Source organism: Lissotriton vulgaris, chromosome 1_2 (genome assembly GCF_964263255.1).
Source record: "Lissotriton vulgaris chromosome 1_2, aLisVul1.2, whole genome shotgun sequence".
Taxonomy (NCBI): domain Eukaryota; kingdom Metazoa; phylum Chordata; class Amphibia; order Caudata; family Salamandridae; genus Lissotriton; species Lissotriton vulgaris.
In genome coordinates, this window is record NC_141686.1 from 352,751,761 (window position 1) to 352,823,849 (window position 72,089).

The 72,089-nt window shown below is 47.5% G+C and overlaps 1 protein-coding gene across 1 annotated transcript; it reads left to right on the forward strand.

The window, feature by feature from the left end:
* The first annotated feature begins 14,003 nt into the window (after positions 1–14,003).
* Positions 14,004–55,403, forward strand: LOC147736789 (uncharacterized). The gene is made up of 3 exons (XM_086953482.1): positions 14,004–14,071; positions 25,762–27,725; positions 52,509–55,403. The coding sequence occupies exons 2-3, from the start codon at positions 25,793–25,795 to the stop codon at positions 53,846–53,848; spliced, it is 3,273 nt and encodes a 1,090-aa protein (XP_086809608.1). The 5' UTR covers positions 14,004–14,071; positions 25,762–25,792; the 3' UTR covers positions 53,849–55,403.
* The last annotated feature ends 16,686 nt before the right edge of the window (positions 55,404–72,089 follow it).

Genomic DNA, 72,089 nt, shown 5'->3' on the forward strand with positions numbered 1-72,089 from the left:
CATTTTTCAAGGTACTAGACTTGCAGGTCTAGTAACATTTTTCTGAATTTTTGTCACAGTATTCATATGTGCCGCCTAACATTAAACATTGAGGATAAGCATCAATCTGTAAGCATAGCAATGTTAAGGAGCTCTTGTTTGGTGCAAACCTATGATTGTCATGACTTGGTAGTGCAGTGGTTGCTTCTGAATTTACCACAAGGAGATAATCGCCTAAGCTGAACTGATCACTGGACCAACCAGGACAGGTACACAATTTTAAATCCGATACATTTATATATTTAAGGTCTTAAATAGCGCGAACATGACTCAAGCGGGTATCAGAGCGCTTTACATGATACTAAAGAAAGGTGAAATTGGTGGCTTTCAGAAACGAAACCTAGCGATATCAATAGATATATTAAGTATTGAAGGAATTCTGGGCCAAACTGACGTCTCATGAGACATCTGGCTTGTTGGGGGGTAAAGGTGATTCCAAAGAGAGCAATGAAGATTGAGGCCAGCTGCCAGGCATTCAGGAAATATAAAAATAAAGAGTTAAGAATGGTGTGTCCCTAATGGCTGTCACATAGGATGAGTCATGGAAGGAAGTGTGGCAATATGCCAGGACAGATGTTTTACAGAATAATATATTCCAACATCTGCATTGTACAGCCCTGCCATCCTGGTAGTTTAAGATCACAAATAACTAATACATCTCTCCACCACTTTTTAGCATTATCATTTACAGATATGGATCCATACTCTATACTGCAGGACCATCAAATTGGACATTGAAGAAACCTTCACTACACACTGGATGCTACTGATAAACTCAAGGCAGTCATTTGTAATACCTCAGAAGGATGAAAGGCTCGACGCATCTTTACTAGACCCATGTGTTTAACAATGTTATAGTTACGATTGTCAGAAGGTCTCCCCTCGAACTTCTTTCCACAAAGAAATATATTTTAGGTACAGATTATTAAGTCAAAATAATTAGTTCATTTTTTTTTATTTAGTAATGAGTTGGTGATGGGATTAAGCGATTATTATTATTTCCAATTATAGCGTACTGGCTACCCAACGGGTTTCCAGACGCTAAGCATAGGTAGAAGTGTCTAAATGAGAGATTAAAATAGCCACATTTTAAGGTGCTTGAGAAAAAGGAACAGAGAGGTACAGTGTCTTAAGAATTGCAGAAGGGCATTCCCAAGTTTAGGGCCCAGGTATGCGACGAATTCTGGGCACAGGGCACAAAGCCTCATTCTCAGATCTCAGCCTCAGACTGGACTGATAAGGAGAGGCCAGCTCCAGTGCATAGAGAGGGCCCAGCCCAGCTCTACCTTGAAATATGAAGCATAGAGTTTTAAACTCAACTCTTTTCAATTGGACGCCAGTTTAGTTCACGAAGAATAGGAGCAGCCAGGGCATACTTCTTAAGCTGAACAAGCATTGGCATAGCCAATAGGTCTCGCTTTTGGGACCTTATAAGTGTTTAGCCATGCAACAGTTGGTGTACTTGCACCAAGGATATTCGGCTGCATAACTAAATACTTATAGGGTCCAAAAAGCAAGACCTATTGGCTATGCCAATGCTTGTTCTCATTGCAAACCAATTTATAGGTGTTTATTTTCAGATCTGAGGCGTATAAAGAAATCTTTGTGCGGCGTCGTCTGTGGATGGTTATGTGAAAGTGTTCATTTTTTTCTTTCATTTACTTCCGTTGGTTTTGTGCGTCTTTGCTTTTGATAGTGGGTGTTGTCTGACGTGTCTTTTTTCTCTGGATGTAATAGTCCCATATGGATGTAGGAAGACGTTGTGCCCAGCGCATTTTGGACTGTTTGCTTCAGGAGACGTTAGCTTTCCACAACAATTACTGAGGACATGGGACTGTCTTGCTAAAGCTTATTTTGTCGAAATTTTTATGCTTATGGCTTTGCGTTATTGGAGCTTGTACGTGTACCCAGACAAAGCTGCAATACATACATGTATACGCGAGGGAGACAGGAAACACATGACCCTGAAGTTGGAATCAATGTTGTACACATTACTTGTAAGTCATTTACGAATTACAGCCGCATTCAGCATCATGTGTCTCTTCATCGGTCTTACCCTCATTAGGAAAATGCCACAGTGAAATGTGCAGTTTGACTAATAATTCTAAGAAACACACCCGCCCAAAAATACGAGTATGAAAATAATGCAGGATGTCAAAAGCACACAATATTTATTAGTAAAGAAAGATCTGAAAGCAATCTTACTACAAAAGGTTCACAATGTGTTCTTACCAGTAGGAGTGCGCTTTTGGTCTGTGAATGATGGCAGAGACCTGGAGTCGTTAAGGTTTCTGTGAGTGATGACACAGGCGCTATGTGCTTTGCATAGGTGTCAATGATGGAAGGCTCGGTTTGAGTGATGTCAAAAACAGTTTGGGCTTTGGGTCTGTGTGAGTTATGACAAAGGATGTGTGCAGTGAGTCTATGTATGTCATGATCTTGGCAGACACAGTGTGTTCTATACATGGCATTACGAGTGATGCAGACAGTGGGTGAGATGTTATTCCGTGTGACGTTTGGGCTCTGTGAGTGATGGCATACAGAGGGTGTGCTTTAATTCTGTATGAGAACTGGTCTCTGTGAGTGATGGCCGAGCGAATGTGTGTGATATTGTCTGTGTGAAGATTGGGCTCTGTGAGTGATGGCAGACAAAGGTATACTGTTAATCTGTGTGAGGGTTGGTCTGTGAGGGATTGCAGATATAGGGTGCAATATTAGTGTCACGGTTGGTCTATGTGAAAGTTTGACTGTGTGTGGGATGGCAATCACAGGGCACGCTATTGGTCCGTGAGGGTTAGTATGTGTGAGCGATGGTAGACACTGAGTGCGCTATCAGTTGGTGTGAAGGTTAGTCTGTGTGAGGGATGCCATACATAGCGTGTGCTATTGTTCGGTGTGAGGGTTGCTCTGTGTGAGGGAGGCCAGACACAGGGTGCGCTATTAGTTTCTGTCAAGGTTGGTCTGTGTGACCTATGGTAGAAACATTGTTGGTCTGTGTCTGGCACGGGCGTGCTATTGGTCTGTATCTGACAGCAGACTTGAGTAAAACTGCTCTAAAGGACACTTCACTGTGAGGCGACTCGAACTGCCTTTGATTCCGGTCACGCGCACACATGTGATTACAAGCCCGGAGCAGGATGTGAGCACTAGCGTTGTGCGTGGTCATGATGATGCTACAACATGCAAGGGATGCGCGCGTGAGCATTGTGCGTGATCGCGATGACGCTACAACATGCAGGGGATGCGAGCGCTTCTGGCAAGCTGATCACCGGCCAAGTAGCATTTCTCAGAGCCCTACTAAATGCCTCCCCCAGACAGCGCATGCGCTGGCTCAGGCGAGACCTAAAAAAGAGACTTGCAGCTGATTCTGCACAACCTACAGACGGCGAATACAAGCCTTGTCTATTCCCAGGTAGAGAATATTACCGTAATCCACTCGTGCGAGTAACAGGGCCTGAATAAGCGTTCTTTGTGCCATGTGAGGAATGATCCAAATAATCTTCCTCACACTTCATCGCGACAAAAACAGGTGGATGCCGCTTGGGGTCGCATAGACAGGGTTTTATCCAGCCAGAATCCCCATTTTTCTACTTGAGGGATAAAGTTAGAAGAACCCCCAAAGACTCAGGTAAATGTTGTGGACCCTAGAGCTGTAGATTCCTACCTAAACCCATAACCTCGGTTTTATCATTTTTGAATTTAAGGGAGTTACTTTCCATAGAAGAAGCAACTCGTCTTAGACCAAGATGAAGGACATCCGCTGTGCCATCATTTGAAGGCGTGACCTGCAGGTTCATAAACGCTGTAGTGAACATGCTGCCCGCGGATCTATCATACCAGGTAATATGATACATTTCCAGTAGATTTGTACTTTGTTACAATGATAATTCTGACAGAATGAGTGGTCTGCTGTGCTTTTGCAATCAAAACAATTCCTAAAAAATACATACATACTGATTGAGTGTCATACACATCCGGCGCCCACCGATGAAAACATACTGCATACGCTGAGTCTGCTGACTTCAGCTATTGGTTACACTCTCAGACGAATGATGGCATTTTGATCATCCCCCGACTAGACTCTGCTCTCTTCCTCCTCAGTCCGCCTCAAGACTATCCTTGCACATGATTAAGCGGCCTCACGATCCTCGGTCCACCTCCACTCAGCATTCAACAAGGCTACCTCACGACTCTTCCACTCCGCCTTGAAGACCCGGGACCCCTGGACTGCTGATCCTCCCAGGTCAACTGAAATTAGCATTCAACAAGGCTTCCATAAGCCTGAGCACGCTTGGACTACCGAACGGTCTTTTCTTTTTGCTGACGATTTTCTAATATGCTCAATTACCTTGAAACAATGCTGTAAAGTGCTCCGATACCCTCGGGTCTGGTCAGCGCTATATAATACTCCTAAAAAAAAAAACAACAATTCTTTTTAAAATACCTGAAAATAAATGCAATTCAGTGCCAGGACAGAGTGCCCGGTCTTTCAATGTTCCTTTTTCTCTTTTTACATGTTTATTTAGTTTATTTCTCTTTTATAAATGTTTTTAGAGCAACTCCTGCTCTCCACACAATAAAACTGGGCAGCTTGCTTGACAGACATTTCATTTGTGGTGCACTGCATCCAGAATGATCACTTCTACTAAACTGGGCAGCAATCTTTAGGCTCATTATTTTACCACTCCAAGATTTTAGTAACACTTTGTCAGCAAGCTGTGATTGGAAGTAACATTGATACTAAGCAAAATAACATTCAAAGGTGGGTGTCCAACTTGGAATGATATTTGTTCGGTGATTGGATGTTTAATCGCTGCAAGACAGCCACCACGATTCATTTAAATCTGGCGGTTATGAAGGATCTTGAAAACAATGGGAAATTAAATCCAACACCAGTGAAATCCAGGAGCCTGCTGATAAGTACAGCTTCATTATTTAATGCAAGCATATGCTTGCCATGTTTACGCAGGGGCATATTTTTTTTTTACTTCTTCTCCTTTATCTTCTACTAGCTTCCCCGCTGCGCATTGCTGCGATCGCAGAAGAAAGGAAACTTGTTATTGATAACATTCAATTTACATTGTGTCATTTTTATTGAAACGTATTCATTTTAATATGGAAAACATTTCAAAGTGTCGTTTTAATTCTGTTTATTTATTCGAGTGCTTGTGAAAACACGATATTTTTTGTTTTTCCGTCCGTCTGGTGCGTACACAAATAAATCAGAAGGTTTTCCGACGCGTGAGCTGGCCACATACAGTTGTCCATGTGAGAAACACGGATTCTCCAAATCTAGTCCACACACTTGCAGCGATTGTCCTTGTGCTTTGATGATGGTCATTGCAAAAGCGAGTCGCACCAGAAACTGTAAACGTTTGAATTCAAATGGCATATCTGTTGGGATCATTGGAATACGTGGCAACAGTATATCTTCGCCCTTGAATTTCCCATTCAAAATTGTAGCTTCGATGACATTGTTAATTTATTTTATTTATTTTTTATGCCAGAAACCTTCGTAGGAGTGTACTCAACAACTTCCCAAAGTTTCATGGCGATCGGATGAATGGTGTAGTAATGCATAAAGGACAAACAGACAGACATGCATTCGTTTTTTTAGATATAGATATGCCTGTTGAGTTTGTGTGTGTTTTATCATCGGTAGATAAGTGAGTGAATGTAAGAATGAGTCGTCCCAGGCTGATGGGGTGGGTCTGAGAATGAGGACCTCCGTGTTGTCTGATTTCAGCTTCAGTCTTCTGTCCTACATCCAGTCGCCGACGGCATTCATTCCTCTGTGGAGGTTGGCTTTGGCGGTGTGGGGGTCTTCGGTGAGGGATATGATCAGCTGGGTGTCGTCGGCGTAGCAGATGATGTTGAGGTGATGTTGTCGTGCGACGTGGGCGAGCGGTGCCATGTAGATATTGAACAGCGTCGGGCTGAGGGAGGATCCCTGTGGGACGCCGCAGATGATCTTGGTGGTTTTTGAGCGGAAGGGTGGGAAGCGGACGCTCTGAGTTCTGCCGGAGAGGAAGGATGTGATCCAGGGCCTTCTCTTGGATTCCGGCGTCCTGGAGGCGTGCTGATAGGGTGCGGTGGCAGGCCGTGTCGAAGGCTGCTGATAGGTCCAGGAGGATGAGGGCGGCTGTTTCTCCTTTGTCCATCAGGATCCTGATGTTGTCGGTGGCGGCGATGAGGGCGGTCTCGGTGCTGTGGTTGCTGCGGAAGTCGGATTGGGAAGGGTCCAGGATGTTGTTGTCTTCGAGGTAAAGGGTTAGCTGTTTGTTGACAATCTTCTCTGTTACTTTTGCTAGGAACGGGAGCAGGGAGATGGGCCGGAAGTTCTTGAGGTCCTTGGGGTCCGCCTTGGGTTTCTTCAGTAGGGCGTTGATCTCGGCGTGCTTCCAGCTTTCTGGGAAGGTTGCTGTCTCGAAGGAGATGTTGATTGTTTTCCGGAGGTGGGGCGCGATGGTTGTGCTGGCTTTGTTGAAAACGTGATGAGGGCAGAGGTCGGATGGGGATCCGGAGTGGATGGAGTCCATGGTTTTGATGGTGTCTTCGTCGCTGACGTTGGACCAGGCGGTCAGGCGACTGGTGCGGGTGGAGGTCGCAGGGGTGTTGGTCTCGGTGGTGGGTGCGGGGGTGTCGGGGTTAAAGCTGTCGTGGATGTCGGTGATCTTGCGGTGAAAGAAGGTGGCCAGGGAGTCGCACAGATCTTGTGATGGTGGGATGTCGTTGGTGTTGGAGCTGGGGTTGGAGAGTTCTTTCACAATGCTGAAGAGCTCTTTGGTGTTGTGTGCGTGTGTAGGAAGGTGGCTACCTGACTATGGTTACCCCAGATTGTTTGCCTTGTGTTTAGCTGGTTTTCGACTTAGTTGGCCTGGTTCCCTGCTAATCAGGGCCCCAGGCTGTCTGCTCTCTCTGTAAAATGGATTCCATGTACCCTAGGTGCAGAACTAGATTGGCTTGGGTCACCTATCAGCCCCTGTACAGAGCACTATAGGTGCGCAGGGCATAGGTGCCACCAAGGCCTACCATGGGCTGCAGCATATCTTTTGCTCCCCCCTGGCTGGTTCTTAAATTGACACCACTGGCTGATCACTCAGCTGGGGCAAGGTGGTGTAATCACCCCTTGCTTAGATATAGTATGCCTATATCTAAACCTATCTGGACACATATAAACCTGTGAGTCACTCCTATGGAAGGCCTTATCAATCCTGGAGGCAGAGTGCGTGGTTTAATGTGAGATGGAGCTCTGGCATGAGCTGAGCCTGTCTGCAGCTGTCGGGAACAACTTCCTAAGCTGATCCGGGATAATGCCATACCATATACTATTAAGTACCTTATAATCCTCGCGGTTATATAGCAACTTTGGTTTGACTTTATCAAAACATGTCGTGTAAGGTGTCATACGAATTGGAATACTACCCCCTCGCCAGTCCTGGCGACGGGGGTAGCATTCCACCCCTCTAGAGGGAGAAGACATGTTACTTTGCTGAAACGCGGTTGGATTAAAATGAGCCTCAGATCCACAAAATGGATGCCTCTGCCACAGACACGGGTCTGGCCTCCTGCTGCTGACCGAAACTCAGCAAATGGTGGCCTGGACAAAGGGTTTCCTGTCGCAGGGCGGTGTCAAACCACCCCAGACAGGAGATAGTGGATTGTAGCAGGGAGGTTTCAAAGAAACCAGACACTGCCTGGGGAGCACAAGGCTGCCCCTTGCATAATCCGGCCAAACCGGTTCTGGGGCATCCCAGCCCCAGTCCCAGCGCAACCTGGATCAAAGGAAAGGGGTGTATCCACCCCCTTCCTGGGTCCCACCCATAGGAGGGGACCTAGCAGGATGTCCAGCCCACCAGATTCGAATAAGAGTGGGAGCAGTGCCAATGCAACTCAGATAATCCTGAAGAAACATAAGAAACGAACTCTGGACCCTTCGACCTACTACTCGACGTATAAGACTGAAGAATCTCCCTTGTGGTCAAGGAGTGACCACCCTGTGCAAACAGGCACCATCCAGCACCTCGACCCTTGCTTTGTTGCAGTTCCTGCCGGAACTCGAGCAACAGAGATCAACGAGATCAAGCTTGCCTGCCTTCCTCCAGCCCGATCCACAGTCCCTGCAGAGCAGAGACCCGTGGAGGCGACCGGAAGCGTGGGGCACGCCATCTTGAAAAGGCCACGAGACGCTGACCGTGCAGCCCACGAGTGACCCTCGAAGCTGTACACCGGGGTTTGAGAAGCCCCAGCCCCGAGCTACACTTGCACCAAAGCTACCCCCTCCACACTCGACGAGTGCTGCGTGGGGCCCTTCTGCTTGTGTTGGCTCGACGCGTTGGCCCGGTCACTTGCCAGCTGGCTTGTGGCCCCTGTGCCGACGAAAACCCAAAATCGACTTGCTTTTCTGGTTGCTCCAGATCTGCACCAGCTCCTGTGAAAAGGAGCCCCCACTCTGACCCTCCTGGTCTGAGTGAGAAGCAATCTCCCGGTTCCGCGTGGATTGCTTTTGCCAAGTGCTGTTTGCTGCAATCTTGAAGCCCACGGTGCTGATGGTGAGAGCCTACGTGGGGCAGATCGTGACCTGCTCCTGGACGTCGCAGATGCCCCAGAGCCCACGTGACAGTGGAGAGAAGTCTCTCGACAACTATCTGATAGCGCCCGACATTGCCTGGTTCCGTCCTGGTTCCACCCTGGTCACTGCTGAGTGACCCAGACTCTGTCCCCTCTGCTTTCAGATTCATCTCGACTTTGATCCACCCTTGGATCACACCGGACACTTCTGCTTCCCATCGCCTGCAGCATCTTCAGCTCCAAGCACCAAGAGCCTGCATGTCAAAACCCGACGCCACTTCGACCCTGTGCACCCACTTCCTGTGGGTGAGGTAACATTGCAACGCCGGTGTGCCCACGTTGGTACACACCTCTAGAGTCTGTGTCTTAAGTGTTGTTCCTCTAGGTTCAGCGGAAGTGCCCTTAAACTAACTTTGTGTAACTTTTAAGCACCATTGACATTGCATTGGTGCAAGCCGCACTTTTACGTGCTGCACCCGAATCCCGCTGGCTTTTCCCGACTTCAGCATTGCTAGTCCTGACTGCTCCCAGTGATTCCCTAGGCTCTAGGCCTAACCACTGTTCGATTGGTATCTCTTATACCACTTTTTTAATATATGGTTTGAGTGGCCACCCGCCCTCATTCATAATTGTGCAACTTTATATGTTATACTGTGATTTTGGTTTAACGCTTGTGCCCCTTTGCTCATAAAGAGTACTGGGGATTAATTTAGAAATAAACACATATATTTTTATAATATATACTTGTGTGGTGTCCTTTCATTTGGTATTACAGGATTGTATGTGGTAAAACAGCTCGCTTAACACGACCTCTTAAGTTAAGCCTTTAAGGCTGCTTAGTCCATGCTACCCCTAGGATAGCTTGTCTAACAAGGTTGACTTACAACCAGACACCATAAGGGATTTTTTGGACTGATACAAGGTGGTTCCAGAATTGGAAACATCACATATCAGGCCAACTTCTCACAGCGTTGGTTTCTAGGCGGTCCATGAAGGCGGTCTTCTTGGTGGTCCTGATGAGTTGGTGGTGTCTGCGGGTGGTGTTCTTGTGGGCTGTGTGGCTGTCTGGTGAACGGTCGCAGAGCCATTTCTTTTCCAGCTTTCGACAGGTGTGCTTGGAGGTTCGGAGGTCTTCAGTGAACCAGGCAGCTTTCTTGTTGGTGTGGTTGGTTGTGGAAATCTTGAGAGGGGCAAGGGTGTTGACGCAGTCGTTGATCCACTGTTTGAGGTTGGTCACGGCGGTGTCGGGGTCAGTGGGGTCGGCGGGTGGTCTCAGGGTGAGGGTGGTAGTCAGTTGGCCCTTGGTGACCTTGCCCCAGCAGCGGCGTGGCAGCTGTTGGGTGCGGTGGTGTGTGGTGGGCTTCCTGAAGGTGAAATGGATGCATCTGTGGTCGGTCCAGTGGGGTTCGGTGGTGTGGTTGAAGGAGACGTGGGGGCTTGCGGAGAAGATGGGGTCCAGCGTGTGTCCGGCGGCCTGGGTGGGTGTCAACCAAAATTAGGCGTTTGCTTAATTATGTACCATCCTAAGACGCCTACTTCTTTTTTGCATTAAAACACATAACTTTGTAATGTTAGTAGCCCACTTCTGAACAGTACAAAAAGTCACTATCAATCAGGTAATATGACAATCCTATTTACAATAACAACCATACATTATTGTACTGATGAAATAAACTACTGTCAATACATTATAAGGATATGACAGGCCATTGGCGAAGTCACTGATCAAAATAAAGAGAACACAGCAATTCTGCCATTTCCCCGAGGCTTCATCTTATTATGATATGGTTGTGGGCTCTCGTTCACCGGGACCAAAATTGATGTACTTTGCATGAAGATCCATTACTGTAGGATCACTTTAAAAATGGTGGAAACCACTTAAACTGTGAAAAGCAAATGGAAAACTATACAGGAATGCAACCAAAAAAAGACTCTGCTGTCATTATAAATCAGGCATAGGTGAAAACACTCATGATACCCTTTCTTAAGATGGGGGTAACTGACTACGCCGCTTATGGCAAGCTAATCCATTTTCCTAAACTACTGTGTTTCACGGGCTGCAGGAACTTGCTTGTGCATGCTGTGTCAGAAGCTTCAGAGTGTCCTGTAACCTCTCCTTATGTCAAGAGTTGCAGATAGTTCATTTCTATACCTGTGCCATAGGCTGCATGATTCACATGGCTTGGCCTCTTCTCCCTGCATTCAAAGGCTGTAGGGAACTTGGACATGTCCACTCTTCAGTCAAGCGATGCAGTTCAGTTACTCATCTAGAAAGTGTCCACTTCCTCACAATGCTCATGTCCTTTCATACTAGGCCTCATCCTCGACTTCACCTACCAGGCTTCCCCTTCTTATCACCCTTCTACTGGGGTCTACTCAGTGGCGCCTCCAGGCCTTGCCCCTGCCGTACATTCATGAAAATAGTGGATATCTAGACTATTGTCTTCTCAATGACCCCATTCCTCCCTCCTTTCGCAACTCCACGACTAGGCCGAACATCCCCGGACTTGCATGGACCGGTAGCAAGCACTCCCCTTCTGCCCGGTTGCTTACCGCCTCCACGGCGTGCTGCAGTATAGGTGTGATCTTGAAGAACATCCTGGAGTGCTGCAGCCGCTGCCAGGAGTTCCTGCTCAGCTCTTCCAGCCGCCACTGCCGCTCCAGGGTCAAGCCGGGCCGGGGGTTAGCTCTGCTAAACAGCCTGTGGGGTTCCCGGACACCGTGGCACTGACAGGAGAGGCAGAGCACCGAGCTGGTGCTACCACCGGCGACCGCTCGGAGGCACCCGAATCACAAACCACCAGCTGACAACTACTGGGAATGACTTCAGCAGGTGGGCGTCCTTATGCTTTCAGATCGCACGGGTAAGGAAGAAGGACAGTCAAAACAAATCAGAGGGTCCGCCACACCTGAAACTGGTTGTGCTCCTTTCATTGTATTGTACGAGTAGCATTCCCGTTCTAAAATGGAGAGCACGTGCACGCTAAAAGCAGTTTACCCCATTACAATGCGTCCCCGTCGATGAACAATGACGTACCCATGGCTACCTCCCACATCCGTGTACCGGGGGCGGTGAGCCAGCTGGAGCGTCTTCGGATCAGCAGAGGCTGCTACAGGCAAGGGGTGCGCAGACTTTTCTGTTTTCCAGCTTTCTTATCTTTATGGGGCCAAACACATGGCCCCATAAAGATAAGAAAGCTTTTACTTCAGCCGGAAAGCGGATGAGCCCGTCCAAGTGGGCCGTCTGAAAAACAGAAAAGTCTATGTAAGAAAGTGCTCTTTCCCAATGGCTGGCCACCGTTTAGCATAAACGGTGACGCCAGCCAATGGGAAAGAGAGTCGGGGCTTAAAGCCTGATACTCAAAGCCCCTCTAATTCATTAGATCTCGCCAGCGAGACTGCGCAGCCTACGCAGGCTCGACCTAAAAAGGTATGAAAATGTACTTTAGTGCAGGAATGTGGTGAGATGCACTACAATGTGTTACACTAACCCCTGATGCGTGGCACTTGGCACGGCTGATACTTGAAAATGCCTCCTCCCAGGTGGAACATCATGAAAACTCTTGCACCTAAATTCAAAACGAAAGTGAAAAACAGACTCAACAAAGAACAGCTTTCACCTAGTCTAAATACAGAAAGGCAGACTATCTTATCCCTTGAAGATAAGTGGAAGAAGCCATCAGCACCAACTCCCTATAACGTACAACAGCCTAGGAAAAGAAAAACCAGTAACAATAAATACAGAAGCTGTTTCCCTCAAGATTAAATAAAAGCACCTAAAAGTGATTGAATTCGGCAAACTCCTCCTTTACTCAAGCATGTCGCTAAATTGCGGATTTGTAAAGTGTAACTTATCGCCCCTAAGGGTATCCAGGCGCTGGGGCCATTGGGGAGATTAAGTGAGCTGTTGCCCAGAGTCACATGATGCTGAGCTGCGGCGAATGCTGGGGCTCGAGCAGTGAGCCCTGTGCGCCGGAGTCAGCTGCTCTGGCCGCTGCGCCACACCTCTCCCCGGAGCCCTATGCGCCAAAGTCAGCTGCTCTGGGCGCTGCGCCACACCTATCCCTGGAGCCCTGTGCTTCAGAGTCAGCTGCTCTGGCCGCTCCACCACACCTGTCCCCAGAGCCCTGTGCTCCGGAGTCAGCTGCTCCGGCCGCTGCACCACACCAGTCCCCGGAGCCCTGTGCTCCGGAGTCAGCTGCTCTGGCCGCTGCACCACACCTATCCCTGGAGCCCTGTGCTCTGGAGTCAGCTGCTCTGGCCTCTGTGCCACACCTGTCCCCGGAGCCCTGTGCGCTGAAGTCAGCTGCTCTGGCCGCTGCGCCACACCTATCCCTGGAGCCCTGTGCTCTGGAGTCAGCTGCTATGGCCGCTGAGCCACACCTGTCTCCGGAGCCCTGTGCTCCGGAGTCAGCTGCTCTGGACGCTGCGCCACACCTGTCCCCGGAGCCCTGTGCGCCAAAGTCAGCTGCTCTGGCCGCTGCGCCACACCTATCCCAGGAGCCCTGTGCTCTGGAGTCAGCTGCTCTGGCCGCTGTGCCACACCTGTCTCCGGAGCCCTGTGCGCTGAAGTCAGCTGCTCTGGCCGCTGCGCCACACCTATCCCTGGAGCCCTGTGCTCTGGAGTCAGCTGCTCTGGCCGCTGCGCCACACCTGTCTCCGGAGCCCTGTGCTCCGGAGTCAGCTGCTCTGTCCGCTTCGCCACACCTGTCCCCGGAGCCCTGTGCGCCGAAGTCAGCTGCTCTGGCCGCTGCACCATACCTATCCCTGGAGCCCTGTGCTCTGGAGTCAGCTGCTCTGGCCTCTGCGCCACACCTGATACTCAATACTATGGCTGACTTGGAAACTGACAGGTTTATTAAGTGGGATGTAAAGTTGGATCCTTTCTTACAACTGTGGCTGTCACTCCTCATATTTACATTTATAAATGAACTGTCACTCTTTAGTTTCTCTTTCATATTTACATTTATAAATGAACTGATGCTCTTTAGTTTCTCTTTCATATTTACATTTATAAATGAACTGACGCTCTTTAGTTTCTCTTTCATATTTACATTTATAAATGAACTGACGCTCTTTAGTTTCTCTTTCATATTTACATTTATAAATGAACTGACGCTCTTTGGTTTCTCTTGCTCTTTTTCTTGTCTAGGGTGAAAAGTTTAAACATTTAATTCAAAGATACATTTATAAACCTCTGCTTTGGGGTCAGTGGAGGCTGGGCCTGGCAGGACTCACTGCTGCTGCTGACTCTGCCACCGCTGACCCGGAGACTATTCACCCTCACAGGAAGAGGAGAGCTTCGCAGCCTCCGCTGCTTGTGCTGTCGCTGCCGCCGCTGACCCGGACTTTATTACCTACAAAGGCCAGGGAGAGGCTCGGTCTGCTGCTGGCGCTGACCCTGACCCGGAAGTGATTTGATACAATTGAGTGAGAAGGAAGCATCGAGGGAGGACAGAGGGTGAGTCTGAGAAGGACCCAGAGAGGGGAGAGGGGAGGGGGGAGGATGGAGTAGGAGGGGCTGGGGCAAAGGAGGGAGAGGTGGAAGGGGGAAGGGAAGGAGGCCCTGGGGCAGAGGATGGGGGAGGAGTGGGGGCTGAGGAGGGGGGTCAGAGGAGGAGGGGGGCCCGGGGGCAGAGGGGGGAGGGGCGACTGGGGCATGGGAGGGGGGCTGGGGCAGAGGAGGGGGGGGGCCTAGGGCAGAGGATGGGGGTGGAGGGGGGGGCAAAAGAGGAGGAGTGGGAGGGGGGACTGGGGCAGAGGGGTGGGCTGGGTTAGAGGAGGGGGAGGGGGCCTGGGGTAGAGGAGGGGGGCCTGGGGCAGAGGAGGGGGGCCTGGGGCAGAGGAGGGGGGTCAGAAGAGGAGGAGGGGGGTAAGGAGGTAGGGGGGTGATCTTGATATTGTGCTCTCTGATGTAAGACCTTTTAAGGCAGAAGAAGTCTGTCCTGAATGTGAGTCTTTAGTTCATAATCGGAGGCCTCCTCCCCTCTCGTGGCCTCCCCCCCCCCTTTGGTGGCTTCCTCCCCTCTGGTGGCCTCCTCCCCTCTGGTGGCCTCCCCCCCCTCTTGTGGCCTCCCCCCCCCTCTTGTGGCCTCCCCCCCTCTTGTGGCCTCCCCCCCCTCTTGTGGACTCCCCCACCCTCTTGTGGACTCCCCCCCTTCTTGTGGCCTCCCCCCCCTTCTTGTGGCCTCCCCCCCCTTCTTGTGGCCTCCCCCCCCTTCTTGTGGCCTCCCCCCCCTTCTTGTGGCCTCCCCCCCCTTCTTGTGGCCTCCCCCCCCCTCTTGTGGCCTCCTCCCCTCTTGTGGCCTCCCCCCCCTCTTGTGGCCTCCCTCCCCTCTCGTGGCCTCCCCCCCCCTCTCGTGGCCTCCCCCCCCCTCTCGTGGCCTCCCCCCCCTCTCGTGGCCCCCCCTCTCATGGCCCCCCCCTCTCATGGCCCCCCCCCCCCTCTCATGCCCCCCCCCCTCTCGTGGCCTCCTCCCCTCTCGTGGCCTCCTCCCCTCTTGTGGCCTCCACATGGTTCTTGCTCAGATCGCAGCATCTTTTTGTTCTAATTTCGAACTTCTTTTCAGCCGGTGCGAGGCTGTGGAGACTGCACTGTTCATTGGAAATCATGAAGACATGAAGTAGAGGTGGAAGGGAGAGACAGAAATGATGTAGAAGGATATGTGAGGTGGAGAGAGGAAAAGTATACAGAAAAATGTGAGGTACCCGGATGGAAAGATGAAGAGTGGTAGATAGAGGAAGATGTGAAAGAGAGGTAGAGAAATAGGTAAAGTTTAGAGTGAGGTAGGGAGAAGGTAATGTAGAGAGGCAGAAGAGGACAGTATTCCAAGGGGGAGGTGAAGAGAGAGAGACAAAAGCAGCAAGAAGTGGACGATGCACGATAGAGAGAGCAAAATGAAAAGAGGTAGAGCCCAACATTTCAGGTAACAAGAGCGGAGAGGGGTGAAGTGTAGAAAGAGGAATTTGAAAACATATATGAACTAGAGAAAGAGAGGTGATGTTAATATGGGGATATCGAGTTGTGGGAAAATTAAAGAGGAAGAGACATTTAGGTAGAGCGATCCGTACAGATAAAGTTTGAGAGAGATAGTTGAGGTGGAGGGGGTGAGGTGAAGTGGAGAAGGAGGTCCAGAGAGAGAAATATGTGTTTGCATGAAAGAGCGAGCAAGGGACAGAGAGGGTTGAGGATGGGCAGAGAGAACTTTACATATTTAAAGAGAGAAAAGTTCATGGTCGAGGTAGAGGGATAGAGGTAGCCAGAAGTAGTAGTAGTAGTAAATATTTAGAGAGGTGGAGGAAAGGGAACAGAGGTAGAGGGTGAGAAAGAGAGGTGGCGAGAGTAGTCCGTGAACTAAGAATTATGTAAATGTTAAAATGTATGTAGTGAGCGAGGGTGGTGTGGCAGAGAGAGAGAGGAGATAGAGGAGAATGGGGAGGCATGGAAAGGGCAGGGAGAGAAGTAGAGGTAAGGTAGTAGACATGAAGAGAGGATGGAGGTGAGGTAAAGCTAGAGATGAGTTTGTGTGAGAGGTGAAATGGAATCAAGGGAGAAACAAGGATGTAATTGAGAAACAAGATAAGTGCGGTACAGAAATAGGGATGAGGTAGAGAGTTGAGTAAGAGAGCGGGAATCGAGAGCGATTAGATCTAGATGTAAGTACAGAGACTGAAAGAGAGACAAGGGCATGAGAGAGAGGTATAGAAAGAGAGCGAGGCAAGGGCATGAGACAGAGGTAGAGAAAGAAGAAGCTGAGTGAGGTATATTGGATGAGAGTTGAGGTAGAGCAGGCTGAGTTAAACAGATCAGGGATTGATAGAGGAACATAGAGAAGTAGAGAGAGGCTAAGAGAGAAGGTGAGGTTAATCTAGAGATGATTTAGTGTGAGAGGTGAAATGGAATCAAGGGAGAAAAAGGGATGCAATAGAGAAACAAAATAAGTGCGGAACAGAGATAGGGATAAGGGAGAGAGTTGAGTTAGAGAGCAGGAATTGAGAGCAATTAGATATAGATGTAGGTACAGAGACTGAAAGAGAGACAAGGGCATGAGAGAGAGGTATAGAAAGGTGGAGCAGAGTGAGGTATATTTGATGAGAGGTGAGGTAGACGAAGCTGAGGAAAAGAGATCAGAGATAAAAGAGAGGGTGGGGGTATACATAGAGAAGTAGAGATAGGTTAAGCGGGATGGTGATGTCAAATAAGGAGAGAGGGATGAAACACTCTCATTTCACTATAATTGCCAGCAGCTGCCGGAGAATGTGAGGGTTAAGGCTGAGCAGACCAAGCATGCACAAGACAATGTGAGGTTTAAGGCTGGTCATGCCAAGCATGCACAAGAGTGTGAGGGTTAAGGCTGGGCAAAACAAGCATGCATAAGAGAATGTGAGGGTTGAGGATGGGCAGACCATGCATGCACAAGATTGTGAGGGTTAAGGCTGGGCAGACCAAGCATGCACAAGAGCATGTGCGGGTTCAGTCTGGGCAGACCACGCATGCACAAGAGAATGTGAGGGTTGAGGCTGGGCACACCAAGCATGCACAAAAGGTTGATGAGAGTGTTGAGGCTGGGCAGATCATGCATGCACAAGAGAATGTGAGGGTTAAGGCTGGGAAGACCAAGCTTGCACAAGAGAATGTGAGGTTTGAGGCTGGGCACACTAAGCATGCACAAGAGAATGTGAGGTTTGAGGCTGGGCACACTAAGCATGCACAAGAGAATGTGAGGGTTGAGGCGGGGCACACCAGCATACACAAGAGAATGTTAGGGTTGAGGCTGGGCAGACCAAGCGTGCCCAAGAGAATGTGAGGGTTGAGGCTGGGCAGACCACACATGCACAGTAAGGAGCAGATACATTATTTTTAGTGCAGCAGTTAGGTACAGCGCTGTTCTGTGCGAGGGAGATAAAGCAGTGCTGAGCCAGATTTATGAAATACAGCACGCTGCTGCACACTGCCCCGGCACAAGTACACAGCCATGCAAAACCTTTACACCATAGGGCAGAGGAGTGTGTGCTGTCTAGCATAGGATTAGTACTGGAAACACACCATTCCAGTATAAAATCCTATACATAGAGTAATCCTTCTACACTCCACAGGTTGTGGTGTTTGTGCTGTGAAGTGCAGGGCAGGTTGTTTTTGTGCTGTGAAGTGCAGCGCACATGCAATGTGTGGAGTGTTTGAAGAAGTGACAATGTTTCTCCGTGTTATCACCTACTTCAATTGCTTTTTTAACATAAAATTAACAGACCCTCAGTACTCTCACAATGCGATATTGAAGCCTTGTACATTTTTCCATATTTCCGCGCGTCGCTAATATATGAAGTATCGCGTGTCCATGGTAGTGATAGAAAGGAGGAATTTATTTCTTACAGAATGCTCCATCCACAGATCGCTTCCTCCTCAGATACTGACACCTTCCAACTCCCTCAACATCATTCCAGATGCAGTGTTGCCTCAGACTCTGTGTGAAGAGTGACCCGTGATTATTTGAGGTGTTACATGTGATTGTGCAGATCTGTGCCCACCCTGTGTGTAGGTCTCTGGGAGTAGGTGATGCTCGTGAATGGCTTGGACGAAGTCTAACCTTTCAATACAGAATGTATGGAAGTGATTTGTGTGTGCGAGACGGTGTGTATGTGCTTGTTTATGATTGGGCCTCTCGGGTGGATACATTTTATATATGAGTGTGTAAGCGACTGATCCGTCTGATTACTTATTTCCAGTGTGTGGGTCTTTGTGCCTGGGGGTTGAATTGTGTTTCACGTGTGTGTGTGCACGGCAGAGCACAATGCCTGTGTAATTGTGCAGCATTGAAGATGTGGTTAAGAGATATCTGGTTTGTTACATTAATCCATTTATAAATGAGGTGTGAGGCTGTACAAGTGAGATTTGGAGTTTGTGTCGCATCTGTGAGTATACAGTTGAATGGAGTTTTTAAAGAGCTGTTTCTTTGTGTGTGTGCTGCAAAAATGTTGCCAAAGACAAGCCTGTCCACATTCGCTGGGACCAGGAAACACGTAGTATACTCAATATTTCTCATAATCAGCAAAGGATCTATTGTCTTTAATGTACACAGATTTTAGTACCCCCCCCCCCCCATGCTTGCCTCGACTTTAGAAGTAAATGTTGTGTATGCCAGCCACACATATAGGGTAATCGGGCACTCAACAGCACTCACTGCGGACCAACAAACAATAAGACTCTTCTACATCCTCAGATTGAGGAGTCGTTAAAAGCGGCTTTACTAAACCCACCCTCCCTAGGCAAAGATATGGTGGAAATACTCAAAATATTAGAATCTCCTAAGCCGGATATCCTGTTCTTAACTGAAACCTGGTTGTCCGAGGAATCTACTCCACATCTCCAGAAGCCAAACCCGAAGATAACCAAAAGAGAACAAGCTCAGAGGAAGGAGTGAGATAGCAGCAATTATTCACCAGTGGATTCACACATCTCTGAAACAAATTGCTCGAACTGAAGGGGTAGATCTGTTTTCCTTTCTCAAGTTTGGAATTGATGACGACAACTCGGCCCCTAAAGATAATGAATTTGCTGAGTTAATGATGTTGAGTTTACACCAGCAAATGACATGCTCAGATCACATGAAATGAAGTCCCTAAGATCTGATCTGGGCATATAATTTGAATCGATCCAATATAATCATCCCATCTTGCATACGGTCCAATCAGTATTTGATCAGCGTTGTATTCCGGTAGATTTTTCTAACTTGATCCACAAGCAGCAAATGAAACCATACACACATGGCGATACATTAATACAGAACCAGTGTTATCAACACTCTCACAATCCCACCCCTGCCCCACTTACCATCAATTGAAGACGTTCTCTCCAAAGAAAAATAATCCACTCTGTGGCTCAGACAGGCTAGTTATAAACCGCATCAGACCGGTGCTCTGGTACAAGGTAGAGTTAAAGAAGGCGAAACCTGCATTGCTTCGAAACTGGCGGGAAAGGGATGATGAAGAGCGAAAAATCAAATTTAAAATTGAGCTTGCAGAATATAAAGGCAAAACCGCTCATGCAAAGTCCTCTGAATAGGCAAATAATAAAAATTATTTTTTATATCCTAAATGATTTGTCGCCCCCAGATGAAATGAGAACTTCCCTGACTCCTATCGGGGCATTCTGTGACAATCTACATACTTAACAAAAAAATTCTTCAAATATAGTATAAACAAATACAGCAGCAGTAATTCTGAAGTCAAATCAAATCAAAACAAGCTTTATTCGATTTTAAAATCATAAAAGCAGTCAATTAAAAACATCTCATCTCACTTCTAAAAATATAAGGGTAAACATAAATATGTACAAGTTCATAAAACAGTTCATTTACTGTCTCTATTTCTAGTTCGTCAACATAAAAATAACACATCCCATATATTTTCTGTCAAACCTCTAAACATTTAAAATGTTCCTTGCTCTCAGTATGCTTTTTAGGAAACCCACCATCGTTCCAATGCAATAATAGTTCTCCAACATCTGTAAATACAAAAGAGCTGGACGGCATTGTCTCCACCCCCCCTGTTTTAATAGAGGTATAATCCATCTATGTCGTTCATTTATGTACAGAATAGGATTACATGGATAGTTGTTTATGGAGAGATATTATTGCAGGGGCACGGGCATTATTCCCTTGACCAATTGTTCATGTCTGGGTGACTAATCAAACGATGCAAGGTCCCAACTCTAAAACATGTTAACACGTATCCATCGTATCCCCCTATACAACACAATAGATACGGATGGATGTTATACCTTATAGTAATTATTTGGTGCTGAACCACCATACATTTATTCGTTTCCAGAGCTAGCCTGTTCTCTTCCAGGAAAGTCATACAAGCTTTTTTTGAATTCCTTCCGATGTATGGAATTCATTGCTTCAAGTAGGGAAAAGTATTCCGGACGCCCAATATCCTGCATAAAGTTTTTTACGTATTTTAGCCAAGTAATCTTGCTGGCATGGTCTAATTTCATTGCGTCGGTCAGGATTTCCTTTTTTAGATCTGTGCTGGTGGAGGTCCAAATTCTATGCCAGAGCAGCACAGGTTGTACCTTCATTAAGTCTGAGATGAATGATACTCCTACCTCTCTTGAAGGACTGGGTTCTTTTGGACCCAGCGGTGCCAGGGCACAACACCTGAAACCTTCGTGGGTAACCTGTTCCGGCGTACAAGTCACAGAGACACGGGACACTTCCTTCGGCGTCAAAGAGTCAAGGTTTATTTACTGCAGGGAACACAGAAATCACAGGAAGTACATCGAGTGTAGTTCGGGGAGACTGCTTCAAATTGGTTTTGTGGATCGCTCCTTTTATACAGTTTTTACCCATAGGCTAACATTGAACACAAAGGTTTACAACTCGGTTCCCACATCTAGCTCCCAGAGGGGTCGCTTTGGTCGCTTTGAAACACATAAGGTCCGGAACATAAGTGCGGAAACATTTGGCGGTTCCCAACTGTAAAAACCCATCTTCCCACCATTAGCAAATTCCTATCAGCAATCAAGTAGATCGAAACAGGAACGAAGACAGGTGCAGAGGAAGACGGAGACAGTGGGGAGATCGGAAAGGGTGTCAAAGGGGAGGTGTCGGGAAGCACGAGATACAGGCATCAAAGGGACGTGCCTAATGAGATGCACGGCTGAGACAATAAGTCCGTGCGGCAAAATGAGCCTCGAGCGGCGCCACCTGCCTTACAGTAGCAACCCCCTCGTCATAAAGACACTTTCAAAGGACATGTGTCTTCCGCAAATATCTTGGGAGTCCCAGGGTCGCGAAGCGGACAGCGTCCGTTCGCTGGCTACTTGAGGGCAAGAGACAAAATGGATGCCGTATCTAAGATGGAACCCGTGGGTACAGATGAGAAACCCACGTAACAAACGAACGGTTTAAGTTAGCACAGCGAAACTGCGCACACTTGCTAAACTCGTCATTTGCGGTTCATAGATACCAGACTCGACCACATTCGTGCGAGTCGGAAAACACCACTTACAATTGTCACGGAACCTCACTCTGTGGCAGTTAAAAATGGGGTGCTGGTGAGAAATCTTAAGGCGTTTTCGACATGTTGGATTGGTGCACAATCGTGAAATCCCCATATACCTGTCCCAAAGGTTGCTATGCTCACGCATTTATCCTGGTAGATTATCAGGAGAATTTCGGGTGGCCTTTTGCCCAGTTTTTCATAAAATTAATTAAGGCCACAGTAGACTTCATAAACCAAAGGCTCCTATTCTTGATCACTTGAGCCCAAGACCCAGTATGGTTAAATAGGACACCATGATATGTAAAAGAGTTAAAAGGTTCCACCCTGCTCCCTGAACCTTGAAAGCTTCGACACTTTTGTTTCCCCCTCCCACAAGTCATTATAAAGCTTTTCTTTGCATTCATTTTCAAACCCAGGTTGTCCATAAAACTAGTATAAAAAGTAAGAGCCCTTTGTAAACCAATCTGGGTACGCGCCATAAGTAACGCATCATCAGTGTAGAGAAGGGAGACTATCGGACGCTTATTTACATATGGCGGGTCCCTAGCGTTTGACACCTACTCCTGTTCCAATGCTTTGGTATAGAGAGTGAACAGGAGTGGTGCCAAAACGCATCCTTGCCTCACTCCCCTCTCCACTTTGAACAGAGCGGTACACTCTCCCTTAAGTCCATAACGAACTTTAGCTGTGGCACCAGAGTATGTCTTAGAAACTGGTTTAGTATTGGGTCGACCTTGAGATCACTAAGAACGCCCCACAGTTCGCTGTGTATAATGCAGTCAAATGCGGCTGTAAGGTCGACGAATGCCAAATAAACTGTCCCTGATTTAGCCTGAGTGTACTTTCCAATTAGTTGATACCTAAACCAGATTTAAAACCATACTGTACATTACTTAAAATATTGTTTTTCTTCTGCCCGTGTTTGCAACCGATCTAAAACAATCCTTCCTGCTAACTTCATAAGGGACTCTAATAAGGATATCGGGCGTTAGCAGGCGCGATTTTCCCGATCCCCCTTCATAAAAATTTGGACAATGATCCATTCGCACCATGTATCTATAAATCCTTTTGCACAGCATGCTCGTAAAACCGGTGTTAATATTGGGGACCACAGCTGCGGAATTGACTTAAATAAATGAATTGGTACCCCATCCAGGCCTGGGGCCGTGCCACTCTTGCTTGCATTTGTGGCCATGGTTACATCTTCCAGCATGATATGAAAGTCAATAGGCAGAAAACCCTGCCCCCCCCCCCCACCCCTCCCCGAGCTCTTGCCTGAAGTCTGTCTCCCTCTCTGTGGCATTCAGTAGGGAGTAAACATTTGAAAAGAAGTCCACCCAAGTTTTTTCCTCAATTGCTACCTCAATGGAAGGCGCATCGGGCTTGTTAGTAAAAAAAGTGCGTTCACGCCCTGCCAAAATAGGGAGCTGTCTTTACTTGTTGAAGCTTGTTTAAGGTCCTCCCAAGTCTTCTCTTTCATTTCATTGCGCCAGTTTTTCTAGCTTCATTGTACAGCTTCCTACATTTCCTATTTTCCTCCTTATCTCTTACTTTCTCATGTAAGGCTTTATTTCTGAAGTCAAGTCTGAAAGAACTCAACCACCTTATCCTTGTTTGAAGAAATAAACAAGCTTCATGAATTTATGATCAAGGTCAAATCCGGGTCACCAACTGACCCTTGCCCTCCAGCAGTCATAGAATCTCTGACCTCAATCAATCAATCAATCAGCATTTGTAAAGTGCACCCCAAGGATATCTGGGCGCTGAGGCTGCTGTGTCTCCGTCGAAAAGCGAGGTCTTGAGCAATCCCCTGCAGAGCGGTTTCGTCATTTCAGCAGCTCAAGCGATCGTTCCAAGCGCGTTTCAAAATGCAGTGGAGCTCACGATACTGAAAGAGCAGGGAGAAGTCCCGGATATAACCAAGAATTATAGGGCAATACCTCTGCTCCCTTAACCTGCGAAAACTATTGGCCAGAGAACTGTCTTCAAGAGGTTCCAGGCTTTATAACTACACCAGCTCTCAGATGATTCTTATAGATGGAATATCCGCCTCACCACTCTAGTCTCAAAATATGATGCAATTTAATGATTACTTGATGAGGATGAATCAGCTAAAACCGTATGTGGACAAAACCGAGTTTGAAATTCTAAAGAATAAGACCAACGTTTGGAAACAACTTTACTCTCCAACAAAAATGAGATTGTTACCGGAGCCTAAACCCACAGCTAAAAGCATCTGAGTGATAATCAATAGTAATCTTAGCAAGAACCAGCAGGCTGGAGCAGTAGGATGTAAATGCAGATTGATGCTGAAACTGCTTCAGAAACTAACCCCACTCCTCCCACTTTAGAACAGAAAAGCAATAGTGGTGGCCGCAGTCCTGTCCAGATCGCATTATGCCAACAGAGTATATGGAAGAATGCCCAGTATCACCATTCATAGACTGCAAGTAATTCACAGCGACGCTGCTTGTTTACTACATCATCTTCAGAGGTGGGCACGAGCCACACCTATATTGAAATAACAAATCCAGTCTTAGACCCTCTGCCTCAGCCCTAAAGGGTTGAGAGGTCTAGCCCCTCACTTCATTGCAAGATACACCCGCAAAACACTTACGATCTCACTTGAATTTACTTGCTATTCCGAAATTACAGAAGATCAGATCAGGTGGACGCAGCTTTGTGGTACAAGCTCCTTCCATACGGGGCTCTCTCCCGGCTAAATCCATTTGAATCTTACTTCAAGTGTTTTGCCAGAAATCTAACAGCCCACAAGCCTACTCATACCACATTCTTCCCTGGTCTGATTGGTTGTCTCCTCTTGCGTATTTCTGATTCCGCTCAAAGAAACTCCAGGTTGAACATGCTCTCTATATATGCAATGACATAATAAGCATTTTGTAGATCCTGTAGAGGTTTGGTATGTTGGCGCGTGCTTCCGTCACTGAACTGAATATTGCAAAAGAGAGCTGTACAGTGCAAGTGAGAATGATAGAGCAGTCTTGTCTGCTGGGGAATTATAAACCTTTCATTGCTGCAAGGCTGTTCAATTTTTTTCATAAAAGTGTGCAATTTGAGCAGACCAAGGAACACACATAGTGTTGGAAATGCATTTCAAATCAGTGCCTTTCTTAATATATGTACTACTAGCTGTACCCTGCCACGCGTTGCTGTGGCTCAGTCTGGTTAAATGGAAGAGAAAGAAAAGAGTAAGCGCACGTTTCTGATATGTTTAATTTCACAGTGCTTGTGGGTATACAATATGTTTTTGTGACTATTGTCTATATGCGTCCCTTGTAGTTGTTGCGCCGCAAGCAAATATATAGGGTCTGTTCGGCCTTTCGATTAAAAACACGCGCTTCTTGTACCCGCGCGTGTTCGAATCCAACAAGGTGTATATATAAACACGCGCTAATGTTGCAAAGTGAACCAACTCCTCCCACTCCCTCCACCCACTTCCCGGTCTGCCATCCTGACACCAACTGTCCATCCTAATATATGTAGACTATTGTCTATGCGTCCTTTCTTAATGTTGCAAAGTGAACCAACTCCTAATTTCACAATGCTTGTGGGTATACAATATGTTTTTATGACTATTGTCTGTATGCGTCCCTTGGAGTTGTTGTGCAGCAACCCAATAGATAGGGTCTGTTCGGCCTTTCAATTAAAAACACATGCGTATTGGAGACGTGCGTATTCAAATCCAACGTTGTGTATATATAAACACGTGCTTAATCGAATCCAATGTTGTGTCAAAATTTCTAAGCATTCGGTGAAGAAGTTTCAGAGATTTAAGATTTTGAACAAACGAACATTGACAATTTTATGTGTCTGTTAGGGCTTTCGATTAAAAACACGCGCGTGTTCGACCCGCGCATATTCGAATCCAACGTTGTGTCGAAATTTCAAAGCAATCGATGAAGAACTTTCGTAAATTTACGATTTTGAACAAATGATTATTTACATTTTTATTTTTATGGATAGATGTTATGGATATTGTTAAATTTCAATGATTGAATTTTTTCTGGGTTTTAGAAATTCGCAATTTCCTCTGATCACACTGGGGTTGGTGAGTCAGGAAGGAGTATTTTGGCCTAGTTGTCCTGTTATAAGGTGTTGTCTTTTCTCTTTTCCTCTCCTCTGCAGACACTTGAGACTTGAACGTCAATTTACCAGAATGGGCAGAAGACGGGCTCCAGGAAAGAAAGTGACAGCGCAATGTTCACGTGAATCCGTAAGAGCCACAGTCCCATCTTTACCTCTCCATGACGTCTCAACTTCAGGATCTCAAAATGATGCTCAGAGGGACCAGGCCCTGGAACTGCTGTCAGAGAACCTGTCCCACATTATCCTTCTATCCATGCTGGAGGAGTTGGAAGCCAAACTGGATAACTTGATGAATACTGTGGAGGACGTACCTTCTAGAGTCGCTGGGCTGATTAAGAATATCTGGATAGAAAAGGATCAATGTTACCTAGATAATGGTACGGTGTCTTTGGAGAAGGTCTGTCCAGCGAGCATTAGAGATTGTACTGTTAGCCGGTCTCCTGTGACACCTCAACTGGACAGGTCAGGGGAACCGAGCTTGTGTCTTCAGACAGTGTTTTCTGATGGGCATGCACCAAAGCAGGACTGTACGCTCTCTTCTCCGTCTGATGTTAAAGTGCGTCCATATGAGCCAAACCTTTGTCTACAGCCAGTGTTTCCAGATCGACGTGACCCACGGGAGGACCAGTGCTTGCAACCTGGGTTTCCAGATGTACATGAGTCGAAGCTAGATCAACGCATGCAGCCTGGTTTTTCAGATGTACACGAGTCGAAGCAACACCAGCACATGCAGCCTAGGTTTCAAGATGTACACGAGTCACAGCAGGACCAGTGCATGCAGCCAGGGTTTCCAGATGTACACGAGTCACAGCAGGACCAGTGCATGCAGCCAGGGTTTCCAGATGTACACGAGTCGCAGCAGGAACAGTGCATGCATCCTGGGTTTCCAGATGTACACGAGTCGCAGAGAGACCAGTGCATGCAACGTGGGTTTCCAGATGTACACGAGTCGCAGCGAGACCAGTGCATGCAACCTGGGTTTCCAGATGGAAATGGAGTACAGCAGGATTGTCCTCTATCCCGGTGCCCTCAGACAGATCCTCCAAGCAGATCATTGGAGGCAAACCTGTATCTTCCCTCAGAATTTGTTCTTGGCCCGGCATCAGAGCAAGACCAGAGCGTACAGTCAGCGTTCCCAGAAGAGAGAAAACCAGATGGGCCCCTGAAGCAAGAACCATCCCCATTGTCTACTAATTGCTGGGACCAGCAACAGAACCTCTGCCCACACCCAGTATTTCCTGATGGACACGAGCCACAGCAAAATCACTGTATACAACCTGCGCTCCCAAATGGGAACAGTCCCGATGATCCCTTGAAGGAAGAATTGATGTGTTCTGATTGCCAAGATCCCCAGGAGAACCGCAGCCTACAACCCGTGTCACCTGATGGGATGTCATCAGACGAACACTTAGAGTCTGGTCTGTTGTCCTTTGATGAGTTGGGGTCACAACAAACCCAGTGCCTACAGGAACACCTATGCTTTGAGCAGGAACTTCCTTATACGCAGGATCCAAACGTGAACTACGAGCTAGAATCCATGCGCCCTGAAGCACAGGAACCAGATCAGAAACACAAGCTAGAACAGACCTGTGCAGATGCACCGGGTTCAGATCAGACCAACACGGTGGAACCACTGCACACTGCTGCACTGGATCGAGAGAGAGAATCGGCGCTTCCTGAAGCACAAAAAACAGATCAGAAAAACACGGTGGAACCACTACACCCAGAGGAGCAGGATTCAAATCAGAACTGCAAGCTAGAACCAGCCTGTACTGATGCACAGGGCTCAGATCAGAACTACATACTCGAACCACTGCACCCTGAATCACAGCATCAACATCAGAACTGCAAGGCAGAACTGCTCTGTCCTGAAGAGCGGGGTCAGCCTGTGCCTCCATCATGCCTAGAACTGGACACACTTACTGCAGATGAAGATGCCCCCTCAGACTCAATGGAGACAGGACCAACACAGTCAGATTTATTGCCGTCCAAAGCCACCCCAGGTATGTGTTTCGCTATAAATGGACACATGGAGTGCACTAACACATGTAACCTCTTTAGAATGCATATGGGCAGGTTTTAGTAAGTCTCCGAGGGGATTAATATGGTTTGGGTGGAACCACCTGAGAGATACCGACCCCCAGAGTACGAGTACCCAAGGTTCAGGTGTGTCCCTGCACTCTTCTCTGGTTCCACACAGGACTGCATCCTTCCTGTGCAGGAACAGGCCTGGTTATGGGACTCTGCATGAGACAAGGAGGCCAGTAGCTCCCGTCCTTCCTTGTTCGTCCCCATTCCAGGCTGAGGAACTGGAAATAGTGCTATTCATGGGAGGAATTACTGGCCGGAATCACACGTAATAGTCGGATGCAAGTGATGTGGTGTTCATTGAGAATAGCAGACATGCGCAGTCTAGAGAGGGAACTGTTTCCTGTTGCACAGTTACATTGGGTAACACGCAGTCGTCTCCAGTTCCTGACATAAAAATGCTAGCCTGTATTCGGCCTCAACAGCAGGGCCGACCAGGGATGTTCTTATCACTGCAGGGTTCTCCAGGAGTGCACACCACCCCATGATAGACAGATACACAAAGTGATTTATGTGTCACTGGTGAGTTCACCCTCCCAACCTCCAGCTCAGTCCCAAGTGTGCTATGAATTGTTTTATGCTCAGACAAAAGTAGCGATGATCTCCCTACAGCAGCATCCTGCCTTTAGCAAACTCTTTAAGTATGTAAAATGTCATTGCATCATGAGTTGGGGTTTGCACACCCGTAGTGCGAGTTATGGATTGTGGTTCTAACTAGAACTTGCATATTGTAGTGGTTTGATGAGTTTTAAGTTTTAACTATAAATGCACTTTACCCTTGTTTATTAAGCGAAGTAATTTTTTATTTTTTAAAGATCCATTAAGGTGTTATAACAAAACCAACTATAATTTCACTTTTATCTTATTCAGTGAAAATATTTTAGGGATAAAGTACCTCCAGCCACACATGATAAGGATATTGCATGTCAGTGAGGAGTTCCATAACTATATAGAGGAACGAGGTCGAAGGCAGAGGTAATTTATAAGGTTATGGGACGCCGGGGTGACTTGCAGTAATCTTATAATGTGCGCCAGGTGGTACTTTATCTCATATAATATTATTATTATTTCGAATTTTGTATAGCGCTTAGTTACCCTAGAGCATCCCATCGCTTGTTCCAGAACAGAAAGGTAGCAGTCAAGCGTAGTCAGAGGCATCAGTTAGGAAAGAGGTGCGTTTTGAGGAGTTTGTGAAACCGGAGAAGACAAGTCTCCGATCGCTAACTCACGGGGAGTGCGTTCCAAAGAATCGCTGTGTTCACTGAGAATCTTCTCCCTCCCGTTCGTGCCTTTTTAACTTTAGGAATTTTGAGCAAATGTTTCTGATCTGAGCGCAAGGCTCTATTGGCCTTGTAAGGCACAACTAAATTCTTCAGGATAGTGAAGTACTGGGTTTTTAAGAACCCAGCGGTGCCAGGGGAAACACCCAAAGACTTTGAGTTCTTCTGTCTCAGACTACAGAAACGCAGAGTCTTCTTGGTGACTTCAAAGATTAATTGTATTGGCTGCAGCCAGTAACAGATATCTTAGAAGTACAACACAGTGTATATTCTCAGGAGACTGCTCAACTTTACAAAGCAAGTTACTCCTTTTATACTAAATATTGTGCTTCAGGCAAAAATTCCTTATTTACAATAAACTAATCCCATGTGTATACGACAAAAGTATTGCATGACAAGCCCACATTTCATAGTCCAGCCCACCAAGAATGACTTGGCAAAAACCCGGCACTCTTCATCAGATAGATGGTCGGGCCCCTAATAAAAATGGGAACCTCCTCATCGTAAACCAGGTCATAAAGCAAAGAGCAGAGACAGGTGTGTGTAAGATTAGACATAGTTGTGTGCAATAAAGGGTTTATGGTAGGTTGTGCCTTGATCTCAATCTCGATCGGCCACTGGGAAAGGAACTGGCCGAACAGGTTTGGCTCCGGGCAGTGGAGTCAGCTTGCCCAGGTCACACAAAAGTCAGCAAAGGTGTACGTGTCTCTAAGACTCGTTTTTGCCTTAGTCATCGGCCTATGTGAGGGCAACCACAAAATGGCTGCCATGCACCAAATGGAACCCGAGGGTTCAAGACGGAATCTGTGATTTCAGGGTGATCACGTCACTCTAACATGACGGAAATACTCGTATATAGTATACTCGTCATTCTCGGTCTATTGATACTAAAATCGTCCTGATACGAACATGTTTATTACATGGGTCCAGAATCCACGGAACCACAGACCCTCCTTTTGCCCTTACATAGGCAATAACCTATACTCACGCTAATCTGAGTCCAGGTCGATATTCATAAATTCATTGAGATGTTGCTGTAGCATCATCCTATTACTTAGCTTGTCCCTCGATACAGGTCTCCTTATATACGACGTAGCACAGAGGCCACATATAGTAGGAGCACACTGTACGCACAGGCAGAACAGGAAAAGAATGGCTAAGATTATCCCAATGACCATTAGAATCTTCCATCCCCAGGCAGATAACAGCTCCCAGAACCATCCCATCAATGACCAATCTCCTTTATCCACATGAATGGACTCAGAGATCTTGTGCAGTCTGGAAATAGCCTGGTACACTGTCGGAGCGTTATCCGAAATGAAAACGCAGCAACTGGATTGGATCAATACATACCCCACCTCGGTCTGCGAGTATGACATCTAACGAAACTCTGTTCTGAAGAGTCATAAGACGGTCCGACTGGAGCTCAGCAGTCAAGTTACTAAGGGCACCGGCAGTTTCAACTACAGTGGACTCAACCACCCTTATCAATTGCCTTATGTTCCTGCTGTTAACCATAGGTCCCCAAAACGGCAGAAAACCCTTCAAGAAATCTCCCAGTTCTTGTTCTGCAGTGTCTTCCTTGCTGAAGACACCTCTAACTACCCTTGTCTTGTGGTAATCTGCCGCAGCTGTGTAGGTGGGAGGCAACAGGAATGAAACGAAACATGTGCCCGAGAAGTCAGGGGGCAACCATGTGTACGCTCTATCGTAACAGACAAAGTAGGTACCCTTGGCTGCTAAAAACGATGGGGGAAGTCCGGGACGCAAAAACATACGTCTCAGTGCAGATACTCTTCCCTAGCTGAGCTCTCGGATTCTTGCCATTACCCTGCAGAGAGTAGTGACCCTGATGGGGTACAACCCAAATCGGGGAGGATCCTTTTGCTCGCTGGTTCTCACTCAGACTAACTCCATATCCGGTTCCATTCCATCCAATATATGCTAGTGTCTCATCTCTCGGGATAGTCTCGTAGGAAGTAGCTCCTCTAATCATATCTACTATACCTTTGACTAGAGCACTATTCTTTGGATTGTCTTTTATAGAACGTAGGGGGTGGACTTCACGAGCATAGATGAACATCGTTCTGTATGCCCACACAGAACCATTATGGCTGAATGGCAGGATCGGGTAAGGGATACCTTTATCAGTGGTATGAGGCATAAGACCGCACACCCAACAGTTAGTCGTGTTCACTACTAATTGGTGTTGGTGTAAGAGCTGAACGTAGGAGTTATTAACGAACTCTAATCTTCTAGCGGACTCGTGTTCAGGCAGGGGGTGAAAAGAATGTGAGGAAACAGTAGAAGAAGGTATAGGCTGTGCAGTGGGTGCAAATGTCACTTGAAGGGAGAATATCACATATCCCATTAAAAACATCATTAGGCTGAGCAACATAAAAAGGCACAATATCAAAAAACGTTTCTTGGTCATCATTATACACATTTTGGCTTTAAAGTTCATCTCTTTAGCAGGTCTCTCCATCTCGAAAAACTCCATCCTCTCTAATTGCTGCTCGCGGTGGTAGGGTGTTCTATGCTAAGGAATGCTTCTGTCAGTCCAGGGCAACTCCCTTAGACCAACCAGAACCGTCGACTTAACGTCTTCGGCTGCACCCCAAAAACTTGGGCAGCCACGACCCTACAGCTGAACCCGGATGGCGGTTCGAAAAACAAAAATCAAAGTAGTTCCTCGGAGGAGAGCGAGCTGCATTTTCAAAAATAGCAAAGAAAAGGAATTTTATTTGTCCATAGTTCTCGGCCTCAGGTTATACCGGCTTTTTCCAGATAGTGTCTGGTCTTGGAACAAAAGTTCAGGCTCTGTAGTGTCCAATCGATTTGACGGTGGCACAGTTTTTTGCAAAAGATCGTCGTTTTCATGTTCAGAACTTGTCCCTTTTACACATGCATCGCTAAAAGGCAGAAAACGAGGCACAGTCTCAGTCTCAGAGTCAGCGATACCCTCCCGGACCCACCGGTCGTATGGCAGAGGGACCCTCTTGCAGTGTACGCCGTGGATCCAGTTCTTCTTTCCTTGCACTCGTACTGCAGATCTCGTTGATAGCAGGACTAGATAGGGGCCGGTCCAACGGGGCTGGTCATTCTTTGTCTGCTGGAAGTTTTTCACTAAAACCCATGAGCCAGGATCGATGATGTGGCCTGGATCTGTAGAAGCCTGAGGCAGAGTATTGTGAACCTGTTGATGTAAAACACGAAATGTAGCCGTCAAATCATACAAATAATCAAGCAGTACAGGGTGTTCAATCTCGCTGTATTTCGTCGGCCTCGGCACTCCCCATATGTTGGCCGGGCGACCGAATACGATCTCATATGGACTAAGTCCCACTCGTGAATGCACAGTCATTCTTGTGGATAAAAGTGCTAAAGGCAAAGCATCAAGCCATTTAAGACCAGAGCTTGCTTGTATTTTGGCCAGTTTCAGTTTTAGAGTGCCATTGTAGCACTCTACTAGTCCAGCTGATTGGGGGTGATTTGCAGCGTGGAATTTTTGCTGGATCCCTAGCCCCTCACATACTTTCTTCATCACTCGTCCCACAAATTCACTCCCATTATCACTCCAGACCATTCTCGGCAAACCAAATCTCGGGAAAAATTCTTTGACAAGGGCTTTAGCTGTGGATAAAACAGTGTTGTCTTTTAAGGCATATGATTCTACCCATCTTGAAAAGGCACAAACAACCACGAGTACGTATTTCAAGTTGTTGCACCTTTCCATGTGGATGAAATCTAGCTGCAAAACCTCGAACGGGTACGTAGGAGGAGCAAAATGACCAGCTGGAGTTGGGGTACCCCTACCAGGATTGTATTTCAGACACACCATGCAATTCTTGACCACATTCTCTGCACACTTAGGAATTCCAGCGTTTTGCCATACTGGAGCCAACAACTTAAAAAATCCCTTTCACACTAATGTGAGCCATTCCATGCGCCATCGTAACCACTGCAAGCACGTACGCATCGGGTAACAACCATCTTTGATGCTCTGACAACTCAATCCAACAACCATTCGCATCCAATTTACCCATACTCTCTCTCCACACACTCAACTCTTTCTCTGTAGCTTCAGCTTGAATCGACTTCACACTCTCTATCGTATCTTCACACATTCCAACGTCACCAACCCATCTTGCTGGACCCGCAACATACATTCGATTCATCACATCTTTTGCCGTTTCTTTCGCAACCTCGTCTGCAAACACATTACCACGACCAACATCGTCAGTAACCTTCTTGTGTGCACTGCATTTTACAATCGCGACTTGTAGTGGCAAAGTAAGTGACTCAAGAAGCTCATTCACCAACTGACCATGCTGAATCTTGGCTCCATGCGAAGTCAGGAACCCACGCTCTTTCTACAAGCGCCCAAAACTATGAGCCACACCAAATGCATACTGGCTGTCAGTATATATGGTCACTTTCATTCCTTTTGATAACACACATGCTCTCGTAAGTGCAATCGACTCTGCTGCTTGAGCTGAATTATGTGGGATACGTGCAGTTTCAACAATCGTATGCAAAGTCGTAACAGCATATGCCGCAGTCGTATGACCATTCGGAAGCTTGGAGCACGAACCATCCACCCATAAGGTACCATCACACTTCACAAGAGGAGTGTCTTTGAGATCTACTCTCCCTTTCGCTTCTTCTTCTGTCCTGTGAAAACAATCCTGTTGTTCAGAAACATCTATTTCTGCTACAACCGGCAACAACGTAGCTGGGTTCAAAGTGTTGCACCTCTTTATGTGCACATGACTTGCTAACAGTGTCAACTCATATCCGGACAATCGAGCACTAGTTAAGTGCTGTCTCTTGGTCCTCTTTAGCAAAGTGACCACTGCATGTGGGATCATTACAATCAATATGTTATTCATTACCAAACCAGCAGACTGTCGAATAGAAACAGCTGCTGCCGCCGTGGCTCTCAAGCAACTCTGCAATGCTCTAGCTACCTGATCCAAAGTCGACGAGAAATATGCACATGGATGTTGCTTGTCCCCAAAGGACTGTGTCAGCACTGACAATGCGCATCCTTCTTTCTCATGGACATACAGTGTAAAGGGCTTACTGTAGTCGGGGGTACCCAACACAGGAGCCGAACACAATGCCTCCCGCAATTCTGACAATCTTCAGACCACGGAACGGGATTCGGTGTATCTTTACAAGTCGAATATGAAATACGAAAATGCTTTTCGATTTTGTTTTTTAAAATCATAAAAGCGTACAAAGAAAAAGACAGTCATTAAAAATAAATATGTACATTCAAGAACAACGTAACTTAAAAAAAAAGACATATCCCCAACCTCAAAGTTCAGTGGTGTGACATGTTATTGAAGGGGTTTATCCCTATCAGGAGTAAAGATACACGGGTTTGTCCTTTAAGATGAGTAGATTCAAGAGTTGCGACAGTTGTACAATGGATCAAATCTGTTGGAAACAGAGAAACTAATACCACTGGGTACCTGGACTCCCCCACCCAACGGGTGGTGGTAGGCTATTGTTGGTCCTAACCGGGGGATATTTTGCATACAGGGATAAAAGTCAAGTAGATCCTAAATGTGTATTGGGCCATCCCCTTCTTGGGGCGGACAAGATCTTAAGTATGGAGCGATGTTCCGGTTCCTGAATCTAACCAGTACCAAGTCCCCTGAAATGTTTTTTGGTAGTGGGCCCAACCAGCCCACCCTTCTCACACTCAAGATTCCGCCATCTTTGTCCGGTGGTAGGGGTCTATTTCTTCCCATCCAGAATATAATTTTGTTCAATAGGTCCTGCTGTCTTTCAGCTTTTCCCATCGCAAGTGCTGGAACTCCTGAGAGGACGGACACATATGGCGCGGCTTCTGGCGGGAGGTGTATGTGTGGTACTTTGCGTACTGTTTTAACCTCTAAGGGCCTTGATATAACAGATTTGAAGGGAGCTTTGGAAGTGGTCGAATCTGGGATTTTAGGGGATTGTAGAGTGACTTGAACGCTTTTGTGGTTGGGAGTTGGCTTAGCTGTTGGGAAAGTAGTAGATGGCTGGGGTCGGTTCGATGTTACTGAATTATTGATGGGTTTCAGGATAGCCGTGATTTTATTCTCTAGACCCGAGAGCCTTTCCCCTATGGCGTTGATTTTTTCTGTTAGTGGGGAAATGATGGTTTTAACAAGTTGTTCAATCTGAGTCAGTAGAGGAATCTGGGAATAAGATATTGGTTCATACAGTTTGACATCAGTCTCCATGGTGACAGGGGGATTGTGAACAGACAGTGCGGGGCTTACAGGTGGTTTATGGAGTTTGGATTGATTCCCTTCGGCATTTTCCTCATCATGCTTTCTTTTGACGGGTAATTGCCGTGAAAGTACTAAGGCTTGTGTGTTGGATTTGTTCAATAAAAAGGAGGATTCCTGTGTACTGCCTTTAGTACTTGTAGTACAGGTGCCTTTGGCGAGAGAGGGTGAATCCACACTGACATACTTTGTTTTGCATAGACTGTTTAGTTCATCCCACAGGGACAGGTTATGCATTCTTGGGGAGATTAGTGGAGGAGATAGCGTACTAGATGGAGAGTAACAAGGACAGTTTATGTCTATCACATGAACAGTAGGCAGTGAGCTTGTGCTAATCGTTTGGTACATTTGCACCACTTGACCTGGGCACCCCTGCGCAGCTGGGCTTGTTTCCCCCTTACAGGGCATGATCAGAGTAGAGATAGTAGTGTTACAGAAAAGTCAAATAAGTGTGTGTACACTGTACCTCCTTTAGCAGAAATGACAAGGGGGGAGGCCTGTCCTGTCCCCTTCGGTCCACGGAGGGCCACAGACGGCCCGCCCTTTGCCCGGGCTTAGCCCGGCGCCGACCCGCGCGCGTCCCGCGGGGCGGGAGGTGCTCCGCGTTCTTGAGGCGCCTCCAGGCGCAGCGGGAGCGTCACGAGCGCGCCAGGACCCGGGGCTGCTGGGAAGTGTAGTTTTCAACTGCCCGACTTGGCCAGGAGAGTCCCTGTCTCACCATTGCGGTTGCCGTTGCCCTCACGGCTGTAAAGGAGAAGGGATTGCTTTGCCGTTCCCCTCACGGCTCCCCACCGCTGCAGGTATGTTTGGAAATGCCCCCAGGCCCGCTGGGCGCTCCGCGTTCTTGAGGCGCCTCCAGGCGCAGCAGGAGCGTCACGAGCGCGCCAGGACCCGGGGCTGCTGGGAATGCCCCCCTTTACAAGTCAATGCTACCAAAGGTTTGGCCAATAAAGAAAAATTTGGTATCAATTGTCTGCAATATGATGTAATACCCAAGAAAGCATGCACTTCTCTCTGTGTCCTTGGCACGCTCAATTTTGCAATTGCCTGAATTCTTTCTGGGGTCAGTTTCCTTCCCTCCTTCGATAAGAGATGACCTAAGTAGGTCACTTCTTGTCGACAATATTGCAATTTCGAGAGAGACACTTTGTGATGCAAATCAGACAAATGACGCAACAACGACAAGGTGGCTTCTTTACAAATTTCTTCAGTATCTGCAGCGACTAATAAATCGTCAACGTACTGAATAAGGGTAGCGCCATCAGGTAAAACAATCGTATCAAGCTGTGTTCTTAAAGCCTGACTATATATTGATGGACTTTCACAGTAGCCTTGGGGAGCGCGTTTGAACCGGAAGCTTCGACCTCCTAAACAGAAGCCGAAAATATCCCTGCTCTCTTCACCAATCGGGATGCTGAAGAAAGCATTCTTCAAGTCAATCACCGAGAACCAAGTTACGGAAGCTGGAATCATAGTCAATAGGGCAGTGATATCAGGAACAACTGGAAATTGTGGCACAACGATTTTATTCACCTCTCTAAGATCAATCACAAACCTGTAAACAGGTGGCTGAGAGGGGTCAGTGCGCTTCAAAACAGGTAGAACAGGACTATTGCAAACATTACCTCTAGTTTCTTCAATTACATCTTTTTCAATCAGATCATAAATGATCGCTAGCAACGGTTTTTCACCTTCACTAGAGATCTTGTATTGGGGAATGCGTGGCATTTTAACATTGGCTTTCAATGTCACTACATATGGCGGTATTTCCAAAAGACCCACATCATTAGGACCAGTAGCCCAAAGAATATCCGGAAGTAAAGACAATTCTGTCGGAAGTTTATCCTTCGACAAACACATCGGGGAGACCACTTTCTTACCCAGTGTAAGTTGTACTCCCGAAGGAGAACAATACAATGTCGCATACAATCTCTTCAACAGATCAAATTCTCACCACAACCTGTCGTCAGAATAAGGGGTGCTTCGAATTCACAAGGTCCAACAGAAAGGGACATAGGACTAGAGATCGGGTTTCGAACCGGGGTGCCAGAAAAACCTATTGAAACATTCGTCTCGCCAGACAAAGGTGCGCCAGGGAGTTTAGAGTGCATAATAGAACTCTTTGTAGCACCAGTATCCAACAGAAAAGGCTCTGACACACCTGATGTAATTACCTCAACATAAGGTCCACTCTGATCTAATGGAACTGAAACAACTCCCTCTCTTTGTCTAAGGCTGTCCTAGCAATCATCACCTTCCATGTTCTCAACCTCTGCATAGTAGTCATCAGCATAGTATTGACTCGTCCTACCGGACACGTTATTCAGCTGATCAAAACTATTCATTGAATTTTGAGGCGGAAAGGGACGCGCGTTCTGGGGGAAATTTCCACGTCCTCTACCTCTGGGAGCTTGTTGAACACCTCGACCTCTTGCACCAGAAGCACCATTCATACCCTGTAACAAAATAGGGCAACTATACTTGAAATGACCCTCTTCCTTACAATATGAACATTGATTGGGGCCTACCAGAGCACGTTGTTGAGGATACTCAAACCTTTGCGAGTTCCTCTGAAACTGCTAAGGTTGCTGATAGTCACGCTGACCACCACGAGGCAGATACGCTTGCTGTAAAAGAACCTTCGTCTTCAATTCTTTAGTTTTCTTGTCTACTCTATCCTTCTCATCTTTATCCCTATTTTCGTAGTACTGTGCAGTAGCCAATATCTGTGCTGAGGAGGAAACTGTCCAAGAACTCTCTGAATCTTTCAATTTCTTACACAGCTCGGGAAGCAAATTGTGCACAAACTTGTCGACGAACAACCGTTGACCACCTTCTGTACTCATATCTTGACCACTGTGGTCGATAAACGTCTCTTCAAACCTACTGAAGAAAGCAGACACGGTTTCATCTTTCTTCTGCTTACACGCAGACAATTTGTCCCAATTCACTCGCATAGCAGGCATCAAAGTCTTCATATAATTAAAAATTCTACCAGGAAGTTCTGCTACTAAAGGCTCAGGTTTAGCACCCCCAATTTGTCTGTCATTCGCAGCGCTAATATTAGTCCATGTGTCACCTAATTCTTGCGCGTGGTCAGTATGGCGAATCAAACCCCACAAAGGCTGCGGAACAACATTTCCAAACAACATGTCTATATCAGCTAGATTCATAATACATGAGTCTGCAGTCTGAGATAATTCCTTATAGTACCCTGCAGGATTTTTACGAGGGTCAGGTAAGGTCTGTTTAAGAGCCAATACTTCGGCTCTTTTCCATGGAACATGTACCCAAACACGCTGAAAATGAGCCGGCACAGCTGGCGGATTATTACCCGCACCAGCAGGTACCGCGTCTCTCCATACCGGAGGAACTTCTCTCATCGAATATTTGTGCGTCTTCTTTATAACCGATGGATCAGGCTCAAATAACGACTGAGAAGGGGGCTCACTCCTAAACGACGACAACGTTGCAACTGCTTTCTCAACATCGGAACCCACGATAGTTCCCTTTGCAAACTCAGACTGTATATTGAACAACTCGCAAGGAGCCTGTCCCACATCATCATCTTCCCATTCCTCACGAAGGAAAGTACACACCTTATCGAAAACATATCTCTGCTTTTGTGCTTCCCATTGATGGAAGACATCCGTAACAGATTCCACATCATATCTTAAAGGACGAGTGGCCCATTTACGCGCCAGGCGGTCCAATATTTCATTTTTCTCGCGAATCAGGCAGTTGGCTACGCAACTGTTTACCCTCCGATTCAGGGGTCGCACTATGCGACCCAAAGAAAGGAGTGAAAAGACTAGTAACAGTGTTTGTCATTCTCTGTCGAACAGAAGGAGAAGTCGACAAGACGGGAGATAGAGCAGACTGAGAAAAGGTCAACGTAGGAGCAGTAGTAGGGGAGGTAGCAAGAACAGGTGGAAAAGTTGCAGGAGTTAAAGGTGGAGCAAGTAGCGGAGCAGGTAGCCAAGTCAGTGGCCCTTGAGAAGGCTGAACCAGAGGAGTAGGGGCCAACTGGAGAGGAGCTGGCGACTGTGGAAGAACTTGAGGCACAACAATTGGGGGTTGCACAACTAAAGGTTGCGGAGGAGCTGTAGCACTTTGCGCATAAGGGGGTGCGAACTCAATAAGTGTGACATTAAAGGATCTTTTTCAAGTTCTTTTGCTGCATCTTGCTGAAGAAGCGGCAAAACTGGGTAGCATTTATCAATCGCCATTTTACGTTGCCTGTGCAATTGTTCACTCACCTGCTCTTCTTCGTTATCTTTAAACTGTGTAGCAGCTTGCATTATCGAGATACCCTTTTCTCTTTTATTCCTCTTCGCTAATTTAATTTCTTTCTGTTTGGCTTCCTTTCGCCATAGGCGGAAAGAGTCAAACATCGCCGGTCGGGCTTTCTTCTTAAAAAGTCTAACCTCTAGATTATATGAAATTTCTGTGTCAAAACTACTATATTGGGGCCCTTTTAGGACACCGTCTTTCCTAGTATATCGGACCCATACTTCATTGTACGTGATAGGACCCACGCCATGCTTCACGTAGAGTTCATAGGTTGGAGTTCCAATTGGAGGAACCGGACATGAGTCCTCCAATCGGGAATCCCTATTACAACCAAGACAAAACAAATTTCCAAGTCTGCTAAAACCAGGCATCTTACGCCACTTCTCTTTGTTTTCTTTTCCTGAGGCTGCCGGGGTGCGTGACCACATCAAAGCCATCAGTTGAGAGAGAAGCGTTCCTGAAAACATCCCAAGGACCTTGAAAGGAAGAACCCTAGGAGTTGTCATTGCACCAATCTTCAGGATATCCAGAAGAAATCAGAAAAGAAACTGTTCATTGTAAATAAAAGCCTGGCACCATTGATCCACGAATTCGGCCTAATTGCTTCTTCTTTCGCCCTTCCCTCTCACACCACAGTCGAGCAATCCGGAGTCTCTAGTTCTAATGTGAGGAACGCGGACTGGGAACCTTCGCTGAATCTGTGTGGGCTGCTGCAGCTAAGAGAGAGTTGCCGCTGCTGAGAGCCCGCCTAAATTTGAACCTCCGGAACCTTCTCTGAATCCGTGTGGGTCGCCGCAGCTAAGAGAGCGATGCCGTTGCTGAGAGCCCGCCTGAATTTGAACCTCCGGAACCTTTGCTAAATCTGCGTGGGCCGCTGCAGCTAAGAGAGAGCTGTCGCCGCTGAGAGTCTGCCTGAATATGAACCTTTGGAACCTTCGCTGAATATGTGTGGGCCGCTAACAGAGGGCTGTACCCGCTGAGTGCCCACTGTTGTGTCAGCCTGGTCGATACCATCCTTCATCCTGTGGGCCGCCGTAGCTATGAGAGAGCTGCTGCCGCTGAGTGCCCGCACCTTTGCCAACTTTGTATCACCGTGATTCGTCCTGTGGGCCTCCGTAGCTAAGAGAGAGCTGCTGCCGCTGAGTTCCCGCACCTTTGCCAACTTTGTATCACCGTGATTCGTCCTGTGTGCCGCCGCAGCTAAGAGAGAGCTGCTGCCGCTGAGTGCCCGCACTTTTGCCAGCTTTGCATCATTGGGATCTGTCCTGTGGGCCGCCGCAGCTAAGAGAGCTGCTGCCGCTGAGTGCCCTCACCTTTGCCAACTTTGCATCAACGTGATTTGTCCTGTGGGCCACCTCAGATACGAGAGAGCTGCCGTCGCTGTGTGCCCGCATCTTGCTCACCATTGTCGAGGATTGAGAGAGCTGCTGCCGCTGTGAGCCCACCACGGAGCTGCAAGACGAGAGTCATTGCCACCACCAGCCCGGGCGGCCGCAGCCACGTGATGCTGCCGGTAAGAGCCCGCCTGTCCGAGAGTGCCCGAATCATTGTGGGTGCACACTGCGGACCCCTTCAGCCAAGACTTTTGGTCCCTGGGAGTCCGCCTGTCACCGTCTACGCTTCTTCGAGAAGCTGCGTGCTGTGTCCCCTTTCACTGTCAGGTATCTGGTGCGCAGTGGGTCGCGTAGACCCCGGCCTTGAACTCAGTCAGTGTCACGTCTGGTGAATAAGTTATTGCCTTTTTGAGTCCCTACTGGTTTCTGTGCATTGTAGCTTGTGGCTGCATTTGTCGTGGATACCAGTGTACTGGAAGCTTGTGACTAGGTGCGGTGGTGATGTTGTCGAAGGTGGCCTAGAGGTCCAGTAGGATGATAGTGGCAATTCCTCCCCAGTCAAGGAGGGAGTGGATGTCGTCGATGGCGGCGAGGAGTCCAAGCTCGGTGCTATAATTGCTTTGGAAGCCGGATTGGGAGTTGTTCAGGACATGGTTCGCTTCGATGAACTTGGAGAGTTGGGCGTTGAGGGCCTCTTTGATGACCTTGGCAAGGGATGGGACGAGGGAGACAGGTCTGAGGTACTTTAGGTCTGTCGGGTCGGCAAACGGCTTCCTCAGCAGGGGGGTTGATCTTGGCGTATTTTCAGGCGGCAGGGAAGGTGGCAGTTTTGATGGCGCAGTTGATGGTGCTGCCGCTGCTCAATAGAAGATGTAATACGGGCAAGGAACCGCTGGGGCTCTGGAATGGATGCTCTTCATGGTCTTGAGTGTGTCATCTGTGGTGAGTGGAGTCCAGTTGAGCATGATATGTTGGGGGTAAGGCTTTGTTGTGTGCGATGGTGGCAGGCATTGTAGCAGGGTCTTGGGTGTCAAAGCTGTCGTAGTTATGTCTGAACGTGTGGTGAAGAATGTGCTGAGTTTGTTGCAGAGGTCTTAGGGAGGGTGGGAAGTCTGTGGTCTCGCTGTTGGGCTTGGCGAACTCCTTGACGATGGCAAAGACTTCTGTGCTGTTGTGTGCGTAGGCGTTGATTCTGTCTTTGATGGCCGTTTTCTTTGTGGTTTTAAGGAGAAGGTGGTGTGCGTTGACAGTGGTTTGCTTGGGTTTCTGGGGTTTTGTTGTGCCTCTATCTCTTCTCAAGTTGTCTGCTGTTACGTTTGGACTTGTGGAGGGCTGAAGTGAACCAGCTGGCTTTCTTGAAGTTTTGCTTGCCTGGTGTCTTATTTAGGGGTGCTGGTGTGTCGGCTCAGTTGGAGATCCATTGATGACGGTTGTGTGCTGCGGTGTTGCCGTCTGCTGGTGGTGCGGTCATGCTGAGAAAGTTGACGAGAAGTTCTTCGGTGGCCTTGTTTCAGCTACAACAGATGGGGCGGAGGGGGTGGTGAGGGTGGTGGTGAACGGTTGGAATGGCTAAGTGCACACAGTGCGGGTTGGTCCAGAGGAGTTCGGTGGTGTGGCTGTAGGTAATGTTCCCACTGACGGAGAAGATGAGGTCTAGCGTGTGTCTGGCTGTATGGGTTGATGTGGTGACTAGCTGCTTGAGTCCGATGTTGGCGAGGCTCTGCAGTAGGTAGTCAGTGTTTTGGTCACTGGGGTTGTCCAAATGGAAGTGGAGGTCTCCGAATAGGATGTAATCTGTGGATGCTAGAACTTGGGGTGCGATGAGGTCTACGATGGCTTTGTTGAAGGTCGGGTGGCTGCTGGGGGTCTTGTAGATTAGGGCCCGCCCTTTGCCCGGGCTTTGCCCGGCGCAGCTCCCGCGCGCTCTCGCGACGCGGAGGTCAGTGATGATTTTAAGGCGCCTCCTGGCGCGTCATCCCCCGGCGTCAGCTGCACAGCGCAAGGGCACTTGGGAGATGAAGTCTCTCCGTGCCCCCCGTTCTCCCCTCCTCTGCTGTCGTGCTGGTGTTGAAGGAGCGCCGACGGCAGGGAGAGACCGGGCGCTGCGTGGGCGTTGCAGTTTTGGACTTTCCCAGTGGCAGGGACAGTGATTTTCCCCCGGCGCTGACACACTTCTCTAACAGTAGCCCCGTCGTTGAGTCATTCGAGTAAATGGTCAGTTGGTGGGTGTTCTTGAGGATGATGGCTTTGCCTTCTCCTGGTCGGTCGACGCTGTATTTACGGGTGATTTTGTAGCCGCAGGGGATCGCAGTGGTATCACTGATTTTAAGTCCAACTTCTTGCGCCTTCTTGGTGAGCATTATCAATCTAGTATGATTATGAGGTATACCCCCCTTACCCTAAGTAGAGCACTGAGAAATGTAAAGAAATTCTATATTTTTAATCTTGCAAGGAAATGATGGCTTTTTTTAACATGTGTTCCAGAGAGTGTCAGTAGTGGGGAAGTGTGCAGATTCGACATCAGTAAGCATCCTATGTGCCCGTGTAATTCCTGATCTTTATTCAGGCCCTTGGCTTCCTCGGTACCAAGCTCTGTATTATATCTTAAATCGATTCTTTTCAATTTCTTCTCTTGATCACCTCCTCTGATATAAGGCCAAGGAAAATGAGCGAGTCTACAATGCTATTGTGGCATTTTACAAAATCTCCAGACGCTGGTGAATTTAAGTCGCGTGTTTGATGCCTCTCATGTGCTCCATCACTTGCCAATGGGGAACATCCAGTTGGCCACATATTGTTTTCTGTGTGTACATTCTTTCACGTATATATACCCAGAAATCTGTGCTACAGGTTATGAATTGATTGCTTTTTCTTCCTGTTATGCAGAATAACCTCCTTTATTTTGACACCAGATTTGCAAGCCATACATTTCCCTCATTTTCTGAAACCTTTTAGGTTAGATGGCCCCTTTCTTTCATTGGACTTTCTATATAGCTATGGGCTTGTTTGTCCTTTAAGGATAGGGCTTTACGATACGTAATGGAGGGATGTGAGGTAATATCGTGTCCAATCACCTGATCAGCTTTTAATATTTTCCAATGTTTAGAATTTGTCTTGCTGCTGTGTACCTCGTATTGTTTGTAGTCATGAACCTTACTGTACTATCAGGTCCCTCCTTTGGTGTCTCTGATTTGAAAGTAGTTTATTCATGTTGTGGGTTCTCATTTATAGATTTAATTCTGATCCCCTGAGTGAATTTTAGGTTGAGATCAGTTTCTGTCTCTGGATTAATCTTTTAGACATTTCCCTACTTCCGTCCCACAGCAGGGAAAGGTCATCTATATCCCCGATCCAAATCAGCGTATGGTTTGTCATGTTTTCATTTTGTGATGTCCAGACCACCCGTTATGTGCCCGGTCTAGGCCCATATAGCAAAGTGGCTCATTTCATATATTGTCCTATTTTTTACAGTAACATTTCTGCTGTGACCTTTTGCACATATTTGCATGCACGACAATGTTGGATTAGTTTCTCTGAAATTACTTTGTTTACACATCTAGCTTCGCACAACATTATCACGATGCCTCGAACACTAAGTACAAGGCCTCTTGACGCACTATGTACAAATGTCGTATCTTCATCCACGGGGTGACAGGGCTATCTACATATCTAGAACATAGACTAATCTATACGTACATCACAAAGATGCTTTCTATTATAAATAATGAGCATCCCAATAGATTAGTAGAGGAGGCGCTACAGCTGACACCGAGGGTCCGTGCGGGCTGAGACTTCACTATGCAGCGGGCTGGCATCTCTGTGAGGGGGAGTTCAGTTTGTAACCAATACGGGGCCTGCATTCTTCCCTGTCAGGTAATGGGGTGGGATCGTCCCTTAGTGGGGATTCTTGGCTTCCCACCCTCACACACTCTAGATGCACGCAGAGTAGGGAGTGCATAGTAGGCGTACGCCTGATTACTGCCTTGTTTATATGCCTGCATATATACACTGTTTTAGCACCATGGTAGTACTATATCCACTATTTACGTGTTTTTAATCACTTTCAACTGCTTCAATCTTCTGATTATTGCAGCTTATGTATTCTATACAAGAATAACGTTGGCTCAATAAATAAATTGAAAACGCCCTACTGTGTATTTTCTGTATATTTCTCTGAGAGCAAGTAAGTTTGAGTGACTGAGCAAAAGGTTCTGTTCTGTTTCCACGATCCCTGAGTGGTCAGGGTTGTCACGTTCAGAGGTTGCCAGAAACCATTGGCTTCCTGGTAAGGTTAGGGAGGCTTACGGTGGCACTGTGAGCTAGCTGGTCTCTAGGCCAACTCATCCTGCGGAGGTGCCCGGAGCCAGTCTAATAATAATAATAATAATAATAATAAAGATATTTGTAAAGTGCTATGGCTGCGCCATCTCGGCGTGTCCCCGCGCTGCCAGAGCAATACTAGCCAGGCACTTTGACTGACCCACATCAGAGACCAGCATCGAACTCACCTTTGGAACAGGTGAGTTTTTAACATACACCGAAACGTAGTTTCCGATTGTTGGAGGCGAAGACTGAGCGGGAGTTTATTCCAGCTTGTGGCGGCCATCACTCTAAAAGAGCGACCTCCCATTTTAGCCCTCTTAAAACGGTGGGTCACCAACATACCCATTCCGCAAGACCGCAGCGCTCTCCTCGGCTCATACCTAGTGATCAAATCAGTAAGGTATGGGGGAGCCTTCTGCCATAGGATAGGGTGACATGTCAGGAGGGCCTTAAACAGTATCCTTTCCTTTACTGGAAGCCAGTGGAGGGTCGCCAATGCGACTCTGGATGTCACTCTCTTAGGTAGTCTAAGCACTAGACGTGCCACTGCGTTTTGTAATACCTGAAGCCGACCTATACTTTTGCTGGAAACTCCTAAGAGGAGGACATTCCCGTAATCAAGCCGGGATGTAACCAGGGCCTGGGTCATCGTGCGTCTAGCCTCCAAGGGGAGCAGGTCCAAGGTTTTATTCAGGATCTTAAGCACCCCAAAACACTTCCCCACCAACCACCCAATATGTGCCTCATAGGAAAGTGTGGGATCTACCCAAATCCCAAGGTTTTTCGCTTCCGTACACTGGGTAGGCACTGTACCCAGACAGCTTGGCCACCAGTCGCACGTCCATTTGAGTTGATCACCACCGACCACCAGCACCTCCGTCTTTGAGCCGTTCAGCTTTAGGCAGTGGTTATCCATCCACACTGCTAAGGCCTGCATACATGCTCTAAAGTTGTCGGCTCCACCTGACGGTGCCTGGGAGAGGGTGAGCAGCAGTTGAGTATCGTCGGCGTAGGATACTATCTCTACACCAAACGATTGAACCACAGCTGCTAGGAAGGCCATGTATAAGTTAAATAAGGTAGGGTTCAAGGCCGAGCCCTGCGGCACCCCCTGTTCCAGTGCCATTTCCACAGATTGAAACGGGCCTCTCTGGACCTGGAAACTTCTGCCAGTCAGGAAGGATTTTAACCAGCTGAGCGCCTGACCCGTCACACCTCCCCTGTTCAGACACTGTAGCAAGGTGATATGTGCTACAGTGTCGAACGCTGCACTTAGGTCAAGCATGACCAGTGCCATGGTGTGACCTGCGTCAGCGCCCTGCCGTAGCGTCTCTGTGGCACGCAGTAAGGCAGTTTCGGTCGAATATCCTGCCCGAAACCCCGACTGGGAAGGATGAAGGAGTTTGGCCTCCTCAACAAACGCCATCAATTGTGAGTTCACTATTTTTTCAGCTACCTTCGCGGTATATGGCAGCAAGGAAATCTGTCTCAGATTGTCTAAAACAGCAAGGCTTATGTTGGCCTTTTTCCTTATCGGTAGAACGATAGCCTTCTGTGGTATCTTCCACCTTGACCTCTGCCCTTCACGCACCCTGGAACACTCCGTAGTGACATCACTTAGAATGTCACTGCTGCGAAGGTTCCAGGGTGAGCGCCGTGGTTAGAACGGTGACCTGAGGCGCCGCGATCGGACTGGCGACCAGTGGCTGGTGTCGTGTGCAGTGACTATCTTATGATACTGTACATAATAAACTCTTGGATATCACCATCGTCTCCCTTTGCTTTACTACAATGCTACACCTTCTTCCAGCTCAGCGGAAGGATCTGGGTGCTAAATGAAGTTAAGGACATGGTGAATGTATGGTTCTAAAACCTCTAAGCTCTCTCCCACCACTCTAGGGGGGGCTGGATCATGAGGAGATCCTGACTTCACCCTAAGGCATGTTCTTACAAGCTCCTTAGATGTAGGTACTGTGAAGCACTCCAGCCTTCTGTCAGAGTCAGCCTCCCTCATTTCTACAAAGGCCTCCCCACTTGCAGGACAGCTGGAGAAGGAGCTATACATTTTACGCACCTTACTAGCAAAGAATTCTGCCACTCTGTTACATTCCATGATAGAGTCCGACTCAGGCGCATTGGAGCTGGAAACCGCTGAGATCTCCTTTATAAATTTTAAAAAGCTCTCACTGATTATAGTTTTGTAATGAAGGGCCTTTGCTTCTCTCACCTTTCTTTGATAGCCCCTCTGGGCAAATCTATACTCATTCTTTTTAAGAGTGTCAAAGTCCCTCCGCCAGCTTCTTTCCAGCTTCTTACACTCCGACCTGAGTGACTGCAGGTCTGACGTATACCATGGGGCAGATTTTCTAGCTCTCTTCCCTTGCTTAGCTGTATACAATGGCGCTACTGCATTCAGGGTTTCAAGGATACGGGCTTCCAGATTTAAATTGGAGCTTTCACTATCCGCTCCTCCCGGCATCCCCCAATGCGTAGCTTCTCATTAAATATAGACTGGGAGAAGTTCTTCCACTTTCGGTGGGGATAGCTGTTATCACCCCCCCTCAGGATATCTTCAGCCTCAGTGATACAGATATCAAAAGGAATCAGAAAGTGGTCAGTCCAAGGGAGCGGACTTGGGGCTCTCATCATTATACCATCCCAGCTGGCAAACACTGGATCCAATAAATGTCCATGCGTATGGGTGGGGGTGTGATTTAGCAGCTCTAAATAGTTATCCTGTAATTCCAGTTTAATCTCTACAGCCTCTTTCAGTCGTGCATCCTCAAAGTGAATATTCATATCTCCCAGTAGCATAAACTTACTACGCCAAAGCGCCATATGTGCTACACATTCTTGCAGACTTTGTCTAAAATTGCCTAAACTCCCCGGTGGTCTGTAAAGAAGGATACCCGATATATGACCCTGAGGGCCAATTTGTAGTCCAAACCTGCCGGCCTCACAATTCTCTATCCCTAGAGATTCAAAAGAGCACACAAGAGGCGCTTTAGTGATCACTGCAATCCCCCCACCTCTTCCTGAGGGTCTATCCACCCTGGCCATGCTATAACCCGGCGGTAATGCCTCAATGACCTCAGGGTCTGAGTCCGCCCCCAACCACGTTTCTGTCAGGAAGAGTATGTCCAACTTCTCCTCTAAAAGAAGATCCCAAATTTGCAAACCATGTTTAGGGAGTGATCTGCAATTCAGTAGGGCCCCGTGGAAACTACTTACCCCTGCCTTACATGCTAGCTCTCTCTTAGCTTTAAAGGAACAATGGGGGCACTTGGTGGACGAGATTACCTACAAAGTGTGCCTGCAACAATCCGCAACCGCTGGACGTAATTCCCACAGCTAGCGTCCGTCATAGACTATAGGGACCGCGGAGGATTGAGCAGGGGGTAGGGCACTGGGCCGAGCCCGGTCGCGGACGGGCGCAGACAGGCTTAACTTTGGCGCGCCATCGTCGCGCCCGCTGCTCTCGTCCGCTGCGCGGCCGGATGCACATTGGTATATGTGAGCCGTGCCCCGGAAGTGAAGCTGTAGGTGGGAGGAGTTGCGTCCCTCCGCTCTAGCAGCAGTCTAGGCACCTCATCCAAAGTTTATTTTGTCCAACAAACGCGCAGGTCCTTCGGATTAGTGGGAACTACACGACACACCTGTTCCTTCCACCATACCACAACTACATTTGCATAGTTGGGAGAGAAGGTGCCCGTTGCTGTTCCTGAGATTTATCTGTAATACCTATAGTTAAATATGAAAATATTGTTATTTAGGCAAAAGTCATGGTCCTAAGCATCCATGTATAGTCATATGGAGATATTGGTCTATTGCAAAAAGCGTGTTCATAGGCTCGTAGACCTTGCGTGTGTTGTATGCATAATTAGCAAGATCACATCCTAGGTAATTGTCAAATATTATTGTCTCCTGTGTATATCTTTTGTGGTGGGAAATTCTCTCCATCTATACAATATGATGGGAGGCTCTCCACAAGAATCAGCAATAAATGGTTTTAGTTTATTGCTGTGTTTTCCAGTAAGCGATTGTTGGAGGGCGCTAAACGCCCCCCTTGTTCTTGCATACATTTGTTAGAAGGTAAAAGCATGGTACAGTAGAGGGTAGTGTTTTACACAAATGAAAATGTTGCCATTCTCTTTTCACAACAATCCGAATTTAATAATTATTGAAAAGCCTTTAGTTCATAATTGCAAACAATCATTAAAACCACATTCTTGCCCCTTATCGGATGACATTGGTACTTATGTTGTCATTACGTAATGTGTTAATGGCCTCCCTTTGTCCGTTACTCAAGTTGGATCTGATTCTTCCCTTCTTGCGTTGACTGGTGAACAATTTATTTGAACAAGTCTTTGGCGACCAAGTCACTAAAGACATCCAGATTATCATGAGGCAAGTTGGAGTTATATGCAGCTTGCTTTTTGAAGCGAGTTAGGCTTCCCTGATCTATCTGGGCCCTCTTTCCGAGCAACGCTTCCCGCTCTTTCGTAGCACATATATTTCCATCATCCAGACCAGCCAATGTCATGAAGTATCAGCGTCTCTTGAACACAAGTCATGTTTTCTGAATTGGGCTCCCCCATTCTCATGTTCATTGGCTTGGGTCTGATTTTATGTTGAAATCTTAGAAATGGAAATATGTCGATTCTACATGAACTGTAATCTAAGTCCCTCCTGGGGCAGAAATATAAGCCAAGGTTCTGGATATTTAATTCATCCATTGTCAGTTAATGTTGTGATGAGTTAATAATGGAGATTTAATTCATATCTCGCCTTGCTCTATCACCTTTCTCTTCCTAAGGGGTGAGTTATCTTTTTGTCTTCCATTTGCTCTTTCCTGTCTTTCTCTTCCTCTGTTTGTGCCTCTTGCTTTTGTTTTTCCTTTTTTATAATATTCCATTGTCCGTCCTTGTCTCAGTAACCCGTACTCAGTGAAAAAAGGGGCAAGTAGTTTTTTTTTCTAGGTAGTTGCTAGCAGAGTCGTCTGAGTCACCTTCTGAGCTTGATTCCTCGTCTTTGTGTCAATGTAATTTTGACCGCTCTCCTTACTTATTCGTATCATCTTACAAAGTTTAAGACTCTTCCAGGACAGTAGTCTTGCTTTTCCCTTTTGAATTTCCTCTTTTGTAGCTTTTACCTCTTTCTTATCACTTGCTCATCATTCTCGTTGTCCTTAAGTTCAGCTCTTATATTCAAGGGCAACAAATGTCAGGTTGGAGAACTCCATCAGACTGCAGACTTAGAACTGTAACAAAACAACAAGTTAGCAGGCCTTTTCCATCTATGAACTCATGATCTGGAACAACATCCCTGTATCCATCAGGACCGCCCGACATTGCTCCCGTGTAGGAAAGAGTTGAGGACTCCCTTCTTTAAAAATAATTTATGCTCATCCTTGGCTCTAGCTTTAGTCTAAGTTTGCAGTATAGAAATAACATATAGATACATACATAAAGAAGCTGGCCTAGCCTACACTAACGTTTGAATACTTTTAAAAAAACTCTTGTGAAAATGTTCATGGGAGAGTTGAGAATGGTTATCCCACCAGAGCACCCCTGACATCCAGTTAAGATTTTAATGTTGTCTTATGAGTAACAAGTCCACCTTTTAAGCCACTACATGACTGCAAGCCTTAATGGGGATAGTAGTCCACCTAGTAGCAGTCACTTCCTCAAACAGTTAGCAAACGGCACGCCCCATAAGTAGATGAACAGTTCCTGCAAGTTTACAAAGACAAAGTTGAATATGCATCCAGTGTTAAACATGCACTCATGCTCTACATTATCAGAATTGAAAAGGTATGAAAAATAAGACTGGTTTTTGCACCGGCACAATTTGGCATATGGTTTTCTACTCGTGCGGAGACATGGGGTGGGCGAAATTTGCGTAGTCATATTACGCAAAGCTCAGCGAAAAAAATCTCCGTGAGCACGCAGAATTCTGCGAAAACACAGAATTGCTTCTTCTACTTCCCGTACACAATGCTTTTTTCCTGTTCGCGAACACTGTTTGCGTGCTCGGGGGGAAATATCTTGCAAACACACATTTTGAAAGCGTGAACAAGCAAAAAATTCTGCGAAGTTGCGGATCGCGGAAGTTTTGACAATTCGACAACTGCCGCAAGTGGAACTGAATTTACCGCCCAGGCCTAGCGGAGACACCACATAGAAATACCACAGGCTGAGTCCACGTGTGATAAAGATGCATCCATGGCTTTTCTACCCAACATAGCTCTAGTAAATATTTGTAAAGCAGAAACATGTGGTTCTGTGCATCCTTTCATAAAATATTTCTCTGGTGACATCAATGCAAGGAAGATACCCAGAAGTGTTTAATTGTTCTAAGCATATTAGTAACTCAATTAGGTATTCTTTCATTTCAATCAATCAATCAGCGGTTTATAGAGTGCGCTACTCACCCGCAAGGTCCGTGGAGGAGAGGTTCCTCTTGGGTACGTGGAAACATATTCGGTTGTTGAGGTATGTGGGTCTGATGTTGTTGAGGGATTTGTAGGTGTGGGTGAGGAGTTTGAAGGTGATCCTCTTCTCGACGGGGAGCAAGTGGACTCTTCGTAGGTGTTGGGTCATATGTTTGTGGCGTGGATTCTCTAGAATGAGCCTGGCTGCGGCATTCTGGACCTTACCGATTCTTTTAAGTTATTGCACAACCTGTGATGTGCCACGGCTTGCTACAAATGGAAAATGTTACTCACTTGCAAATACTGTCAGCTTGTCATGTTGCAGGCTCACATGCATCACCCACTTGCTGTATGCTTGGAAAGTATACAGGTTGCTCAGATTAAGCAGTTTATTTTTTTAATTTGACACATATAAGCAGTTGTACTCCGATGGAGAAAACAGCACAATGATTTTAATTGGAGTCTGCGCGCTGATGCATTATGCCTTTCTACTATGGGATTACGAGTCGTTCTCCAGATCAAAACTCAATCTTTAAATTAATTTTTTCTTAGTAGTCAGAACCCAACTCATGAGAGGTCACCACATGTGAACTGTAGAACTACAAGCAGCAAATGATTGTTCACAGGTAGTAACATTTTCCTTCCTTCCTAGATATTACTGTCCACCTTTCTCATATTATAACCGTGCATTTCTTTCAAGAAATATTTCCCTTGTATAATTCTCAGTGTTCATTTCATTCTGCAGCACAGCAGCCGACGACAGAAAGTATGGATGGGAAAGAGAAACGTAAAGCTTCTGGACGAAGGAAGAATTTTGCTTATAAAATGAATGAAAGAAAACACCAAGGAATACTGAGGAGGGAGAATTTTAACAATAAAACACTACTTGCAAGGCAGAAAAGAATACGCACCGGCCTAAGAGCTTATGCCTGTGCTGAGTGTAAGAAGACATTTACTGGAAAGACGCATCTTTTACTGCATGAACAAACACACACAGATCGGTATTCCTACACTGAGCATGAAATGAGGTTTGCTGATAAGGCAACACATGAAAAAACTCACAAAGGAGAGCGGCCCTTTCACTGCAATATCTGTGAGAAAAGCTTTACTCAGAAGGGAAATCTTCTAAAACATCAAAGAACTCACACAGGAGAGAGACCTTATCACTGTACTGTGTGTGAGAAGAGGTTTTCTCGAAAGGGGACCCTTGTACGACATCAAAGCTTACACACAGGAGAGAGGCCTTATCACTGCAATGTGTGCTCCAAAAGGTTTTCTTGGAAGGCGAGCCTTGTACAGCATCAAAGCGTACACACAGGAGAGAGGCCTTATCACTGCACTGTGTGTTCCAAAAGGTTTTCTCGGAAGGCAAGCCTTGTACAGCATCAAAGCGTACACACAGGAGAGAGGCCTTATCACTGCACTGTGTGTTCCAAGGGCTTTACTCTCAACGCAGACCTTGTACGGCATCAAAGCATACACACAGGAGAGAAGCCTTATCTCTGCACTGTGTGTTCCAAGAGGTTTTCTCAGAAGGAGACCCTTGTACGGCATCAAAGCGTACACACAGGAGAGAAGCCATATCACTGCACTGTGTGTTCCAAGCGCTTTTCTCATAAGGCAAACCTTGTACTGCATCAAAGAACTCACACAGGAGAGAAGCCTTATCACTGCACTGTGTGTTCCAAGAGGTTTTCTCGGAAGGAGACCCTTGTACAGCATCAAATCGTACACACAGAGCAGAGGCTTTATCACTGCACTGTGTGTTCCAAAAGGTTTTCTCGGAAGGCGAGCCTTGTACAGCATCAAAGCGTACACACAGGAGAGAGGCCTTATCACTGCACTGTGTGTTCCAAGGGCTTTACTCTCAAGGCAGCCCTTGTAAGCCATCAAAGCGTACACACAGGAGAGAGGCCTTATCACTGCACTGTGTGTTCCAAGAGATTTTCTCAGAAGGGGACCCTTGTACGCCATCAAGTCACACACACAGGACAGAAGCTTTATCACTGCACTGTGTGTAGCAAGAGCTTTGGTCTTAAGGCAAGCCTTGTACGCCATCAAAGAACACACAGGCGACGGCCATGACGCCGTACAGGATATGGAAACTGCTGTAAACAAAAGGTGGTGCTCAGCAGCATCAAGTAACACAAGATGGAAGCCTTCTCAAAGCACTGCCAAAAAACCTTCATTTAAAAAAGAAATCTGATCTTTTACATCATCTAAGAATCTACAGCTAAAGTTAGACCTCTTCTGACATCAAACAATCCTTCCGGACTGAAATCCTCCCTTTCCTCTGAAGTCAGAAGAGCTTTGAGTTAAAGGACACACTCTAACGTTCGCAGCGTCTCCAAACAGAATGTAGCTTCTTCAACGTCACTAACGTCCCTTCACCAAGCAACGAACTTCACAGAGGCTGCTTCACTGCGAATTAAACCTGTCCGACTCTCATGAAATGTGTGCAGTGTTGAGGACGTGTTACCAAGTGTGGATCATAAACTATCCTGATAGACATAACTTCTGGGATTCAACAAAAAAATATTGAAAGACCTGAGCACATGGGAAAAAGAAACTAGGAGAAGAAATGGGAATCAATAACCACTTGAGGACAAAAAATATAAACTCCTTCCATCAAAAAAGCAGGAACATCTACTCCCTGTCAGTATCTTCAGACCGGCTGTGTAAATATTCTGTACAACCCATCCAGGCTGAGAGATCAAAAGAGGATTCGTGGCTGTCCAGATTCTAACAACTTACAAAGGTGGCACCAACCATATCATTCTGCAGTTTCAACAGCCGAGACCGTTACACAATTCATAATGTTTTGAGATGGTTTATTCTGGTGAGAATTCCTTTTTTTTTTTTAATGATAATCAGTTTTATTATCATTTTGAGAAGAAAAAAAAAAGACAGCATATATCTTACACAGTAAAGCCAATTCCATCTCCAACAGACAGTAAAAAAAAAACACTGTTAGGGTAGGAGTATTTATGCAAGCCACCCCAGCTGGAAAGCAGCATCCCGTTACGTGGGACAGCCAAAGCTGGCAATTTAAAAGAGTAGGTTCAGCCATTTGCCCCAAACCCTATGGAACCTCGCGGGACAACCATGTTCCTCCTGGGCCACGCACCCATCCACTCCCTGTTGCACTTTCGCAGGGTAGTGGGGTTGGACTGGGCCCAGGCCGCTGCAATATCTCATTTAGCCACAGCGACCGCCGTACCCAGAAAATGTTTGTCCGCTCTTGAGCCATCCAAACCTTCAAATACACCCAGGAGAAGATGTAAGGGATCGTGTGGAACCTGGCGACCTAAGGTCTGTGTGAGCTCAGATTCCACCTCGGACCAGAATGGGTCAAGGCCAGGGCAAAGCAAACCATATGGTCGAAGTCGGCCGGAGTTTGCCTGCTATTCCGGTGAGAATTAAATTCCCCAAAACTAACTTTCACATGCATTAAAAAACAAAGCAGATTAGCTAATGAAGACCCTGTGAAGAGTATTGCATCTCATTCTGTGATGTGTTTTGTGAGGTCAGTTGTTGTCCTGTTCTAGTGTGAGGGGGAGATTGACAACTAGACAAAGGACACTGTCGCAGGGAGCTGTTTGCCAAGAATGTCTTATTTTATGCAATAAAACTTTGCTAATAAACCAATCTGCCTGCCTGTTCCATGTGGCGATGAGACGGGAGATACTTCAAACTCATCAGTACGTTCAGAGTGTCGTTTTCTATCTTTGTGATTAGTCTGTCACGGAAGAGGGTGGGGAGGAACTAACATCCCCCCCTTGCAGCCCTTCAACCACCAGCCCCTCAGATGTGAGGCGTTCCAGGGTGTAGTTTGCGCCATCACTTTGTTTATTAGAGTAGTGCAAGCGTTACAAGTACAATTTGCACTGTTGATGTTTCAGACGACAACCTTTGAAGTTTAATAGTGTAATTGCATTGGGAACCCCTTTGTCCCTTGGACCTTTTCCTTCACTGAGCGTATTGATTGGCTTAAAATAGTCTGATGACTCTGGACCCTGTGCCATCTGTGAGCGCACAAGGCGTGCCTCTAAACTATTATATCGAAGCAACAGCACTAGTGTATAGAGTCGTGAATCATCCTGGTGAACATTGTGTGTCCCCTTCAAGATCCACCCGTAGTCATCAGTGACCATGAAGCAAGGGGCAGACAGATGCCTGGTGCGAGGCTGCTCTGGGGTCACTCAGACACCAGTGCCCATGTCGCCACCCCTATCCCAGACAGTGTTTAACATCTACGTCTCTCCTTGGGCCAGACTTATCAGGAGGCATGGATTTGCCCTGGTCTCATATGCTGATGATTCTCAGCTTGTTATCTTTATCTTCTATCAGCCTGAGGCCACAGACGCCAGGTTTCATGCTTGTCTCACTGAGATCATGACCTGGATGAACCATAGCTTCCTGAAAATGAACACTGACAAAACGGAGGTGATAGAGTTTGGCCCTGGCCGGTGCCTGTGGAATGACTCCTAATGGCCGGTTGAGGCCGGGGAATGCCCGTGTCCTGTCCCCAAGGTAGGAAACCTCGGAGTCATCTTCGATGACCAGTTTAATTTTTCTGCCCAGGTAAACAGTCTCACTTCCTCCTGCTTCTTTTTACTAAAAACCTTGAGAAAAATCTTCCCTTTTTTTTCACAAAAATTGCAAAAGACGCTGGTGGTGGCGCTCTTCCTGTCTAAACTGGACTGTTGCAATGCCCTTTTTTGGGCATTGATAAGACCCAGCTGAGAAAACTGCAGTCTCTACAGAACACTGCAGCAAGATTACTTCTAAACATTCCTAAAGGACAATCAACCTCGGCAGGAATTAAGTCACTGCACTGGCTTACCATCCAGCAGCGGGTGGAATTTAAGGCCTTATTCCTGGTGCACAAAGCCCTTTATGGTGGCGGTGCTGAGGATCTCCAAAAAATGTTCCTACATTATACCCCCCAAGTGCCCTTAGATCTGCTAATTTGGGCCTTATCCAGATTGCTAAGATCAGACGAGCAAGATGGGATGGCAGGACTTTATCAAGTTGTGCATCAAAGTTACGGAACAAAACGCCTATGGCCATGACATTTCAATCTAATCAGCAGGTCTTTAGGAAGAACTTGAAAACATGGCTGTTCACTTCCACATAGTCCCCCGGTAACACAGGCCATACTTCCCTTCTACATACACTAGCGCCAAGACGCCACGGCAATCGAGCGCTCTATGAACATATATCCTATCCTATCCTATTTGGGTGAGTGCTCGGAGCTTGCTGTGGCTGGTAGCAAGCCCTGGATCTGCAGGGACGTGTGGATCTCTAGGAATGAACTAAGTCGCAATGGTGGCATGTATGTGTGTGCAATGATGAGACGCCCTGGGTGCTAAGAGAATGATGAGACTAGGAATTGGCGGCCTCAGCTGAAGCTGTGATACTGGATTATTGTCAAGAGCAAGCCAGCGGGTCACAAGATTGTTGCAGCTGCGTTGGCACATTTACGGCATATCAGCCAGACATAAAACTTTATTCGGCTTACACAGGCTCTAAAAGTACAAGTTACTAGCATACTAGACTCAAAATTCATCTACTAAAACACAGTGATTTTTTGGCGCCAGATGTTTGTCCCGCGCAGTAAAATCAGTGCGAACAGCACCACGCACAGTGCACGAGGGCGCTGCATCTTTCCGTCGCTTGAGTAGAAGTTCTACTAGAGCGATAGCTTCCTCAACGTGAATGGAAGGTTTCTCGACATGAGTGTGAGTTCCCATCCCCGGGCAGCCGCGTTGAGAAATCTGGCTGGGAGATGGTCTAGTGCTGGATTTACCTTGCTCACGCTCTTCAATTTAACGTTGGTGAGCACAAGCAAGGAAATGTTTTTCTGAACTCCGAGTGTCTGAGGAGTGTGGAAAGACTCCACAAAGTCTACGAACGGAGCGGAGTTCACCGCCCAGACTTAATGTTTATGTATCTGTATATAAGTGTTGAGAGAAATTTTTATTGAGCTATCACATCAAGAATTGTAAATGTTATTAAGCACATATTGGTGAGAATAATGCTTCTTTTTCTATTACTGAATTTGCACAGCAACCAATCAACAGTACACTTAAAAACTACATTCCCCATGATGTCAGTAACCACAGTCCACAAATCACTGCCCATTATGCTCCGGTATGGCCAGCACCATCTTACTGCCTCGTATTTGAGTATGCTCAGTTTCAAACAGTTCAACCACAATATCCCGGTCCTAGATGGGATTACCTTCCTTGTCTAACCTGAACACTGCAATAGTTGTATAAACGTCACTCAGCGGAAGAGCTGCAAAGCTCCATCTTGAAGGCTGTTACCTCGTCTTGTATCCAGGTGTCTTGTGACAACATGTCCCAGTTGTTAAAGAAATATGTCACGTTTCCCCCCGCCCAAATGTTATTTGACATGGAATGATCTATACCCTAAAAATAAGCATGGAGGGAGGTCTCGCTCTGGGCGGTCCCCCCTTAATTGAATTACTGTAGTCCTTCTCAGTGGTAAGGGCATCAGGGGCTGAGTACCCTAGTACTTGACAGCTACTCTCTGTAGACACATAGTTTTACTCTTGCTGGTGCAAACTCTGGCCTAATTTCCAAGAGGCCTGCCCAGCTGGAGCTCGTGTGGCGCCGGCCTCTGAATCATACCTACAAGGCGACGCAAAAGGCTTCATAGATATGGAGTGAGGCTAGGCAGCGCAAAGAGCTGCGTCGGCTTACTCTGCATCAAGGAGGCATTCCATGGGTGTTGCTCTGGGTTCTCCCACGAAACACCCATTTATTTTGACACCGCCCCAGATTTAGACACTCAGGCAAACCTGGGGCAATGCCAAAACCTTACACCTCCCCAAAGCAGGCATAACGAGGAGAAATTTTTAATTTCTCCTCTTTTATTCCTCTTTCCCTGTTCTTCAGCAGACATAGACCCCAGTGCACCATGGTGCAAGGGTGTCTGTGTTGGTGCTCGGCTGCATAATGTGTGCCTGAACGGCCAGTAATGCACTGTGTCCTGTACGGTGCATTCCGGCTCTTTTGATTGGTGCAGAGCAGGGCAACAAAAAAGACTTGCAATGCTGCTGTATGCCAATCCTTGGTAAATGAGGCCCTCAGTGTTCCCCGATCAGTGTATGAGGTGGTATTGAACGTGTCTTGTGGATCTAATTATCACAGCTCGGCCATCGGCTTATCGCTCGTGCAAAGCGGAGTGGGCACACTGGGGCACGTGCATCAAAGCAGGCAGTAGAGGGTGCGCTCCTCCGATCAGAGAGGGCACACTGGGGCGCGCGCATCAAAGCAGGCAGTAGAGGGTACGCTCCTCCAATCAGAGAGGGCACACTGGGGCGCGCGCATCAAAGCAGACAGTAGAGGGTACGCTCCTCCGATCAGAGAGGGCACACTGGGGCGCGCGCATCAAAGCAGGCAGTAGAGGGTACGCTCCTCCGATCAGAGAGGGCACACTGGGGCGCGCGCATCAAAGCAGGCAGTAGAAGACTGCGCTCCTCCGATCAGAGAGGGCACACTGGGGCGCGCGCATCAAAGCAGGCAGTAGAGGGTACGCTCCTCTGATCAGAGAGGGCACACTGGGGCGCGCGCATCAAAGCAGGCAGTAGAAGACTGCGCTCCTCCGATCAGAGAGGGCACACTGGGGCGCGCGCATCAAAGCAGGCAGTAGAAGACTGCGCTCCTCCGATCAGAGAGGGCACACTGGGGCGCGCGCATCAAAGCAGGCAGTAGAGGGTACGCTCCTCCGATCAGAGAGGGCACACTGGGGCGCGCGCATCAAAGCAGGCAGTAGAGGGTACGCTCCTCCGATCAGAGAGGGCACACTGGGGCGCGTGCATCAAAGCAGGCAGTAGAGGGTACGCTCCTCCGATCAGAGAGGGCACACTGGGGCGCGCGCATCAAAGCAGGCAGTAGAGGGTACGCTCCTCTGATCAGAGAGGGCACACTGGGGCGCGCGCATCAAAGCAGGCAGTAGAAGACTGCGCTCCTCCGATCAGAGAGGGCACACTGGGGCGCGCGCATCAAAGCAGGCAATAGAGGGTACGCTCCTCCGATCAGAGAGGGCACACTGGGGCGCGCGCATCAAAGCAGGCAGTAGAGGGTACGCTCCTCCGATCAGAGAGGGTGCACTGGGGCGCGCGCATCAAAGCAGGCAGTAGAGGGTACGCTCCTCCGATCAGAGAGGGCACACTGGGGCGCGTGCATCAAAGCAGGCAGTAGAAGACTGCGCTCCTCCGATGAGAGAGGGCACACTAGGGCGCGCGCATCAAAGCAGGCAGTAGAGGGTACACTCCTCCGATCAGAGAGGGCACACTGGGGTGCGCGCATCAAAGCAGGCAGTAGAGGGTACGCTCCTCCGATCAGAGAGGGCACACTGGGGCGCGCGCATCAAAGCAGGCAGTAGAGGGTACGCTCCTCCGATCAGAGAGGGCACACTGGGGCGCGCGCATCAAAGCAGGCAGTAGAGGGTGCGCTCCTCCGATCATAGAGGGTACTCTGGGGCGTGCATCAAAGCAGGCAGTAGAAGACTGCGCTCCTCCGATCAGAGAGGGCACACTAGGGTGCGTGCATCAAAGCAGGCAGTAGAGGGTACGCTACTCCGATCAGAGAGGGCACACTGGGGCGCGCGCATCAAAGCAGGCAGTAGAAGTCTGCGCTCCTCCGATCAGAGAGGGCACACTGGGGCGCGCGCATCAAAGCAGGCAGTAGAAGACTGCGCTCCTCCGATCAGAGAGGGCACACAGGGGCGCGTGCATCAAAGCAGGCAGTAGAGGGTACGCTCCTCCAATCGGAGAGGGCACACTGGGGCGCGTGCATCAAAGCAGGCAGTAGAGGCTACGCTCCTCTGATCAGAGAGGGCACACTGGGGCGCGCGCATCAAAGCAGGCAGTAGAAGACTGTGCTCCTCCGATCAGAGAGGGCCCACTGGGGCGAGCGCATCAAAGCAGGCAGTAGAAGACTGCGCTCCTCCGATCAGAGAGGGCACACTGGGGCGCGCGCATCAAAGCAGGCAGTAGTGGCTACATTCCTCCGATCAGAGAGGGCACACTGGGGCGCGCGAATCAAAGCAGGCAGTAGAGGGTACGCTCCTCCGATCAGAGAGGGCACACTGGGGCGCGTGCATCAAAGCAGGCAGTAAAGGGTACGCTCCTCCGATCAGAGAGGACACACTGGGGCGCGCGCATCAAAGCAGGCAGTAGAAGACTGCGCTCCGCCGATCAGAGAGGGCACACTTGGGCGCGCGCATCAAAGCAGGCAGTAGAGGGTACGCTCCTCCGATCAGAGAGGGTGCAGTCTGTGTCAGGGTGCACTCCGCAGGGTCCAATTGTAGCAATATAGGCTCCACCTCCTGACCTCACCAACACCCTGGTATATAAATACACAGGGTGTTCGAGTGATCGGGCGAGGGAAATAAAGAAAAAAGGGAGGGACGGAAGGGTACAGCTGGGAAGGGATAGCTGAAAGAGAAAACACACCAATGTTATACTACACATAGGAAATACTACTCTCATTTCATTCTCGCTAATGTCTCTCTATTCACCTGGCTCAAGTCTTCCAAATTGCCCTCCAGCTGCTGTATGTATATCTATAGAACTGAACACGTTCCTGATCCCTAAAGATAGAAGAGACAAGTTATTCCTCAGACCCATACACATTTGTGAAATACTTCATTAGTAACATATCAGTTGGAAAAAGCACCCCCTAGTATTAAAGTTCATACTGGAATGATGCTCCTTTGAAACTGTTCCCAGCTTAAAGAGAAATCCTTCTCCTTATCTCTTCCAAAACAACATAAATCCAAAGTCATCAGAAAAGGGTTCCAATCACCCGATCCGAAGATAACAGAGAAACAGTTCAATCAAACGGTAAGATGTAGCCTCCTACTACTATCTTCCGTTGTTTAGTTCAGTACATATATCCTTTTGTATTCGAAAACAAATGTACCTAACACCAGTCCCCAATTACGGCAAAGTGTAGAACAACCCACTACTTTCCGCTTTGGCACATGCAAATGAAACCTCCTAATTCCCCCAGATTGTGTGTGACTTCATAACGGCAGCGCGTAGCAATGCCACAGCGCTCCGCTCACGATTCGAAAAAATGAAGACTTGCCGTGGCCGGAGAAAGACCCACAACTGTGTACTTTAAGTTCAAAACAAGGCAGAAAGCGTTCTACTCATGCTTAGGACATCTGGAAAATCCTCCGCACACTCCGTTATGCAGCAAGCACTCGGCCAACTCACCAGCCGACCTTAGAGACGAAGAGAACTGACCCGGAAGCAAAGAGCCCAGAGGAAAGGCACTAGGCAAGCACAGCGCTCGAGAACCCGGGCTGAAATCAGCGTGTAACCAAGGAATCTCCGAATGACAGCAACTCAGCAAGGAGACCTCCACAACGCAGGAACTCAGGAAAGGAACAAATGGTGGAGAAAGACAAAACAGTTAACAAACCAAAATCACGCACAAAGTCTCCTGGTCCCGCCCTTAATTATATACCAGGAATACACACCGGGCTGATGGGACTCGTAGTTCAACATATTAGGTAGGCGCAGCTAAGTGATCCTGACAGTCTGACCCAAATCTACTGCTCCACAGATGGAAACGCTGTGGCAATTCCACCGATTGCATCGCTCGGCAGACAAGTGTAGCAGCTTCTCTTTCAATTACATTAACAATCAAATAAAAGAATTAATCAAGAAGCAAATACACCGTACATAAGCTTATATAAGAAGATATGACCACAACCAGATATATGAATGATAACTGTGGGAAACTGGCTCTTTATAAAGTATACCAAAAAGAGGTCTACTGTGCATGGAGCCCAGGGGTTCCCTTATGAGTGGACGGGGTTTGCTTTAGCAATCTTCAAGGTGCTCTTCTAGGGAGTAGTGAGGTCGAGCAGCCTTAGGCTTATCAGAGAGGAGTGTAAGACATCTGCGATACACGCACAGAGTCAATAAATGGTACACATGACTCAATAAGGAGAGCCACGCCAATTTATAAAAATAACACATATCTTGATATATATTTAGGCACCAGAATCAATACGATCAGGTAACAGTGCAATTTTCATAAGCGTCAATGCTATCCTATGGAGGATAAACAAATGCTGCATACAAGTTCTTTACAGCGACTCACCTGATCACTCTCTTGGACTTAAGGTGAGTATGGGGAAAGGTCCAAGGCAGCATCAACAGGTCACCCCCAGGGGCACTAGGGCGGCCGGGTGCAGAGGTGCAATACAGCATCTGGTGCCCAATGTTCATCTACGGGGATCGGTCCGGAGTCCTGTTTGGGTGCCTGCAGGAAGCAGGGAAGCAGCTCTGCTGCTCCTTGGGCGATCCTGGTTCGTGGGTGAAGTGCTGGCACTTCTCTCAGGCTTCTGGAGACACGGAGCTGCAGGAAAAGGGGTCTTTGTCGCATTTGTCACAGACAGCAATCCGGTTGGCACCAAGTCAGTTAGTGTCTTCTGTTCCTTCTTGCGAATCTTCAGAACCGTCTTCTTGTTTCAGGTCATCAGGATCTGATTTCATGGTGCCAGGAACTCTCCTAAATACTAGATTTAGGGGAGTGAAGTGTAGTAGCCAAAGAGTCCTGATGGAAGTGGGCATACCTCTGTCCCAGAGTTCCTAATTCTGTCATCACAAAGATGACTCTGAGATTTCATGTTCACTCAGGTAGCCCATCTTAGGGGCGGATTTATCCTGAAGGTGAACCCACCTGTCTGACTACAGATTTTCCACCTTGTCCAGGCGCCGAGCAGACCCTGGCCAAGAGGGATCAGCATCCTCTCCTGTGAGCGAAGCCAGGTTCCCAAAGGCGGTGGGCTCTTTGAAGCTCCCTGCCTTGGAATGCTAATTCAAAGGTCATCCTGTGGGAGGGGTTGTAAACACCCTCTGCCTGAGCGGGCTTCTTTTCTGACCTCCTGAGACAGAACCCCTCACCCTTGGGTGCCAGAACCTTGTTAGTGGTGGCAGGCTGGCTAGGACCAGTCAGCGTAGCACACTAGTAGTTGGTAGGTTTTCTAAGGTGCCTTCTGGGTGCATGTATTAATACATCACCACTGGAATCAGTGTGGGCGTATTAATACGAGATGTTTGATACCATCATGTAGTTGGGGAACTCGTTTTCACCAGTGTTCTGCACATGTACTTAAAACGGCTTCACTTTTACTGGCAGTAATGGAACTGACCAACACAGCGCCATATCTGCTCATGCAGATATGTCCACACATGTAGCATAGTGCTCCCTGCCTTAGGGCTGTAAGTCCTGCTGTGGGGTGAGTTACCTACACTGCATGCAGTGTATGTTGTCATGGCAGACAGGGAGGTGAGCGATGTGGTGTTTTCACTTTTGTCTGCACCAAGACATGCAGCCTGCTGTGGCAGTGCGAATGTTTTTGCTGAGGAGTCCCTTAGGGTGGCACAATATATGCTGCAGCCCTTAGGTACCCTCTTTAGCCTCCTTGCCCTAGGTACCAGGGGTACCATTTACTAAGGACTTACAGAGGGTGCTAAAGGTATTGCCATTTGTGGAAACAATTGAACAGTTTTGGGAAAGAGATCTGGCAATGGGAACCTGGTTAGCAGGAACCCAATGCACTTCCAGTCAACATCGCATCAAATACTAGATGAAGTAGGGGTGACCATGTCAAAAAGGGGCGCAGTCCTACAATAACGTCTGCACTCAAATACTTCTGCATTTATTTTGGCTGCTGAGCAGCAAAAAAGAGGAAGACAAGATGGCGCCGGCCATATTTGAGGAGAATAAAGTGCAGTGATGGGTAGGCTGTGGTTACTAATATATAGTATATAAATCTTTCTTTTGAGATTACTGCATTATGATTGGCAGCTGTGGAAATTTAGTAAAAAATTAAAAAGATCTTTTTTCAAAAAAAATGTTTAAAAAAAAAAAGATCAATCAATCAATCAATTAATCAGAATACTTGTAAAGCGCACTACGTACCCGTGAGGGTCTCAAGGTGCTGAGGGGAGGGGGTGCCGCTACTGCTTGAAGAGCCAGGTCTTGAGGAGCTTTCTGAAGGTGAGCAGGTCTTGGGTCTACCGCAGCTGGGCCGGGAGGGTGGTCCAGGTCTTGGCGGCGAGGAAGGAGAAGGATGTGCCACCAGAAGTTGTTCGTTGGATGCGGGGGGACGACGGCGAGGGCGAGGGCGAGGCTGGCGGAGCGGGGCTGGTGGGTGGGGGTGTAGAAGCTGAGTCTGCTGTTCAGGCAGGCTAGTCCAGTGTTGTGGAGTGCTTTGTGTGTGTGGGTGAGGAGCTTGAAGGTGATTCTTTTGTTGACGGGAGCCAGTGCAGGTTTCGTAGGTGGGGGGTGATGTGGCTGCGACAAGGGATTTTGAGGATCAGGCGGGCGATTGCGTTTTGGATGCGTTGCAGTCGTTGTGGGTGTTTGCCCGGGATTCCTGCGTACAGTGCGTTGCCGTAGTCTAGCCTGCTGCTGACGAGGGCTTGTGTCACTGTTCTGGTTTCAGACGGGATCCACTTGTAGATCCTGCGGAGCATGTGGAGGGTGGTGTAGCAGGAGGAGGAGATGGCGTTGACCTGCTACGGCATGGAGAGGGAGGAGTCGAGGATGAATCCTAGGTTGCGTGCGTGGTCTTTGGGTGACGGTGCCATTCCCAGTGTGGTTGGCCACCAGGAATCGTCCCAGACAGAGGGGGTTAGTCCGAGGATGAAGACCTCTGTCTTGTCCGAGTTGAGTTTCAGACGGCTGCTCTTCATCAATTCGGTGATGGCCTTCATTCCCGCGTGGAGGTTTGTTTTGGCGATGTGCGGGTCATTGGTGAGGGAGAGGATGAGCTGGGTGTCGTCGGCGTAGGAGATGATTTTCAGGTCATGCTGGCGGGCTACTTGTGCGAGGGGGGCCACGTAGACGTTGAACAGGGTCGGGCTGAGGGATGAGCCCTGGGGTACGCCGCAGATGATGTTGGTGGCTTCGGATCGGAAGGGTGGAAGGCGGACTCTCTGTGTTCTGCCAGAGAGGAAGGTTGTGGGCCTTTTCCTGGATTCCGGCTTCTTGGAGGCGTGTCTTTAGTGTGCGGTGGCAGACCGTGTCGAAGGCGGCTGATAGGTCCAGGAGGATGAGGGCTGATGTTTCGTCGTTGTCTTGTTGGTGCCTGATGTTTGTGGCGGCGATGAGTGCGGTTTTGGTGCTGTGGTTACGTCTGAATCCGGACTGGGACGGGTCTAAGATGTTGTTGTCCTCGAGGTGGTGGGCTAGTTACATGTTGGCAATTTTCTCGATGACCTTCGCCGGGAAGGGGAGCAGGGAGAGGGGCTGGAAGTTCTTGAGGTCCTTGGGTTCTGCCTTGGGCTTCTTGAGGAGGGCGTTGATTCATGCATGTTTCTAGCTTTCTGGGAATGTCGTTGTCTCGAAGGAGATGTTGATGACCTTCCGTAGTTGGTGTGCGATGGTTGTGTTGGCTTTGTTGAATACAAGCAAAACAGGGTGTTCGATTTCACTGAACTTTGTTGGCCTTGGCACTCCCCATATGTTGGCCGGGCGGCCGAACACAATTTCGTAGGGACTAAGTACCACTCGTGAATGCACAGTCATTCTTGTTGATAGGAGTGCTAAAGGCATAGCGTCAGGCCATTTAAGACCAGAGCTCGCTTGAATCTTGGCCAATTTAAGTTTTAGTGTGCCATTATAGCACTCTACTAGTCCAGCTGATTGGGGGTGATTTGCAGCGTGGAATTTTTGTTGGATTCCTAGCCCTTCACATACTTTCTTCATCAGTCGACCCACAAATTCACTCCCATTATCACTCCAGACCATTCTCGGCATTCCAAATCTAGGGAAAAATTATTTGACAAGGGCTTTAGCTGTGGATAAGGCAGTGTTGTCTTTTAGGGGATATGCTTCTACCCATCTTGAAAAGGCACAAACAACAACAAGTACGTATTTCAAATTGTTGCACCTTTCCATGTGGATGAAATCTAGCTGCAAAAGCTCGAACAGATACGTTGGAGGTGCAAAATGACCAGCTGGAGTTGGGGATCCCCTACCAGGATTGTATTTCAGACACACCATACAATTCTTGACCACATTCTCTGCACACTTAAGAATTCCAGCATTTTGCCATACTGGAGCTAACAACTTACAAATCCCTTTCACACTGATATGAGCCCTCGTTCTTCCACAACAAAATCGCAGACATCCACAACAGCTTCGACAACCAACCCGGAGACCATCCCACCCAATCTTCTGCCGTACCTTCACCCCCCTCGAACATCCTTAACGACTGGAACCCAATCTCCACCGAGGACACCATCCGCCTGATGAACTCCATCCACTCAGGATCCCCCACAGACCCATGTCCTCACCACATCTTCAACAAAGCAGACTCCATCATAGCACCACACCTCTGAGACGTCATCAACTGCTCCCTCAACTCCGCCACCTTCCCGGAAAGCTGGAAACACGCCGAACTCAGCGCCCTTCTGAAAAAACCCACAGCGGACCCCACCGAACTCAAAAACTACCGCCCCATCTCGCTCCTTCCATTCCCGGCCAAAGTCATTGAGAAAGCCGTCAATAACCAGCTCGCCGCCTTCCTCGAAAGCAACAAATCCCTTGACTCCTCACAGTCCGGCTTCCGAGCCAAACACAGCACGGAGACCGCCCTCATCGCAGCAACAGACGACATTCGAACTCTACTGGACAATGGAGACACAGTCGCCCTCATCCTCCTAGACCTCTCCGCAGCCTTCGACACAGTCTGCCATAGCACTCTTCTACAGCGCCTCAAAAACATCGGGATCCAAGGAAAAGCACTGGAATGGATCACCTCATTCCTCACCGGAAGAACCCAGAGGGTCCGCCTCCCACCATTCAAGTCCGAGGCCACTGAAGTCATCTGCGGCGTACCCCAAGGTTCCTCACTCAGCCCCACCCTCTTCAACGTATACATGAGCCCCCTCGCGACCATCGCTCGCCAACACAACCTCAACATCATCTCCTACGCAGATGACACCCAACTGATCCTATCACTCACCAAAGACCCCAACACCGCCAAAACCAACCTACATGAAGGTATGAAAGAAGTAGCAGAGTGGATGAAGCACAGCCGTCTGAAACTGAACTCAGACAAAACAGAAGTCCTTATCTTAGGCACCTCCCCCTCCGCTTGGGACGACTCTTGGTGGCCAGAGGCCCTTGGAAAAGCACCCATCCCGACGGACCACGCACGGAACCTGGGCATCATCCTGGACTCCTCACTCTCTATGAACAGACAAGTCAACGCAGTCTCATCTTCATGCTTCAACATCCTCCGCATGCTCAAAAAAACATTTCGCTGGATCCCCACCGAAACCAGAAAAACAGTCACCCATGCACTGGTTACAAGTCGCCTGGACTACGGAAACACCCTATACGCCGGTATCACCGCAAATCTCCAGAAAAAACTCCAACGCATCCAGAACGCATCAGCCAGACTCATACTAGACATCCCGCGTAAAGACCATATCTCTAGCCACCTGAAAAACCTCCACTGGCTCCCCGTCAATAAGAGGATTACTTTCCGCCTCCTAACCCACGCTCACAAAGCACTCTACGAACTTGGACCCGAATGCCTCAACACACGACTTTCCTTCTACACCCCCCCTCGCCAGCTACGATCTTCCAACCAAGCCCTTGCTACCATTCCTTGCATCAATAAAACCACCATGGGAGGTAGATCCTTCTCCTACCTCGCAGCTAAAACCTGGAACTCACTCCCCACTCACCTACGTCTCACACAGAACCACCTATCATTCAGAAAGCAACTTAAAACATGGATATTCGACAAGTAATTCCCATCCCTTCCTCAAGCGCCTTGAGACCCTCTGGGTATGTAGCGCGCTATATACATTTCTGACTTGACTTGACTTGATAATTCAACCGAACAACCATTTTCATCCATTTTACCCCTACTTTCTCTCCACACACTCAACTCTTCCTCTGTAGCTTCAGCTTGAATAGACTTCACACTCTCTATCGTATCTTCACACATTCCAACGTCATCAACCCATCTTGCAGGGCCTGCAACATACATTCGATTCATCACATCTTTAGCTGTTTCTTTTGCGACTTCGTCAGCAAATGCATTTCCACGACCAACATCATCAGTAACCTTTTTGTGTGCACTGCATTTCACAATCGCAACTTGTAACGGCAAGGTCAGTGACTCAAGGAGCTCATTCACCAACTGACCATGCTGTATCTTAGCTCCATGCGAAGTCAGGAACCCACGTTCTTTCCACAATCATCCAAAACTATGAGCCACACCAAATGCATACATGCTGTCAGTATATATGGTCACTTTCATTCCTTTTGACAACACACACGCTCTCGTTAGTGCAATCAACTCTGCTGCTTGAGCTGAATTATGTGGAATACGTGCAGTTTCAACAATCGCATTTAAAGTTGTGACAGCCTATGCCGCAGTCGTATCACCATTCGGAAGCTTGAAGCATGAACCATCCACCCATAAGGTTCCATCACACTTCACAAGAGGAGTATCTTTTAGATCTACTCTCCCTTTCGTCTCTTCTTCAGTTCTAAAGAAACAGTCATGTTTTTCTTCAACATCCTCTGACTCAACTGAAATCGGCAATAACGTGGCTGGATTCAGCGCTGTGCACCTCTTAATGTGCACATGACTCGCTAACAGTGTCAACTCGTAACCTGACAATCGAGCACTAGTTAAGTGCTGTGTCTTGGTCCTGTTTAATAAGGTGTCCACTGCATGTGAAACCATCACAATCAGCATATTATTCATCACTAATCCAGCAGACTGTCGAATAGAAACAGCTGCTGCTGCCGTGGCTCTCAAACAACTCGGCAATGCTTTAGCTACCGGGTCCAAAGTCAACGAAAAATATGCACATGGACGTTGCTTGTCCCCAAAAGACTGTGTCAACACTGACAACGCACATCCCTCTCTCTCGTGGACATACAACGTAAAAGGTTGACTGTAGTCGGGGGTATCCAACACAGGAGCCGAACACAATGCATCACGCAATTCTGAAAAACTTTTCTGACACTCTTCAGACCACGGAATGGGATTCGGTGTATCTTTACAAGTTAATGCCACCAAAGGTTTGGCCAACAAAGAAAAATTCGGTATCCATTGTCTGCAATATGATGTAATGCCCAAGAAAGCACGCGCTTCTCTCTGTGTCCTTGGCACACTAAATTTTGCAATTGCTTGAATTCTTTCTGGGGTCAGTTTCCTTCCCTCCTTCGATAAGAGATGACCTAAGTAGGTCACTTCTTGTCGACAATATTGCAGTTTTGAAAGAGACACTTTGTGATGTAAATCAAACAAATGACGTAACAATGACAACGTGGCTTCCTTACAAATCTCCTCAGTATCTGCAGCGACAAGCAAATCGTCGACGTACTGAATAAGGGTAGCGCCATCAGGTAAAACAATTGCATCATGTTGTGTTTTCAAAGCCTGACTATATATTGATGGACTTTCACAGTAGCCTTGAGGAGCGCGTTTGAAGCGGAAGCTTCGGCCTCCTAAGCTGAAGCCAAAAATATCCCTGCTTTCCACGGCAATCGGGATGCTGAAGAAAGCATTCTTCAAGTCAATCACCGAGAACCAAGTGGCAGAAGCTGGAATCATAGTCAACAGGGCAGTGATATCAGGAACAATTGGAAACTGTGGCACAACTATTTTATTTACCTCTCTAAGATCAATCACAAACCTGTAAACAGGTGCTGGGGAGGGTCAGTACGTTTCAAAACAGGCAGAACAGGACTATTACAAACGTTGCCTCTTGTCTCTTCAATTACATCTTTTTCAATCAAATCATAAATGATCGCTAGCAACGCCTTTTCACCTTCGCTAAAGATCTTGTATTGGGAAATGCGTGGCATTTTAACATTGGCTTTCAATGTCACAACATATGGCGGTATTTCCAAAAGACCCACATCATTAGGGCCAGTAGCCCAAAGAATATCCGGAAGAGAAGACAATTCTGTTGGAAGTTTATCCTTTGACAAATACATCGGAGAGACCACTTTCTTACCCAATGTAAGTTGTACTCCCAAAGGAGAACAATACAATGTTGCATACAATCTTTTCAACAAATCCAATCCTAACAAGTTTTCACCACAACCTGTCGTCAGAATAAGGGTTGCTTCCAATAAACAAGGTCCAACAGAAAGGGACATAGGGCTAGAAATCGGGTTCCTAACCGGGGCCCCAGAAAAACCTACGGAAACATTCATTTCGCCAGACAAAGGTGAGCCAGGGAGTTTTGAGTGCATAATAGAACTCTTTGTAGCACCAGTATCCTACAGAAAAGGCTCTGACACACCTGATGTAATCACCTTAACATAAGGTCCACTCTGATCTACTGGAACTGAAATGACTCCCTCTGTTTGTCTATGGCTGTCCTAACAATCATTACCTTCCATATTCTCATCTTCTGCATAGTAGTCATCAGCATAGTATTGAGCCGTCCTACCAGATGCGTTATTCTGCTGATCAAAACTATTCATCGAATTCTGAGGTGGAAAGGAGCACGCGTTCTGGGGGAAACTTCCACGTCCCCTACCTCTAGGAGCTTGTTGAACACCTCGACTTCTTGCGCCAGAAGTACCATTTGTACGCTGTAACAAAATAGGACAACTATACTTGAAATGACCTTCTTCTTTACAGTATGAACACTGATTGGGACCTACAGGAACACGTGGTTGAGAAAACTCGAACCTTTGTGAGTTTCTCTGAAACTGTTGAGGTTGCTGATAGTTACTCTGATTATTGCGAGGCGGATACGCCTGCTGTAAAAGAACCTTCGTTTTTAACTCTTTAGTTTTCTTGTCTGCTCTATCCTTCTCGTCCTTATCTCTATTTTCGTAATACTGCGCAGTGGCCAATATCTGTGCTGAAGAGGAAACTGCCCACGAACTCTCTGAATCCTTCAACTTCTTACACAACTCGGGAAGCAAATTGTGCACAAACTTGTCAACGAACAACCTTTGACCACCTTCTGTACTCATATCTTGACCACTGTGGTCGACAAAAGTTTCTTCAAAACTAGTAAAGAAATCAGACACTGTTTCCTCTTTCTTCTGCTTACACGCAGACAATTTATCCCAGTTTACACGCATCGCAGGCATTAAAGTCTTCATATAAGTAATTATTCTACCAGGGAGTTCTGCAACTAAAGGCTCGGGTTTAGCACCACCAACTTGTCTGCCATCTGCAGCAGTAATATTAACCCATGTATCACCTAACTCCTGATCATGATCGGCATGACGAATCTTTCCCCATAAAGGTTGTGGAACAACAT

What these genes read in the sequence shown, in the direction of transcription:
- LOC147736789 (XM_086953482.1), top strand. Translation starts at nt 25,793, where the DNA reads ATGGGCAGAAGACGGGCTCCAGGAAAGAAAGTGACAGCGCAATGTTCA. An exon ending in GCCGTCCAAAGCCACCCCAG is followed by an intron (nt 27,726 to 52,508) that starts GTATGTGTTTCG and finishes TTCATTCTGCAG; the next exon opens with CACAGCAGCCGACGACAGAA.